This window comes from Dysidea avara, chromosome 6, assembly GCF_963678975.1.
Source record: "Dysidea avara chromosome 6, odDysAvar1.4, whole genome shotgun sequence".
In the NCBI taxonomy this organism is placed as follows: domain Eukaryota; kingdom Metazoa; phylum Porifera; class Demospongiae; order Dictyoceratida; family Dysideidae; genus Dysidea; species Dysidea avara.
The window spans coordinates 38,128,724-38,189,613 of NC_089277.1; the positions used below are offsets into that span (position 1 = coordinate 38,128,724).

A 60,890-nucleotide genomic window follows, 5' to 3' on the forward strand; every position below is an offset into this window, starting at 1 on the left:
TCTCCTCTGAACATCTTGACTGGTATATTTGTGTTGATCACTTTTCATGCACAGTAAAATTAAGGTTAGATATTATTCATAGCATAGCTCATAGTTGTAAAAGCCATCATGTAAAGTTATAAACTGCAGCTTGATTTATGCAATACCATTGTTACACTACATACTGGTTTTAAGAAGTTTCATCACTCCATGTTTGATTCAGGGCCGCCCACAGGGGGGAGGGCAACTGGGGAATTTTGCCCCGGGCCCCAGCCTGAAAGGATCCCCAGGAGGCCCCATGAAGGGCCCCTTGAATACCTGTTTAAAAGATCGATATACTCTAATAGAGCAGTCAGATCTAAATACCCTAATAGAGCAGACACAGTATTCTTCAGAGGAGCAGTGTAGAAGCTTATAGATAAGGAGATATTTATTTATTTATTTATTACTGTGTAGGACTCCATCAAGGAGTATAACACACAGATACAAAAACAAAATCAAAGTAAATTCAGATGATTTAACAAAATGTCCTTAAAACAGTTAATAGATGGCTGATTGACCACATCTTCTGGCAAAGTGTTCCATAATTTAATAGTGGATGGTAAAAAGGAAAATAAGTACGAGTTGATTCTTGCTTGTGGGATTCTGAAACGTTGTGAATGACCTCTGGTAACTGATGACATTGATGTTAGTGAGATAGATGGAACTTCCATTTGACAATTGATTATCTTATAAAACATGACTAGTTTGCAAAATGTACGTCGTGATTCTAGAGAGGGCCAATTAAGTGATGTGAGCATGTTAGTAACACTACTTCTCCAGGAGTAATTGTTCATTGTATACCTTGCAGCACTACGTTGAATCTTTTCTATGGCAAAAATATCAGATTGAAGGTGAGGAGCCCATATAGGTGAAGCATATTCTAGTATGGGTCTGACAAGGGACTTATAGCAATGAGATCTTACAGAAATTGGACAATGATTGACGTTCTCCTCAGAAAAGCTAAGGCTGAATTGGCCTTATGACAGATGTTATGAATATGATTTTTCCAAGTAAGATGTTCATCAAATGTTATTCCTAGATATTTTGCCTTGGAGACCTTTTGAATTAGGTGATCAAATAAGTAATAGTTATGTTCAATAATATGATGTTTATTTGAAATTGTAAGATGTACACATTTAGCTAGGTTAAATTCCATTTGCCATCTCCTGGCCCATGCTTGTAAAGTATATAAATCTTGTTGAAGATGCTCAGAGTCATTGGGAAAATGAATGATGTTGTAAAGTAAGATATTATCTGCATAAAGTCTAACAGTACACTGAAGATCTTGTGTAATATCATTTATAAATATTAAAAACAATAAGGGTGCCAAAACTGTGCCTTGTGGCACACCGGAAAGTACTGTAGAAGGACAGCTATTTTCTCCATCAATAACAACTGATTGTGTTCTTTCTGTCAGAAAACTTTTGATCCAATCTAGCAAGTGGCCATTTATTCCATAGTGTGATAATTTGTGACAAAGTCTTTCGTGAGGTACCTTATCAAATGCTTTGGAGAAGTCAAGAAACAAAGCATCAATTAGTTCTCCAGAGTTCAATGCTTTAGCAAAATCGTTCACTGCACCCAGTAGTTGAGTTTCACGTGATCGCTTGGAACGGAAACCATGCTGATTGTCACATAGAATGTTGTATTTATTGAGTTGCGTAAAGATACAGGAGTAAATAATATGTTCAAGGGTTTTACGGCAAATGCTGGTTAATGAGATAGGTCGATAGTTACCCGGATCACTTCTAGATCCTTTCTTGTGAATTGGCACTACATTAGCTTTCTTCCATTCATCCGGGACAGTACCTTGTTGAATAGAGGCTTGGAAAATAAGAGTCAAAAGAGGAGCCATGAGACTAGCAGTTTCTTTTAGTAATCTTGATGGTATATTGTTTGGTCCTGATGCTCTAAAAGTTTTTGGATGCCAATAGGATTAATGTCAGGAGTTGAAATATCTGGTGTGTGGGATCCATGGATAGTGGGGAGTGAATCCAAATCCTCTTCAGTAAATACTGATGAAAAATGTTTGTTTAAAATATCTGCTTTGTCTTTACTATCAGTATACACTTGTCCATGAGAGCATAGTGTATTGATGCTAACCTGATCTTTACGTTTGCCCTTAACAAAAGACCAAAATCTTTTAGTGAGTTTGTTATGTGAGTCCAGCAGTGATGAAAGATAGTTGTTATGAGATCTTCGACATAAACGTTGCAATTCTTTCTTCAAATTATGACAGCTTTCCCAGTCTTTTGCAAGGTTGGATGAGCGAGCAGTGTTGTATCTACGCTGCTTTTTCCTTGATAATCTTTTGATTTGGGCAGTTATCCATGGAGTTCGAAACTTGGTTGATGTCTGCTTCTGTGGTACAAGGGCTAAACAGGATTCACAAAGATATTTAAATTTATTCCAGAGAGTATTAATAGGAGTAGCAAGGGTATAATCATTTAAAAAACTATTATTGAAGTTTAGGATGACTTCTTCAATTAAATCAAAGTTAGCCTTATGCAAAGAAAAACTTTTCTTGAGTTTAATTTACAAGGTGCTGACACATAAGTGGAAATATGCACAATTTCATGGTCACTAAATCCTGGGATGACCTTGCATGATTTGACTAAAGATGGTCGATTTGTAAGGAATAAGTCTAAAATATTGTGTTTTCTGGTAGGAGCATCAACTATTTGTGTGAAACCATAAGTGTTAGAAAAGTCTAGAAGGAGCTCTGCAAAGGTGTGAGGGTAGTTGTTTCCAGATATTGAGCCATCACTCCAATCAATGATGGGAAAATTAAAGTCACCTGCTATCCAAATCGGAGACTGAGGGTTATTGCGTACTATATTGGTGAGTGTAGTTATCACATTTTCAAGATAAACTAAGTTAGAATTAGGTGGTCTGTAAACTGCACACAAAAGAATTGGTTCTTTGTTTGGGAGAATTATCTTGCAAATAACTAAGTCAGAATCAGTTTCTGTAGAACATTCAGTAACACTGAGGTCACTACATATTCCTATGAGTACTCCTCCATAGCCATCACTTCTATCATGACGTACAATGTTATAAATGTTTGGGATAATTTCACTGGATTTGATTTCTGAGGATAGCCATGTTTCTGTACCAAAAATTATATCTGGGTGATTACCATTTAGAAACAGGGAAAAATTAGCTTGCTTAGATATAATACTTTGAAAATTAATCATGGCAATGTCAAAATAGTCCTGAGCTTGGATGGAGGTTTGATTATCAGTGCAAAGGTGGCTTACTGCCTCCTCCGCACTATTGACCCATTTTTTATCTGATAAAGACAGCCATTTTTGTTTCGTTCTTTTAGTTCAGATCTTAGTTCTTTACTTCTCTTTTATTCCTTAGGGGTTAAATCTGGGGAAATAAAGATGTTCTGATACGGAGGTGGTGTGCTCCGATTTCTAAGTTGGGTGCAGTTCTTGAGAACTGTGGCTTTCTCAGAAACTGATGATAATGAAATCTTAAGTAATCTAGGTTTAGCTCCCTTTTTACCAAGACGGTATGCTTTAACTATTGACACCTTTGCATTAAATTGAGACTCACATAGTTTACTCACAAATTCTGTATCTTCATTCTTCCTAGTCAAACTTTCCTCAGATGAGGACTCCGGTACATTATGTACAATAATATTCAAGCGACACTTCTCCTTCTCTTTCTCCTCATTAAGTAGAGTTGCAACCATGTCTTGTATGCTGTTATCAGGCAGTGTTTCCTTTGTTTGTGGAGTCACCAATGTGGAATCATGAGGTTCATTGCTAGTATTGCTCAAAGATCTGAAAGTGTTTATAGCGGGTGTTGAGTTTTTCTCAAGTTGAGATACCTTATGCTCTAGTGATGCAATAGTAGCTTTCATATCATTAAATAAGCACTCATAATTAGCTAAGCAACAGAATGGACAATGAAAAGGGGTCTCTGACAATCTGATTGAATCAAATATTGGTTTTGGTAGCCCTGCACATTTCCTATGAAGCCAAGAGTCACATTTACCCTCACAAAATATCAGTTCTCTCTCATCGTTATCATCAGTTGGTGGAGCAATAGATTCTAGACAAATTGTACAAACAAAGGACTCACCGTCTCTGGCAGACTTTTTCCTTGATGCCACATCAGGCGATATAACTTCATCCGCAGTACGTTTAAGCGGGCGGACGTCCGTCATCTTGAGCAAACTGAAACTCTAAGTAACGCACTTCACACTGAAAAACGGGCCAGAGGGAACAATGATATCCTTCAGAACGTCTTTGCCTTTCTTGGTACCACTGATAAAAGCCGTGGTATCCGAGTTAATAGATTTGACAACGTGAAAAGACAACTTTTGACATATGATTGGTGAGGAGTAGTTATTGTCATTGTCAGCAGGTTGTGATCTTTTTTTTTTGTTTGTTTGGTCTTCAAATTACAGCTTGGGTGAAGTTGTGATTCAGAATGGAAACCTCCTTGCCTCTGGGGCCCCGCATTAACTCTTTGCCCTGGGTCCCTTAATTTCTCTGGGCGGCCCTGGTTTGATTCCCTGTTTGATGGGAAAGCTTGCATGAAACAGTATTGTTATTATATACAACTACAGCAACTGCAGTGAACCCAGACTTAAGGCTGTCAAACTAAACTGTATTCTAATAGCTTGGGAGAGTAAAGAAGGGTCAATATAGGTACTTTGTAAGAGCCATGTACTTTTAAGCGTGTAGCTACTGACTGCCCTATTAATAGAGAATGCTGACTTTGAAAGGTGTAAGGTCTATTCACCCTGTGAAACAAAGCTTCAACTCCTTCTACTATGATCACGAGCACTGCTAAACTGGTGCCCAATGTTATGTTTGATGTGAATTCATACATTTACATGTGTATTAAATGTATATTCCACCTTTTTATATAGATTTATGAACTACATGTATATACACTGAAGGGCACAGACTAGATTCCTTTGCTATCATGAATCAGGCCTAGGGTGGTCTAAGCGCCTGATGTTAGCTATAATACCACATATTAACTCTTGATAATACAGTGTACCAGTTCATGTGGCTGTTAAAAAAATACATTAGCATTCAGCAGATACTACTGAGGATAAGCAAAAGCTTATTAATATTATTAATGATGATAATTATAATAATTAGACAACTATCCCTCTAGAGACCTGCAAGATAAACCTGTGAAACAAGCCTGTATGTTATATGCACAGAAAAAAAACCCAGAACAAGTATACTTCTTCCTACTTAATCTGAATGTATAATAGCTGTAATTAGTAATGCGGTAAGTGTTAGTGTAATTACAGCCTGTTATTTTTTAAATTTTTTTTCATTTTATGAAGACTGTGAAGAGGATATCATTATATAGCAGCTTTGAGTAACTAGCTATACAATAGCAAAACAAGCTTTTTCTCTAGCTGATATCAAAGGCTAAACATTGAGTAAAGGAGAACCTCAAACTATCTTCCCCCACAAGTGCAAGTGTGCAGTAAGTGTCCCAGAATGACTCAGGTTAATAAAATTATGGAACCAACTAGATGATCATATTATCCAAGCTCCATCTCTTGATTTATTTAACAATTATATAAATTTGTAAATAAGTAGCTAACTACATATGTACGAATATACTCATGATTAGGGACCCGCCGATTATGCTGGCATAATTATGAGCATAATAGTTGCCTGAAAGCATTGAGCATAATGCTAGCATAATGGGTAGAATATTTGTGTAATAGTATGAATCCTTGCTTATCAAAGTAGCTATAACAGAAAGATCGATATACTTTAATAGAACAGTCAGTAACTCTAATAGAACAATCACATAGCTGACTGTTCTATTAGAGTATATCGATCTTCTCTGTAATATACAGTTTGACAAGTAAGTTTGTGCTTCAGCCACTTATTATTTATCCATAAACTGGAAATTATAACTAGAGCTAGGCATTCCAATATCCGAGATTTTTAAATTAAAATAATCTCCGTAAATCCCTCAATAGAACCTTGACACAAAACAACAAAGTGCGTTCAACTTGCGATTGTTCCCTTATTCGAGCAGCTACGAAGATGAAACTGTGTATGGGGTTTGTCAACACGATAAACATCGTGGTGATGTTAGTTTTGTCGTCCGCGTAATTGCTAGGTAAGTTTTGTGTCTTATGCAATACTTTAATTAGACTATAGCATATGAAGAGTACTTTCAAACTTCGAAAAACACACTGTGGGATAGAAAGGATTCCCTTGTGCTTACTATGAAGTGGTTAATCACTTTGTCTCGGTTGGCGATTTTGAGCTACACAGCAATTGTCGAATGGCCGCAATTGTGTTATTGCTCAAAGCTATTTTGTTGAATCTAGAGAGATAAGAAGTGGCGGAACCATTCTTGAAGTGCATTATGGAGGGTGCAGTGAGAATATATTCAACCGAAATAAAGTTTCCTGGCCCTGATCAGTGGATTTAGTGTTTTTAAATATGGGTTCCACCTTTCAAACTGAAGCATGCTAAGCATGCAGAACTAGCTATGGTAGGAAAGTTTGGCGGAAAGAGGAAACATTCACAAATTTGCCACAGTAGCCTATTTCAGTTTCAAATCCCATTTTATTTGTTCACCATGCAATGCTTGCATTTGTGTGTTTATTTACAGGTAGACTAGACCGATTCACCAAGTTATTGATGTACTAGTTACTGCTGATGTTTATGATAACAATGTTGTATACAGTGTGTTGTAATTTCAGGAGATAGGTCATAAGTATTGGCTTGTGTGATTGTGTGCTGAACATCATGACATCTTGCTTGCTACTGATGGTCAACAATTGTAACCCATTTGCTTTATTTTATAATAACTAGAGGTAATGTACAACTTATTTTTTTCCCTAGAATGTCACACAACAGTTGAAAAATGTTTCACAATTATTGAATATTTGGTATTCATAGCAAGTAGATTAAATTCTACATTGGGAATTTTTTATACCACAAGTAGTTTGATAATGTATAATGAGTCTCCTTTGTGAGTATTGTAGTTTCGCCCAGTGGTGGCCAATTCAGTGAGAGGATATTCCAGAAAATGCAGATTTCTAATTAAGTACAGTGAATGCACAATTTTAAATAAGCTATCGCATGAGCACAGCTAGCTAAATTGATGTATTAATAAGTTATGGTACACAAATATTGTTAACATGAACTGTAAATACTTTAGTTATAGAAAGCATTAAAAATCTACTTGAGTCGAAGTTCTCCTTTAGCAATATCTTCTAATAAAGGATATTGACAAACATCACCCTCATCATCATATGCAATGGAAAATTCACCAGTGTCTTCATTATAGCTAACAACAGTTCCTGTAAACCAAATCATTTCACCACCACAATTAAAGAGATGCTCAACTCGTTTGTAAACAAGAAGCTGTGGATTATCAAAGATTTCCTCTTCAGTAAGTGATGGTAATTCCTCATGTGGTGATAGTAATTTAATTAAATTCTCTTTCAGCTGAGAAGCAGAAAATGTTTGCCGCTTGTGTGAAAATTGGAAGACTGTTTTGTCAGAATGCTCTTGGCCTAGGACTTTCTTACGGAAACTTATTTGCACTTTCAAAGCAGTTTGTTTAGCTTTGGCTCCTTTAAATCTTTTCAAACCATCACTTACTTCTAGTTCCGTTATCCAAAGGCCTCCAACCCTTTGAAGTTTTTTGCTTAACTCTTCTTTCTGTTTGATCTCTTTCACTCTTTTCTTTACTATTTCCTCTTGGCGTCTTTTTACAGTTTCAAGACGTTGCACTTCAATCTGTTTTCTTCTCTCATAAAAATTAGCCTTATGAGCTGCGGTGAGTGAAATTGCTGCTTCAAACAATTGCTTCTGCTGAGCCTGTGATTTACCTTTAAGCCATTCAGATGTCCTATTATGTGAATATAATATTACCGACTCCAATGCTATTGAATTGGCATTTGGCTTCTGGGCCATGAGTTGGTCAAGTACAGCAAAGTCACGTTCCGGAGCAACATTAGTTGTGGGAACAGATTTTGTTTCTTCAATCAATGCTCTGTCTGTGGTAGAGTTGTAAACTCCTCCAGGCAAGTGATCGGGTAACAAACGCTCTGCAGTAAGAGTGAATGATTTGAATAATAATTGTAGCAACTCTTGGACAATTACATCACTTGTTGTAGACTGAAATAATTTGTCTGCCACAACATCATCCACACCCCGGTCATTATTAAATAAACCCTGCTCTCCATTAAGAACACCTTGTGCATCCTCACCCCACCTTTTGAACAAGGTGTGCATTTTAGAATACGTATCACTCATTTCCAAAACTGAAACAGATGAATGCACAAGGTGCCGCCACAGAGGCCCAGTCACTACCTTATCAATGATTCCTAGTGCTTTGCAGCCAGCAACAAAGGTTGGTACACATAGATCTGACAAGACAGCTTGTAATAACTTGTTCAGTTGGCCATGACTATGCTTCAAATAATCCTCCATGTGCTGCTTGAGGTAGTACACTCCAGCAGCATCATAAAAAATGATGTTAAAGCGGTTACCACGAAATGGAGCAAGGGGAATTCTGTGTATTCCCTTGTCTCGTAGGTATGAACGAAAGTAAGCTGAGCATCCTGCTTGTTCAGAACCCCTATGAGTGAACGCCTTACAAGCAGTCCGAATTAGACGTTGGGTTCCAGATGTAGCACTTGCTTTACCATCACCGTCAACTAATTCCCACAGTTTCGTGGTAGCTTCAGCAGCATCAGCCAGTGTAACTAAGAAATGCAGGCCGCAGAAGAAATTGTTCATTCTTATCACTTGCTTTTTTTCCTTATCTCTTAAACTTGACCAACCAGCGAAGACGTCAGGTAAAATATCAGAGCGATACTCAGAAAGTAACTGATTGAAATGTTTCTCTGCTGCATGCCGATCTGACATGGAATTCTTTAATTTCACAATGATCTTGGATGAAACCTTTGCAGATTCTAATTTTGCTTGAACCAAATCTAAATCTTCTAGAATTTCTTTCAAGGTATCTAAGGTATCTTGGGCTGATCCTGAAAAAACATGGCGGATGCCAAGTATGTAAGTGTTATTATCTGTTGCAATGTCAAATGTACCATAGTGTTCTCCAAATTTGGTGGTTCCATCACTTTGAATTGTGTAATTATTCTTATCATCATAAGACAATTCCTCTCCCAATTGAGCATGAGCTAATGTCAAACATTCAACCATCATATTGCAAAGAAGAGATTTACTTGGCAACTTATCAATTGATAAATCTGTAAGGTTCTTCAATACCGTCATTATAATAGGAGCAACTCTTTTGATTCCGACATTTAATGATAATAATTCATAACAGCAAGCACGGATATTATCTGTATACCTCCCATTCTGAAAAGTTGTCACATGCAGATCAGGGCTGTCTTCTAGAATAGTCTCAACTGTTTCTTTCAGTTTGGTGTTTTCTTGCTCAAGGTGATCCAACCTTTCAGTCAGCTTACTCGATTGCTGCTGATGTTGAGCAATATTTTCATCTGCTTGGTGTTCATATGCCTCCTTAAGATCAACAACCATTTTCTTCCAATAAGCCACTCTGTGTCGTAATTTCTCCTTATCCCTTTGAAGCTCTTCTACCTGTGGTTTCAAACTTGTCACTTCATCATTCAAGCACTTCAATGTGTCAACCTGTTCACTGATTTTCCTTGCCTGGAGAGCAATTGTGTCTTCTTTACGAATGAATTTCTTTGAAGTATTTCGATGCATTGAATACATTTTGTGCCTTAGCTGCATTAGCTTCCTTTCTTTGACTTCATTGTCTAACTGACTTTGAGTTAAATTTCTGCAGAGCTCAACATTGATATTCTGGAGTACTTTATCACAATGCATGTACAATGACTTATCTCCCATCGGTGAATCAGCAGCTTTTGTGATTTTGTCACAGGTCTGTGGTAAATGGTATTCATCTTGCAAAAATGCTTGAATCCTTTCTAATTTTGATTGAGAGTTTCTTTCTTTCTTCAGCTTGCATAACTTGGCAGAAACACGTAACACACTTTGGCGAATTGCACTGACTGAAGGAAAGTTTTCCTTTGCACATGGTGCACCAAACTGTTCCAGAAGCCATTCTCTAAGTGTTGAATATGTGTAATCTGAATTACAGTTCATAGCACCAATTAAATCAAGCACCATTTCATTTGTGACTGAGGGCTGACTACAAGGTGAATGATATCCTTTAGCTGCACTAAGTGGTTTTGATAGTGCCATATCTGATCTGTGAGACCATAACATAAATGAGAACTAGTATAACTGAGCAATACATAGATTGTGGCATGTAATTGTAATGGCTGTTACAAAAAAAAGTACAGTACTCATACACACAAACATGCCTCATGATCTAGCCTGCCAAATGCATAGACTACATGGCCAGTTTATAGTGGTTGGTATACAGCATACACGGAGACGACGCGGCATTTCTTTGAGCTGTGCGAATAATTGCGCGCTTAACATCAAAGTGCCCCATGAATAGCCAATGATAATACATTGGCTAAGTGGCTATGCCATGTAGAAATATCTCTGCGTTGAAGCCATGTAGCTAGCTACCAGTGCAACAGCTATATCATTTTAAGCAGTCACGATATAGCTACCTTCAGTTTAATGAGAGAATCCGCTGTTGATATATTGCGTGGCTCACAGGCAACTGCCTAAGGCTTACTGAATACAAATCAATTTAGCTAAAATAATGCATAATACTACTCTTGTCGTCTTGACATACAAGAAACGTTTTATTATAAGTTGAGGCTTGAGTATAGGTTAGTTATATAGCTATATAACAAACACAAAAGCCAAGTTTTAAAGTAATACGTGACTTAAAACTCACCTTAGAGCTCCATATGAGCTAAAAACAATGTCACCACTGTCTTCGCCATGTCAACAAACCCTAGACCACTTTTCATCAACGTACAAGCTTGGATACAGCTACAGCTACAACAATAAGTTTCACAAAACTCAATTGTGCCATTTTTTAGTACAAAATATATGGGCAATCGCGGAGAAAAATTGCACCTTTTTTCGCAAAAAAATCTTCGTGCGCATTCCCGTAGCCACACCCACCCTAATAAACTATATATATTTGAGATCGGCAATCAATACTCTATATCTTCAGCACATAAAAAGTTCGATTTTCAGAACTTTCAAAATTGCGCTGGAATGCCTACTAGAGCATGAGAACTGAGGCATAAATAATTGGGCATAATTTGAGCATAATAGGTAAGTATTGAGCATAAATTTAAGCATAATAGGTAAATTTTTGAGCAGTGCAGCATAGCATAATAGGTAAAATTATGAGCATAATCGGCGGGTCCCTACTCATGATTGAGTTTGTACATTAACAAATATATATATATATATATATAATAGTGCTGTCATGCATTGTAATATTAAAAGTCTATACACTGTAATAAAGCAGTCATAAGTGTTATTGTAACTGATTGAGACAGTACGTAGAAATGGCCTAGCTAAATGCTCTCTATTAAAAGTGTTAATATTATTGTAAAGTAATGTTGATCACACTGCTATAGCAACATAGTTTATAGAAACAAACAAGAAACAGCAGCTAGTAAGTTAAACTTAAAATATTTAGATCGGATAGGGAGAGGCAGTCTATAAACTGATTGTTCATAATTGTAGCCACCCTCCCCTCATGCGTCTGGTCTTTATACTGTAATTATGCCAGAAATACCTTCACGTTATTTAACAATTCGAGGAAAGCACTGGTTACCATTATTCCCTGGCAATGTTGACCACTGTATACTAGACTGGATTTAGGAAAATCAGCCTTAGTGTCACATTTTACAACTCAATCAAAATATGGTATTCCATACTTTCAATCAGCTTTACAGTGATTAGAATCACTAATAAGTAACTTAACGTATAACAAATAAAAATTTGCATTTCTATGTATTTCACACATGACATTAAGATTGATTTTCCAACATCCGGTCACAATTATAGTCCAAAAATTATTAGCTCTTCACTTCAAGCTTGCTGTTCAGTTTAGTCTTTGGATTTGTGCAGATCTAGTCAGTTATTTATGTGGTACTGTATATGGAAATCTCATCAATCAGATTGTTTACAAAATAAAACTAAACAATTTGCTCACATAGGCTACTTCTGTTTCTTATACACCAAGTTACTTGCCAGTTTAATCATCAGACAATGCATACTGAGCTATGATTATGTATATATTGAATTCAGCACATTTAAACACTGTGCATAAAACTTTGCACCATTCTATTCACAAATCATCTGTACACATTGTTCAATTGTGTATCACAAGCAATCTGAAATTGACTGTAAGTGCATGGAACTGCTTTAGCTACCAAACAAGTACTCACGCCCATGCATGGTACTATATACACTAACTGCTCGTGTGTACATATAATGACTGATAAATATATACAATATTTACACATGTTACTCACAGTCTATAATATTGTTATTATAATTGTGTTTCTTCATAGTGTTGATGCTGAGGCAATACTACTGTAGCTGCCATGTCAATTCTCCTATTGAGTTAAATTTCAATTCAAAAGAGTGGCCTGTGGGACCATTGATCATACAACTAGAACTTGGGTAGTGGTTGTTGGTTGTCAAACTTTCCCTGCAAGTAAACAACAAGAACTGTAGTAAACATTATCTGTAGAAAAACATGTATTGTAGTAAACAATTAAATTGTGAAGTAGCAAAGTGTATCCTGTAACTCTGTGTATGTATCCAAAATTTTAAGTCACCTTTATGGCAGCTTTCATGAATTGTACAAAGAAACAACCTAACACAGCAGTTACAAACAGAAATAATTTTTTCCCGTACCACTTAATACTGACACTATACATATAACATTCTTGAAAAGTTGCATTATAATTAAAGCAGCAACTAAACCATACACTACACATGTTTACTCAACTCCGTCCTCTTGTTTACTGTACAAGCTTCCGGTGACCTGTAGTGATATACCAGAGCTTGGTGTGAACAATAAATGTGACAAAACAGTAGAAATAGAACATACACCTGTACTCAAAATATGTTAATAGATCAATCACTCCCAGTTTCGGATAAATGAGGGGCAGATAAAATTAATGGGTCAGATAACTGCTACTAATGCTCTATTAGAGTAATTGGTTGCTCTATTAGAGTATATTACTATTCTATTAGACATAATATGACTGCTTTATTATGTATGTGACTGCAGCCATGAAAACGTCTCAAGAATTAGAGAATTGTGAAACTGGTCTCCACCCTATATCCTATTACTTTTCTCGTGGTAACCATATACTGCAGCTCAGCTGTTGATGTACAAGTACAAGCCAGTGGTCTACTATGGTGCAAACTATAATATCTACAGGGATGATATTGCTCAGGGAGTCACATACATCCTGTGAGCATCTTTGCTTACTATGTAACACAATGATGGAAAATAACGGAACATGGACAACTAAATCAAAATATATGACAATAGCTACAACCAACCTGTTACTCAGCACTGTCTTCACCCTACTAATAATCTCCTTTGCAATAAGAACAAATGATGTCATCAGTGGTAAAAAATAAAATGGGATCAAGACTGCAGCATGTTCACTGATCTGGTCCACATTACCACACTGGTCAATACTAAAGGAATGATCACTATCAAACACTGCAGTTGTCTGTAACAAACTGGATCATAGACTAGTTAATACTTGTATAGTTATTACCTTGAAATGATCAGTTGATGTGATCATTACCATAAGCAAAATATCTCCCAATAAAACAACCTCTAAGATATTAGTGCACAATCCTTGGTATGGTTGAATATACATGTATACTGCCACACTAATCATCACCAGTAACATCACTGGAATCTAGACATAATTACCAAAGTACAGTGGTGTTGACAATAATGTACCATACCAAGTTTCCAGGAAAGGCTGTGATCAAAATAATGAAGAGTAGTCTTCTTATTAATTCAGTTGGTGCCCACCAGTAATACTGATCAACAAAAGGCTCTTGTAGTAGTTTCTCAAACATAGCAGTCCATAGTCGTAATCTTAAACAACCTTTGATTTTCTGTTATTAGACCAAATCATAACACAAAATTAATACATCATAGCTAGTAAGTGCTTCATTGCAATATTATGTGGCCTGTTTTTAATCAGCAATTAGTCAATTACTACAATCAAAATTCCTAAAAAATATTCATGTAGGAAATGTTTTGTGTGACCATGTCATGCCTTTATAATTATGAAGCATTTATATGCATGCATGTGTACATGGACACATTCCAAAATTATTAGTAACTAGCAGAATGCTTTCTTTTGTTTTGGAAACAACACCATTTTTAACATACTTTTGTGGTTTGTCTCTTATTTTAACTACTGCTCTATCTGGGCCACTTGTGACCTTACAATATGTTCAGTCATGATATAGATGGTAAAGGAAGTTCCCTTGGTGTATAGACTCTGATACATGGCAGCTACCAATTATTCACCCTTTATGATGATGACAATTGAAAGCTTGCATGATCATTCAAACCTAAAGTTACACTCTCATATTTTTGATATGCAGCAAGTAAGGCTTGAGAAAATAGTTATCTGTGTTGCTGTCTGTATGCAGTGGCAGTTGTATCTCACTGTACTTGATACTATCAGGAAAAGGGAATAGCTCTCAGGTAGCTCTCCCATAGAGTTTTTCTCTTCACAAAGTGAATTTATTAATGTAGTGTGTATACGTACCTTTGTTATGGCTCAGTCTCACTACCCACCATCTATGCAGCGAAGATCTGCATTCCATAACTTTGGCTGCATACACGGTGTGTTTCCTATCTTGTATCAAAATGATATGCCATATATATATATAATATGTGACCCGCTGAGCGAAAACCCTACTAGTTTGCATAAATCTGTTTTTGAGAAAACCACATTGAAATACATTGGGTAAAAAAAAGCATTCTACAAAAGTAATTTTATGTCACATATATTGTACTTTGTGTGGGAGGATCAAAGTGATTCCTGTACTGTATTATACATACTGCCCATACAGTACAAATTAGCAGCATAACTGCTGTATGAGTCATACAGAACAGTTATACAGCTGCTGTAATTGGGCAAATATAGTACCTTAATTGGGCAAATACAGCACAGCTGGGCAGATACAGTACAGTTATGTGGAGAATTTATTTAAGGAAGGTTACAAAAACAACCCACCAGGAAAGTACATGCATAACACTGTAAATCACTAAAACCATCCTAGGTCTGCACTGATTATGCCAGCATAATTTGGGGGATAATAGCATAATGCCAGCACAATAGGCAGCATTGGTTTTCAGAAAAGCTAAAACTTTTCCTATTTTGCATGATGCAGAATGGGATAGTGTGCAAACACGGTACAAATCAGAATTACAGCTACACTGTAAAGAAAAGATTAGTTGAAGATCGATATACTCTAATAGAACAGTCACTGCATGTTGAAATTATCTTTCACAGATGCATTAGATACTCTAATAGAGCATTCAAAACACAATTTTATATAAGTATATCTGGAGCATAATGGGACACAACTGGGCATATTAGAGTATAATAGGGGAAATTTTGGAGCATTGCTTAAAAGCATAATAGGAAATTTCCAAACAATAATAGGCTCAGACCTAAACCACTCAAACTAATCTTACCAGTCTGTTTTACAACTAGAAATAGGTTGTATAAGCACTTACTGATCATGTGACCATAAAGCTATTTAAACACGACTACACTAAGATGATTGATCACGTGCGTGACATTGTAAATCACTAAAACTAGCCAAACTAATCCTATTAGTTCATTCTACAACTAGAAATAGGTTACATAAACACTTACTGATATCCTGATCACCAAAAATTGCAGTGGCTTGAGTACTAGATAAAATTGCTGAGAACCAGATGACCAGGAAGTACAGTATAATACTTAACGCACCACCTATGCTTGTGTGTACCAAAAATACAGCACTTGGGGGTGTCTCTAGGCAAATATAGCACTCGGCTTCACCTCGTGCTGTATTTGCCCCTCAACACACCCCCTTGTGCTGTATTTTCCAGACACACATTTAACAATAACATGGAGCATGGCATAGTTGTAGCTGAATATGATACAAGACAATATATACTAGGGTTGGCAATGAAAAAACTGACCCCCTTTAAATTAAATTGTAACTCCCGGGATGGAGCCTACAAGTGTTGTAGGTTTAAACTGTAGGTTTGGTAGAGAGCAAATGCCTTTCATTTGGGATATAGGCATGTCCTAAATTTTGGCTCATATCCATAAAATGGGCAGAATGTTGTCCATTGCTTTTCTTTATTATTGCGTGGAGTGCTCTACAAATGCAATTACTGATTATAATAATAATTATAGGTGATTCACTGTATTTCAAATTTTGCTAAAGCGGTGCTTTACAGTTCTTTAATAAAAAATCAACTCACTCAAATTCACTTAACAAAGTGCAAGGTTGATATACTAACTCTCAGACACCTTTTTGGATACCTTATTAAGTGGAGCTTTAGTGTTCGCATGTCAACATAAGCTACTCACGCTATGATTTATAAACTCATAGCATCTGTTACCCCCAACAATACACATCCATTTTCAAATGTATTATGATCACCATTCTTTTTATCATTCATGGAAACATTGAAACTCGCTAAACAGCATGCTGATGCCGCTGTCCATTTTTATTAAAAATGAAAATGCACATTACAGGAACAGTAATAGGAATTGTCATAATATTAGCCTACAGTTTTGATGTAGAATTTGGTAGGATTGATCACCCAGAGTTGGAGGAGAAACTATAGAGGTTAATTTTTCATTGCCAACCCTAGATATATATAAACGCTATAAAAATGGAGGTGTTTATTTACACCCTAAATAGGGTGTTATATTACACCCTAAATAGGGTGTTATATTACACCCACACCTTTAGGGGTGTTTCTTTGCACCATTAGGGTGTTTTATCAAAATTGGTGGAAATCCACAATCAAAAGTGATGCTTGGTTGTTAGATTATTAATACAAAATACTAACCATTATAAACAAGGTATAAATGAAAGCATGTAGCTATGTTATGTATTGTACATGTGTTATGAATAGGTATATAGACTTCCTTTGACATTAGAGATGGTAATCCTCTTAGCAACCTGTGACACCTATCCCAGTACCCTCCCTTCAAAGGGTCAGCCTTTTTAGTATTCGGTGTTATTTAACACCCTAGTGGGAGTTTTGTAACACCCTGATGAAGTGTAATAAAACATACACAAGAGAGCCCCAGAAACATAGTAGTTAGGACACCCAAAAAGGTGTTTTGGAACACCTTTGTTTTTACAGTGTATACATTTACTTTATTCATGTATTTAAATTACAAGTAAGAAGTGCACTGGATAAGGCTAGTTATGCTGTACATAATTTGGGTTTCTTCTGGTTTTATGGTGCCTCTGACATTCTTGATTAAATTCTAAATCCTAGAAGTCTTCCATCCCACTGTTGATCTTGTTGTAGCTGAGTGGAGGGTGACTCCCTTAGTTTTTGTCAACATAATATATTTTTAGGGATGTTGAGGTGGAAGCAGTGCCATTAGTGTTAACCAAACCTCACAGACACATTTGTATCTTGTGTAATTTTTGGGCTCATGGTATTTACATGTATCAAGATACATGGTATAGTGTACCGTGTGGCCAAGAAGCTGGCGCGCCACATGATGAGCATATTTACAGGAAAAAAATAAGCATGATTTTTACACATATGTAACTCCGTGTTCCCTCCTCAAATTGGAACCATTTTTATACTGTAAATGTCCACAACCTTCAGCTCCCCACATAGAAAATGTGAGCAAGATTGTCTAATGCAATCGTGAAATATGAACATTAAAAATTCAGCTTAATTGCTTCGTTGTTTTCTTTGTTTAGGGGGCTTGGGGGAGCTTAGATTATTATTTTGCCCACTTTACAGCAACCATTATAAAATGCAAATACATAACTTGATTTTCTTGAGCTTTTATTCACTTTAAGAATATATTGCAACACAGTCATCTGCCAAGCTTGGTGTAAATCTAATAAACAGCCTTAGAGCTATAGACGATTGTTTGTATTTAAAAAGATATACTTGCTGTTATGCCTACAGGGTTAACCATTTATGGGAATAGCTTAACAATCAGCATGCGTATAAGTTAACCACCATAGCTCAAACCTTTTGTCGTTTAAAAGAAATCGGATTAACAGCTGTAGAGTTATAAGGTAAAATCCAAATAATTGTAAATCATGGGGTCAAAATGCTCTAATTGAACAGTCATTGTGTGGTAAAGAGGTGCATGAAAACTGTTGAAAAAGCTTACCAGTGTTTGAACCAGGGACCTCCATACTAGACACCCAAATCCTTAACTACTGAGCTGCTGTCATTACAGTTGTTCACCTTACTTAGTCGCTACCTTACAAATGAAAATTTCAGCTAAAATCTACTCAATTCATAATTTCATAGATCTACCAATGGAACATTTTATGTGTGTTCTATTAGAAATCCTTGGAAAAAATGTGTGCTCTATTAGAACATTACAAATAAACTTGTGCAATACAATATCTCTAGTATTACAATGAATCAAAGTCAATGTTAATAGTACTGATCGGTGCACTGTTAAAAATAGGGTGTAATCCAATCACCTTTGGGGGAGTTCTAACTGCTGTGTAAATTAAACTCCTTTGAAGTGAGTTGTAGTACTCCCCAGGGGTGCTCTAGGAGCAACTAAAAGGTGTTACAAGGGCATTGCAATACTCCCTAAGGGTGTTCTAGGAATAGCTATAAAGGTGTCACGGTACACTTTAAAGATGTTCTAGTGCTCTCCATGGTGGAATTTTGTTGAAAAGAAATGTAGGCTTGCTATAGCATTCCAGTAACCTTCATGTTGATTTCAATTTATACTCAATGACTACCAACAACAAAGCACATTAGCAGTACGCAATAATATATTTGCAACACCTTATACTTACCACATAGTTGTTTCCAAGTCACTCTTATAGAAGTTAGCAAACTGTACTTATAACCTAATTTTCAATAGAAGCATCCAATTGTGGGTTTCAATATACCTAGGTGTAGGCAAACATCCTTACAGTGGCTTAGCTATTATTGGGGAGTAAAATGATATTTGTGGTGTTCAACAACACCCCTAGTGCTACAATACTCCCCTAGGGTGTTGTAAATACCATGGGTGTACATGAACACCTTTACGATGGGTGTACCTGTAACACCTCATTTTAACAGTGTGGGGTAGTATACACTACCAATGTTCGACCATCATTGGATCAGGCACAATTTCTCTTTTAAACCTACAAAGAAAATTCCTGCTCTTGGAGAGGTCTAGGCCATAAACCCTTGCATGAAATATTTCAGACCTTCAACTTTCTTTGTCTGGCTGCAGGAGCTGCAAATGTGACCTGTCTGAATTTACTAAATTATTGGACAAAAATATGTAATATCTGTCAAGTAGCACTACTCGTAATGCTTGAAGCTACTGTAATCTGTGCTTGCTATTTATTATCATTTATTATTGTTTTTCAGTACTTTAAAAAATTTATACTGAAAAGTCTGAAAGCCACTGAGACGTGCTGCCAGTGACTCACCACATAAACAAAATTAATTATATTAAAGTAATTAGTCATAATAGTATTTTGTATAATTATTGTTGATGTTGACACTGTTGAACAGTGGCAGCAAGGACAAAGGTGCATTAATTTTATGCTTCTCTGACAGTATCAGCCTAGCTTCTGCACCTGGTACATATATGCAAGATCCAAATCCACTTATTATAAGTAAGGTTATTTGCTATCCTCTCTCTTTAAAAGTTTCTCTCCAAAATGTCCAGGACATTAGCCATATTGAAACGCTCTAAAAGAGCAGTCACCTATTATACAATTAGAACAGTCCAAAGAGGAAGGGTGCACAAGGGTGGTTCTCCACAAATCGTACATACATACAAAATGCAAAACAAAAACACACAATCAACACACAGAAAACACATTTACTTACAACATGAAAACAAAGTACACACAAAATAATATTACATGGCACCAAAAAAAATTCTTAACAGCACGAAAAAAAGCATCATGATTAGATAAGGATAGAATATTAAATGGGATCTTGCTCCAGATAAATGGTGTGTTACCAAAAAAGAGAAACATGTAGTGTACTATTTTGCTCTGCTGTCTTTTTAGTGCATACATTGCAACTGATTGAAACTGTTGAAAATCATCCTATTATGCTGGCATAATGTTGATACTTTTGTAGCCTACTAAACTTGAAATTATGATGGCATAATTGCCACAAGCCTTTCTACGGTGTGAAAAAATTTAACTTCTTAATTTTCCTTGTTCTTGTTTGTTTACTTTTTGTAACATAATAATTAATTGTGAACCCAGCAGCACATACAACATCAAAAGAGAGAATGGCACCAGACACACATTATCATAGATTAATTTTGTGCTGACCTGAATGCACGCACTCACTATCAGGTACTGAATGTGAAGTGGCCGTTACGCTTCATTTTCAGCTACTGTATGTTCAGCTCATGGCCATTACACAGTGTTATAAATGAAGAATGGTATGAAAAATGCCTTTGCAATCAATTCAAAAAGTCACATAGGCTTGAGTACATTATGCCTTTTAAATTACCTATTATTCCTTCTGGCAATTCTTTTTTATTCACCTATTATTCCCAAAATTATTCCTAAATATTCCTGGAGTAATTCCTGGAATTTTAAAAGCCAAATCGATATTCTACTGCGGCTGAAAATATAACCACTTGCAAGCATAAAAACTATACCCAAAGATCAAGATACTCTAATAGAGCAGTCACAACTAAACTTGTCTGACTGTTCTATTAGGGTAAGTGACTGCTTTATTAGAGTATCTTGATCTTCTTGCCCGATTTTGTGCTAGTAATGATTATGGATGTTCCTTTATGAATCATTACACAAAAAATGTCTGAACTCTAATTAATTATTCCTGAAGATCACTCTATTATTCCGGAATTATTTCCTGATTCTTTTTACCACCAATTATTCCAAAAATTATTCTGGCATGATGTACGCATGCCTAAAGACACAAAAGAGGGTCTTAGCCATTATTGAATTATGCTTGTCTGATGGAAATAGGCAGTCAGTTACAAGTGGTCAGTCAGAAGAAAAAATCTACTTTAACGATGTCATAGTAACCTATTGAAAGTGCTTCGGGTTGTACTGAAGGCACTTAAGACTTTATTATACCTAACCAACCTCCATGAAGGTATTATTAGGCTAATTTAATTCTTGTCAGTATTTTTGTGAGAGAGTGCAAACCTCCATATACAGTACTACTGTACTGTTGTATGTTACACATACCTTCACTTTTCCCAATACAACCACCACCAGAGTAATTATCAGTAGTGTACACACTATCAATACTAATATGGCAAATGTTGCTAGACCAGCATGACCTCCTGAGAAGCACTCAACTGTACCATCTACAAACCATCTCTATATAAATTAGAAACAAGGAATAGAAATACATAATTACCACAAGATCTTACCATTGACTTCTTTCCATTACTATCCCGCAATATGGGACAGTTCAGTATAGACACTGAAGTGTTCACTACATCAGTGAACAATAATAATATCAGTAGCCACACTCCACTCCATGATATAGAAATGTTGTAGAACTTTCTATAACTAGATGAAAATTAATAATGCAAGGTACAGTAATAGCTCCTGCAATTATAAAGATCAAGATACTTTAATAAATCCATCAAGAGTGTCTAATAAAACAGTCAGGTACAGCTGTAAAAATTACAGAAAATTCATATATTATCATTTTTTTCTGAACTGCGAGGGCCAGACAGTGAAAAATCTGTGGAGAATAAGATCACTTTGGTATGTATATTGGCCTTAATATAGTTCATTTGCATATCATACAATAGAGTAGTACTGTATCGTGAAGGTTTGGGCTATTCTAACCAAAAATACCACTCTAAACCAGCCTCGGCTTTCCTTCAAGACAGCGTTGGTTATATAATTTATATGTAAGTGTAAAATGTTTTCAGAGCAACCCTAAAAAGTTTTCAGGAAATTTTTAAAATTTCTGAATTTTCTGCTAACTGACTGACTGACTGCCTGCCTTCCCACCTGCCTGATTTATGCCTCCAGCCAAACATAATTCCACATAGATATGGCTATGGGCTTGATTTATTCATTTTTCAATGTCGCTACAGCCTGAGATGTGCCTTTTTGCCAACTGCAGCAGATACAGCATGATGGTTTCAGTACAGCTGGTTATAATCATATGTAGTTTCCATAGCAGCTGCATTGATTGCAGAGTTGTTTCTCATACTATTGTTCATAATTATGTGCTGTACATATGTAACGCTGTCTAATGGGTAGGGTAAAGCTTAAAAACAAAGTGGAATGGTCCTTCACGTTCAGTAATTAATTTTTGGGGTACACAATCAATCACCAAATTAATTTTCTAATGGATGTGGTGTCATTCTTTCTTGCAATGTGGTATGCAATGATTAACCACAAAAAATTAAACTAAAAGACTGTAAGGAAATTAGGAATTTTACATTTTAGTAGGATCATAGAAATAAAAGTTAACTAAAAAACAAGGGAGGTCATCAACATCTGCAGTAATAGCAGTGGGTATTTAATCCTTACTCACAGACTGTGGAGTATGTTGCCATTAGAACACACTTCAATAAGCACTTATAAATCCTCACCACAACAACACACAGACTTCCAGTTTGGATTATTCAATAGAACAACATTTGATCTCTCCAACCTACAGTACCACCCAGAGGTAACATTACACTCGCGAGCAGTTGACACTCATGTAGCCAATTTTCGACCTGCGATTTCTTTGGTATGTGTGTGCTAACTAACTCACCATGTGTAGCCGCGACATGTGAGTTCCCTCGGGTGACTTCTCCAGTAACCACGTGCCTTTGCACGTGAGTCGTGCGTCGTGTCGAGTTGTGGCCTATATTTGAGCACTTGCGAGGGATTGTAACATTACCTCTGGGCGGTACTGTAGTTGTAAGTAATTTACACCTACACAATGCAAGTTATATAAGCGACCGAATTTTGGAAAATCACCCATATGGGTGCATTTGCCACCTAAAATATTTAATGATTAAATCACAAACTTTATAGTGCAAATCTACTTGTTGATGGTTTTAGGCCATTGTTAATACCTTGAATTAAAAGAAAATTATTTAAATGTTTTAAAAACTGTGCCCTGCTCTTATTAGCAACCCACTAAACATGAAATTCTAATTATTTCACATGTGCCCATATGGGTGATTTTCCAAAATTCAGTCACATATGTGCAAAACAGTATAACCTATTGTTTACCACACTTCAAACACTGGTACATATTATTGAACAGCAACACTTCACTCAGTGACTAATTTTTAAACAGTCTGCACATTCTAATGAATTATGTACTAGGGAATTATTTGTGCTCTCTTGTTTCACTACATTTTAGACGTCCATTGTTTCATTACTTTTTGTTGATCCCTAATCAAATCTAAAATTCCAAATTAATTTTTCGTTTTACTTGCTTTTATAACATAATCATGAGTACCAAATCCACGCATATGGAATCAATAGAAATAATGGCACTGAGCATGCCATAAAATTAATTTTGCATCTGAATGCACAACCCAACAATAAATTACTGAAAAGTGAAGAGACCATTACGTACTATGTTCCACCTGTTACACATCATTATAATGAAGAACAGCACAAATCAATCCAGTCACTATGGAAACAAGGGCAAAAAATGTGATAGGAAGCCATGCCATGCTATTGCAAATTAACCCCTTGCATTGTCAGTGAAAAGAACTGGGACACAAAGAAGAATAAATGGAAGTCCATGATGTATGCATTGCACATACTGCAGTTGGCAAAAAGACACATTTCAGGATGAAGCTATGTCACACAGTGAAGAAATCAAGCCTGTAGCCTTATCCATTGTCAAGTAGTGCTTGTCTGAAAGCATCAGTTAGTTAATTGCAGCTAGTTAGCCAGTCAGCATAAAATTCTGTTAAATAGAAATTTTTAATAACTTCATGGAAATTTGTTGGAAATGTTTACTGGTGTTCTAAAGGCATTTACGGAATGCAGCTTGGTCCCAGGCTGTGTGGCTCCTCAAGCACTTTCCTAAACTGCAAGTTGTCGGTGGATAGTCACAACCTGCATGGTGTGGGATTTTTTCTGCATTCAACAGATTTTTTAATCACATGTTTCTGACTCCCTGCTACTGTGTTATAAAGGAAAGGTGAAGCTGTTTTGGGTGGTATTGTTGGGCAAGAAAACCCAAACCTCCATGACCTCTAATATACAGTACTACCATACCATACTGTACGATACCATTTTGGCATGCACATTCAAAGTGCTGCTCAGGTATAATATTATTGCCCTGGAAATATCATGGGAAGGCAGTTTTCTCATGCCTTTGATGGCCAACCAATTTACGATATGCTTTGACTGATTGCACTGAGGGATGCAGAGCATTGACTAAATGATTGTTAAAAACTACATTCTATTACAATCATTTGGGCAAGGTACGTATTCTAATCATCTTATGTCATTCATTGAGTAGACTCAGGAACAACACAACTAAGACTGCTACATTAAAAATTGGTTAGTAACTTATTTATACTGTAGTGCTAACTGCTAAGTACTTTATCTAATATTATAGTAACTTAATTACTGCCTCAATAGGGACATTAGTAGGTTTAATGTGGTACAAAATGACTAGAATTAAAAACTCAATTCTACATCTGACACCACCCAAAAATTGCATGTAAGATGCAAAATATCACCAATCTTTTTACAAAGGATCTGGATTTCACACTAAGATTCCAGATTCCAAATTAATACTGTAGACTCTGGTTATTAGGCGCATGCGCTTATAATTATTTGTGAAATTTACTATGCTTGTTAAGCGCATGCGTTTATAAGTTGCAGTAAGGAATTTCTGCTAGGAGGGCATTAGTTGTGCCCACTACAGTTTTCAACACCAGTTAATATTTGCTTCAGCCATGGAAACAGAAATCCTTAGAAGTCAGGTAGTAGCTACAGCTTTTGTTATTACAGACGGAAGTATCTGCTAGACACGGGCCTGGTGAGGCATCGAGTGTGCTGTGACATGTCTGATTTGTTCTGACAACAATTCTATGTAATACAAGGTGGCAGAGGTGATTTCAACCATATGCGTTTAACAAACAGGTGTCTAGCACAAGTCTACCATATGCGCTTAACAGGCAATATGTGCTTAATAACCATGTGTGCCTAATAACCGGAGTCTACGGTATTCCATATTTAAATTTGCATAGCTAGCTACACATATTTTAATGCAGCTACCATTTGACTGGATTACAGTTGATGTCAGAAATGCAGGGTAAAAGTACACTCCTCATGAGAGAGCAAAGAGATTTATAATTCACAAGGAATATACAGGAATTATTGGACTTGGATTCTATTTTACCAGAGATTTCAGACTTGACCAAGATTCCACATTACATTATTGGATACCAAGTAATGTGTGTTGGATTTCAGTTGGTGTCAGGCCAGAGAGGATTATAACGGTCGGCCATCGGACATTTACCGACCAATTGGCTCGAAGACTGCCCAATTACCTACTGAACCTGTCAAGGATGGCCGACCGATTTCTGCTAAAAAAGATCGATATACTCTAATAGAATAGTCAGTGACTCTAATAGAGCAATCAAACAGCTTTTAAAAAGGTGTACCTAAAAGGTTCAAAAAAGCAAAAAAAAAAGTTTTATTTCAGGAATTGAACCTGCACCTTTCAATGAAGTGCAATGTGTACCATTCTACCACATGTTAAACACACTCTTTTACTGGTTTCTAAAGGGGTTTTAAATGTCTTGCAGTTAAAACCATAGCTGATATAGATACATGTCACAAAACATCACATTGGATAATTTCATATCAAATCATAATAATGTTATTATTACAGATTTATTATGTGTGTGGTTTAACAACATAACAGTGCATGGCTGCTGAAGGAGTTTGGGTGTCAAAATACTGACATCCAAGCTTTGAAAATCCAATTTTTGTTTTCAGGGGGTATACCCCAACTTGGCATGCTTATGCATGCTACTAAGCATTGCCATACAATGTCAGATCAACTTTGACTTTGATCTGACACAATGTCAGATCAACGAAGAAGACTAGTTATAATCCTTTCTGTGTCAGGCCAATCATAACTTTTCTGTTGTTACGTGTTGAATCATAATGACATAAGAACTATGTATGCTCTGAGAGCTATTAGCCCATGCTAGTAAAATCACCATGCCATTTGAACTAAACAATTCTTGCAAAATAAGGCTATTAGCATACCATCTCACAACTTTCCTTCAACATTTGTGACCTGGTCTGACAAACCAGTCTTATAGCCCAAATTTTGACTACTATTTAAAAGTTTGAAGTGTTATAACTTAATCTACGAACATGATAAATTAATAAGCAAACTTTAAACAGTGTGTAAAAATTCCGGGACATTTTGCTGAATTTTACAGAATTGACACAGCCTATACAGAAAAGGTGATACACAATAATTATTAAGTAAACATGTGTATTGTCAGGCTTAAGACTGGTTTTGTCTGACTTGGTCATACGTACATAGTCTTTAATTACATTAATAACAATTCCCCAGCTTTCAATTATTCTTAAAACATTCTGTAAAGACGTTTCTAAATTATTCATGGGAAAATATTTGATGCTCAGTCTTTTCAAGCAGGAAACTTTTTAGTGTATTATGCAGCAATGGTAGTACTACGTATTACATATATACCTGCTGAGGAGCCAGATACAGCAGAAAATTGTAGAGAACAGCAGAACTGGTGTATATTGGAGACTATAGGATACTAGTGAAGTCATTCCAGGATAGATACAAAAGTCATAAGGGAAGTAGAGACTGGCAGCACTGCTAATGTAGTGGAGCTATAGGAAATATAACAGTACAATATTACCCATTAACTAGCTAGTGACTTACATATGGTTGAACAGCACTGAACGTGACTGGAAAGTATTGTGCAATATATGGAGTGATCTGGGGAAACATTATTATCATAATAACATCTATACAGTACATTTATCACTGTTTTATTTACCTGTAAGTAGAACAATACTGGATATAGCCAACTGAAAATGGTTACAGATGATAGTAGGATTAATGTAATCACAATAATATCCACAGCAACTACAAGAGCAATAACACAATTGATACAGTAATAGTAACAAATGGACTGACCTAGAACAAAGATGAGAGCAATATTACCATGACCACAGGATACGCACTTGTTAAGTAGAGCAGTAACTGTCTGGTTACAATTGCCACATAAGTAACCTGTAAATGTGCACCACATACATATTTGTTGGTGTTGCAAATAATAACTGTTGTACTAAAACAGATTATCCACACACATCTAATTCTATCAACTAGGAGTGTATTTAAGGTGGTGGCTACCCAATAATCCATGCACATATTGGATCATTTTTATCACAGGGTAGGAATTGTTTGTTTCACTGTACTCCTGCAAGATGTAGTAAGTAAAGTTATCAATGAAAATAGACACACTTATCCCAACAATTTTGGTATTTAATTAGTACGATCCTACTGAAATAGCATGCTAACTGCATGCACTTCAAACTTTTCCCAGGGCCTAGTTTCATTACTCTTATGAGTTGTATGGAATGATCTTTCATTAGACTGTACAGCATAAAGGTGGTTCTTGCACTTCACTGAATATTTCCAATCTACGAGAAGCTCTGAAAAATTGATCCATAGGGCTGTGGAGGTATGTTTTACCTGCCATCAGTCAAAATTTGTTCTCTTAATTATATGTTATTTTGGGAAGTTACATTATGTACTCTGATGGGGTAATAGGTGCTTGCTATTTGACAAAGATATACTCAAGTGCTTTAGTGAATTGTTGCAAGTGCAAACAAGCTTGTATTTGTGGCTTCCCACAGTTACTTCCCCTTGACTATAAATGCTTTACATCACAAAATTGCTGCAGCAATCTTTTCATATAGCTAATTATGATACTTTTATTTTTGTAACTAATTTATTTATAGAAAGCCACAAACAGGACTTATTGGTTACTGGCCATCAGGTATAGCCTTCCCTTTAATTTACATTAAGGACACAGCCTCCGCCTGCTAAACTACACTGGAAGAATACTAAAATTTCCAGGGATCAGAAAACATGCAGTACAGGGCAGAATTTCCTATAGAATTTCCTGAAAAACCAGGAAAGTCTATAGGAAATTCTTCCCTGTACTGCATATTTCCTGATCCAGGAAATTTTAGTATTCTTCCAGTGCTATATGTAGCTCTCTCACTTCAGACCAAAGCTCAAGCAATAGGTTTTCCCAATCTGTAGGCATGCATTACCAAAATTAATGTTGCAAGTTTGATGTTTGTAGAAAATCCCTTTTGTCACAATAGTATTACGTTAACAGCTACCATAATATAGCTAGCCAAATTTTCAAGGGATAAAACTTTTGCAAAACAGTGTAAAATATGTTTTCACATTTTTTTATGAAAGCCTTGCAAATATTATCTAATCCAAAACAGCCAATCTGTAAAAAAGAGTGCACAAGTAGCACCAAATTCACCTGAATTGTTGTAATTAAAATGTTTACCTTTAACCTACAGTACCATCACAGCCATTACTTAGCTGCCTCCTAGGATTTCACATATTTTATCACCATAGCCTTTTTGGGGCCACACTCGTTTTTTACAGCTTGGCTGTTTTGGATTAGATATCACTTTTTTGTATTTGTGTTTAACCTATCGAAGAAGAAAAAAATTTAACGCAGACTTTTAATACTTTAACTATAATTTTTTTGATTTTATCCGTAATACAAATTGTATACATATATTTATTACATGTCAATTATTCCCTACAGGATAACTTGTTTGCAGCTAATCTCTCTACGGGCAACTTGAAATGAAGTTAAACTCTCTACAGGGTGATTTACTTGTAACTGAACTCTCTACAGGATTCTCTCTACAGGGTGACTTATTTCTAGCTGAACTCTCTACAGGGTTATCTGTTTGTAGTTGAACTCTCTACAGGGTGATTTTTTTGTAGATGAAATCTCTACAGGGTTGGTGATTTGTTTGTAACTGAACTCTCTACAGGGTGATTTGTGACTGGGCCTGCGAAAATAGGGCATGTGGGTACATGATTTTTGTCTACTTTTTAAAATTTCCATCACTCATAACTTTTATACCATTATGCTATGGAAATGCAATTTTCAGCTTTTGTTAAGCATCGAATTGGCTTTATGATGCAAGTTACATAATGAAAATATTCTGCTCTAGTACTGAGGAGATATGACCTGTAGTGTGGCAGGGTGTAGTTTGTGCCCACATGTCCTGTTTTCGCAGGCTCGGTCACATTTTATTTTGTAGCTGAACTCTCTACAGGGTGACTTGTTTCTAGCTGATTTCTCTACAGGACAACTTGTTTCTAGCTTTCTCTCTAGAGGGTGATTTGCTTGTAGCCGAACTCTCTACATTGTGTCTAGTTTCTAGCTCATCTCTCTATAAGGTGACTTGTTTCTAGCCAATCTCTCTACAGAGTAACTTGTTTATACAGTAGCTGAACTCTCTACAGGATTGTTACTTTGTAGCTGCACTCTCTACAGGGTGATTTGTTTCTAGCTGATCTCTCTACAGGGTTACTTTGTCTGGCTGATCTCTCCAAAGGGTGATTTGTTTTTGTAGCTGAACTCTCCATAGGTCAATTGTTTCTAGCTGATGTCTCTCAGGGTGATCTGTTTGTAGCTGAAATATCTACAGGGTTATTTGTTTGTAGCTGAATTCTCTACAGGGCGACTTGTTTCTAGCTGGTCTCTCTCTCTCTATAGGGTAACTTTTTTGAAGCTGAGCCAGGGCCGCCCACAAGGGGGGGGGGGGCAACTGGGGCATTTTTCCCCGGGCCCCAGCCTGAAAGGGGTCCCAGGAGGCCCCATGAAGGGCCCCCTGAATACCTGTTTAAAAGATCGATATACTCTAATAGAGCAGTCAGATATAAATACTCTAATAGAGCAGTCACAGTATTCTTCAGAGGAGCAGTGTAGCAAGCTTATAGATAAGGAGATATGGTTGGTGATGGGTAGTTATTGTGATTGTCAGCAGGTTGTGCCTTTTTTTTTTTTTTTTTTTTTGGTCTTCAACTTACAGCTTGGGTGAAGGGCCCCACTTTAACTCTTTGCCCTGGGCCCCTTAATTTCTCTGGGCGGCCCTGAGCTGAGCTCTCTACAGGGTGGGTTCTTTGTAGCTGAACTCTCTACAAGGTGACTTCTTCTAACTGATCTCTCTACAGGGTGACCTGATCTCTCTACAGAGTAACTTTTATCTAGCTGAAGTTTCTACAGGGTGATCTGTTTGCAGTTGAAATTTCTACAGGGTGATTTGTTTGCAGCTGGATTTGCTACAGGGTGACTTGTTTCTATATAGTTGATCTCTCTATAGGGTAATCTGAACTCTCTACAGAGTGGTTTCTTTGTAAGTAAACCCTGTAGAAAGTAACTACTTTTAGCTGATCTCTCTATACTTTGACTTGTTTCTATCTGATCTCTCTACAGCGCAACTTGTTTCTATATACAGTAGCTGTACTCTCTACAGGGTGACTTGCTTCTAGCTGATCTATCTATAAGGTAACTTGTTTGTTGCTGAACTCTCTACAGGGTGACTTCTGGCCGATCTCTCAACAGGGTGACTTGTTTCTAGCTGATCTCTCTACTGGGTGACTGGTCTCTAGCTGAACTCTGATTTGTTCGTAGCTGAACTCTCTACAGGGTGACTTGTTTGTAGCCGAATTATCTACAGGGTGGGTTCTTTGTAACTGAACTCTCTACTAGGTGACTTTTTCTAACTGATCTCTCTACAGGGTGCTCTACAGGGTGACTTGTATCTAGCTGAGCTTTCTACAGGGTAATATGTTTGCAGCTAAAATCTCTACAGGGTGATTTATTTGCAGCTGAATTTGCTACAGGGTGACTTGTTTCTATATAGCTGACCTCTCTATAGGGTAACCTGAACTCTCTACAGAGTGGTTTCTTTGTAACTAAACACTCCACAAAGTAACTACTTCTAGCTAATCTCTTTATGGGTGACTTGTTTCTATCTGAACTCTCTACAGTGTGACTTGTTTCTATATGTGACTAGGCCTGCAAAAATAGGGCAAGTGGGTGCAAACTACACTCTGACACAGAATCAGTCATATCTCAGTATTGCAATACAATATTTGCATTCTGTAACTTGTATCATATAGCCAATTAAATATGTAATACAGCCTGAAACGTACATAGCCATAGCCTGATGCAATTAAAAGGTATGAGCCATGAACGTTTGGAAAAGTAAGCAAATTTTATGTGCCCACATGCACTATTTTCGCAGGCCCGGTCACATATAGCTCAACTCTCTACAGGGTGATTTGTTCATAGCTGAACTCTCTACAGGGTGACTTGTTTGTAGAGGTGTACCGATAATCGGATAGGCTATAATATCGGCCACCAATATGGTAATTTTTACCAATATCGGTATCGGTACAGAACAGCAGGAGGACCGATATCGCTACCGATATTTATACACTAGCAATAGTTTGTACATAAACGGGTTGTGCATTGGTTTTCTACATTATTCATGTGGCTCTTTAGTGCCAGTGGCTTATTATTCACTCTGAAACAAGCGCAACGCTACGAGAAGCCATATAAATACACGCGATTCTACTGTCTGTTGCTGGAAAGCTTATCACAGTCTTTATAAATGAAGTAGTTATAGAGTACCTTGTAATAAAAATAAGGGTCACAGGATAACCAAGGAAACTTGCTGTACCAGCTTTCTCACAAACCATTAGAATGCAGAGTAATGCAGAAATATCCGTATAAGGCTTCATGGGAGTATACATAAAAATGTTTGTGGGTGCCTAATTGTCTGGATTGCACAATAGAAACCCAAGCTGTGTACCACCACAGGCAGAGTATAGCAATGAATACATGCACATGTTGTTGTAGGGTAGGTAAATGTACACTTTTAACTATAATGCAAATATCGGATCAATTATCGGTTATCGGCTTCTTTTGGTGACATCAACATCGGATATTGGTACATGCAAAAAAACCACATCGGTACACCTCTACTTGTTTGTAGGTGAACTCTTTATAGGGTGATTTGTTTGTAGCTGAACTCTCTACATGGTGATTTGTGAATTGTTTCTAGCTGAGCTCTCTACAGAGTGACTTAATTGCTTGTAGCTGAATTCTGTACAAGGTGGTATGTTTGAGGCTGAACTCTCTACAGGGTGAATTGATTCCAAGCTGATCTCCCTACAGGGTGACTTGTAATGGTCTGAATCACTAGAGCAATTTATTTGTAGCACGGTGATTGTTCTATTAGAGTATCTCGGAAGTTGAATGCTCTATTAGGGTGACTGTTCTATTAGAATATCTCAATCTCGCTTTTGCTACATGTAGTTCGCTTTAAAAGCATATTTAAGTGGTTTGTGATCTGATTATTCTGTACTACTGCAAGGACTTTCTAAGATGATTATTCCAGCTACATACCAACTTTCAGCTCATTGCTCTAAGTGGTTTGCCTGGTAGCTAGGCGTGAAAACTAATAGTTGTTTATTCATAAAATTCAATTGCATAATTATGACACAGGTTGGGTTTTGTGTCATATCTTGATGGCCTTTATCTGGATTGCTCTCAAACCACAAAAAGGCATCAACATAGCAATTTTCAGTGCATTTCTTCAAGGGGTTTGCCCTGAGGGTGTGACAGAAGTTCGATCTTATTTTACCTGAATAATTGTTCATAATTCCGTAAATGTTTATCGGATTCCTAGCTACCAAGCTTGGCACTAATATCCGCTTTAATGAGCCCTTTAAGTGTGCCAAATTGCAGCTTGATTGGAGCACTTATTGGTATTTTGTGGCAGATTTTGCAAAGTGTGCGAAATGAAGAACAAAAAACCAAGAAATTAAAATGAACCTTTGGCCACTCATATCTCGGAATTCCTGGAGCGATTTTCTTTTAATTTGGTATGTAGACTCCCCTACCTGGTTGACACTTCTGTAGCAAATTTGGTTCCAATCGGATAAGCGACCACAGAGCTGCATATTTCTTATCATCAATTGAAATTACTGATAAGAAATTATTTCTAGATAACCTTTGTAGCTATCTAATCATTAATTTTGTAAATAGCTAATCGTACATATGTTCCCCCTTGTAATTTCCCCTCTGGGAATAATCAATAAACACTGTCTGCCCAGTAATAATAATAAAAAAATAATAAATGTGTCTTCCTGTCAATATACTCATGGTGTGGCAAGCCGGATTCTTGGGCCGCACGACACACTACTGTGTGTCTTGATTTTTGCATAATTTTGCTAAGGTAATAGTTATGTTTAACCTCAAATATTATATCTAATCCAAAACAGCGAAGCTGTTAAAAAAGAGTGCGGCCCTCAAAAAGTTAAAAAAAGATGTGAAATCCAAGATGGCGGCCAAGAAATGGCTGAGATGGTAGGTTAATGGTAAAAAAATAAATAGCGACAATTCAGGCGAATTTTGGTGCCACTTGGTCTTGGCACAAAATTCACCTGAATTGTCATTATTAAAATTTTTACCATTAACCTACCATCACAGCCATTTCTTGGCCGCCACCTTGGATTTCACATCTTTTTTCACCATTGCCTTTTTGAGTTCTGCACTCTTTTTTATCAGCTTGGCTGTTTTGGATAAGATTTCACTTCTTTTTGTGCTTTTGGGGCTTTTTAAACCTATCTTTGATTTACCACAGGAAGAAGAAAAGATGAAGCAGATGTTAAATACTTTAAATATTTCTGATTTTATTAGTAAATGTACAAATTATATATATATATATATATAAAGAACTTTGTGTGGGAGTATCAAAGCAAAAAAGTGTCCTATATTTGCCATGAAAGTACAAGTGTTGTAAATTGGGCAGTTATAGAACACTTTAATAGACCAGGTCCACAGTTCTATATCAGGTAGTTATAGAACTGCCAGGTCTATTTTGTAGGTTGATAGACTACTATGAGTGAGTAATCACTCATTCTGGCCATTACAACCAATCAACCAAGCCAGTGTAGGGTGATAGCCTGACTGCGCTGGCTGACCAATCAACCCAACCAGTAAGAGCCAAACCACTGGATTTTATTTATAGACACACTTGAAGATTTCGATGATGGTTGCTTGTGGTCAGCAGCAGTGAACGTTCTTAATACGTTTTGCTCACATAAACGGATCAGTCCTAGGAACATCACGGAAATATGCTTATTAAAATACCACAATCAATCACTTTAAGTATTGAGAAGACGGACTAGACTTACAAAATGACTAATGAAGGTGCTGCACAGTGCAACACAGGCGCAATGCCTATTCTACCGATGATAACACTCCTCCATGAGTTTCTAATTGTGTCTTGTGTGTACCTCAAGTTGACAGTTCTCTATACCAGATAAAGCACTGCCTTTCGCTCATGCTATATGGGAAATATAGCACTCAAAGAGTGGTCTCGAGACGAAATATAGCACTTGGCTTCACCTCGTGCTATAGTTGTCTCTCACCCACTCTTTTCATGCTATATTTGCCGTATAGCACTTGTGGCAGTGCTTTATCTAGTGCATAAATATATGTATATATATGTACCACTTTCACATCTCAGATCAAAGGAAAGCAAGTGCATGTATATCACATATCGCACTGACTCAAAATGTTAACGAGATATACGCACTGCTACCAGTCCGTATATCTCATTAAGGCAGTGTGTATATCTCGTTACACACTGCCTAAATGAGATATATGCACTGCCACCAGTGCATATATCTCGTTAACTTGAGACACTGCATACCTAATAGGTGTGCACACTATACCCAGATTTCTTTGATGTTATACTGTTATCCTCTTCTCTTATATAGGGAATCAAGCAAGCTGTGATAGTGGGATTGAATTCTGCCAAACAATCTGTGATTGTGAGATTCAATTTTAATACATTAACAGTAGTTTGTTTTAACTTTGTAAATGTAGCAATTAAAGTAACATAATTAACACTAGTCTCTTAAAATTGCTATATTAGCAATAATAAAATCAAACTACTGTTTGATGTATTAAATTGAATCCCACAATCACAGTTTGTTTGGCAAAATTCAATCCCACAATCACAGCTTACTTGGTTCCCTTTTGCCAATTAGTTGAGTCTACATGCTGAAGTAGAACATATTAGTTATACCATGGGCACTCGTTCTTTTCCTGTATATACGCACTTTCCCTCGGGCCTACGGCCCTCAGGCTTGTGCCTATATATCAGGCAAAGCACTCTTGCCCATGATATCAAGACACATGACATGTCGTGCTGCCCAAGAAGCCGGCGCGTAACACCCGTGAGTATATTGACAGGAAGAAAGAAAACGCAATTTTCGCACCTCCGTAGCTGTGCTTCCTTGATGAAACAAGACGATTTTTTCTGTGGATATGCCCTCCAACTTCAGCACTCTACATTCCAACTTTGAACGAAATCGCTGCACGCGTTACCGAGATATGCGACTTCAAAAATTGGCTTAGTTTCTTTGTTTTTTTTCTTCTTATTTTTCTTCCTCTTGTCGCACACTTACAAAAACTGCTATAAAACGTGAACGCCATATCCGATTGCTTTGAAATTTTGCACACAGCAGGGGAGTATAAAGGCGCATCTGGGTACCAATATTGGCTGGAATACGATAAACAAGCAAAGAGTTATGAACGATTATTCACGAAAAATAACACCAATATGTTGTCACGCCTACAGGGTAAACCGCGTATGGAAAGAATCTAAAAATCGGTGGGTGAATAGGTTAAATATTGAACCTCTAACCTTTTGTGGTTTGAAAGAAATCGAGCTAAAAACCAGGAAGATACAACGAAAAAACCAACAGTGTGTAACAATTACGCAATCGAGACTAGTAATAAAAAAAACGACTGTTTGCCACGCCTACCAGATAAACCGCTTGGGCTAATGCTTTGAAAATCGTTGCACAGATGGAGCAATCATCTTAGAAAGGCTCATCAATGGTGTAGAAGAATCAGACTTAAAGCCACGGAGTTATAACACGAAATCCAACTTGGTGCAACAAGTGCGAGATCGAGATACTCTAATAGAGCAGTCATCCTAATAGAGCAGTCACCCTGAAGAGAATTCAAGGGATCAGCTAAAAACAAGAAACCTGTATAGAGATCAGCTACACACAAGTCACCATGTAGAGAGATCAGCTAGAAGAAATTACCTTGTATGGAGTTCATGCAACTATGGAAAGAGATAGTTCAGCTAGAAGAAATCACCTTGTAGAGTTCAGCTACAAAGAAACCACCATGTAGAGAGTTCAGCTACAAACAAATCTCCCTGTAGAGAGATCAGCTAGAAGAAGTTACCTTGTAGAGAGTTCAGCTACAAAGAAACCATCATGTAGAGAATTCAGCTGCAAACAAATCACCTATAGAGAGTTCAGCTACAAACAAATCTCCCTGTAGAGAGATCAACTAGAAGAAGTTACCTTGTAGAGAGTTCAGCTTCAAACAAATCACCCTGTAGAAAGATCAACTAGAGGAAGTCACCTTGTAGAGAGTTCAGTTACAAAGAAACCACCATGTAGAGAGCTCAGCTACAAACTAGTGACTTTGTAGAGACATCAGCTAGAAGAAGTTACCTTGTAGAGAGTTCAGCTACAAAGAGACCATTCTTTAAAGAGCTCAGCTGCAAACAAATCACCTGTACAGAATTCAGCTACAAACAAATCACCCTGTAGAAAGATCAGCTAGAAGAAGTTACCTTGTAGAGAGTTCAGTTACAAAGAAACCACCATGTAGAGAATTCAGCTACAAACTAGTGACCCTGTAAAGACATCAGCTAGAAGAAGTTACCTTGTAGAGAGTTCAGCTACAAAGAAACCGTTCTGTAAATAGCTCTGCTGCAAACAAATCACGTATACAGAATTCAGCCACTAACAAATCACCCTGTAGAGAGATCAGCTAGAAGAAGTTATCTTGTAGATAGTTCAGCTACAAACAAATCACCCTGTAGAGAGATCAGCTAGAAGAAGTTAACTTGTAGAGAGTTCAACTACAAAGAAACCATCATTTAGAGAGTTCAGCTTCAAACAAATCACCTGTAGAGAGTTCAGCTACAAACAAATCTCCCTGTAGAGAGATCAGCTAGAAGAAGTTACCTTGTAGAGAGTTCAACTACAAACAAATCACCCTGTAGAAAGATCAGCTAAAAGAACTCACCTTGTAGAAAGTTCAGTTACAAAGAAACCACCATGTAGAGAGTTCAGCTACAAACTAGTGACCTTGTAGAGACATCAGCTAGAAAAGTTACCTTATAGAGAGTTCAGCTACAAAGAAACCATTCTGTAAAGAGCTCAGCTGCAAACAAATCACCTGTACAGAATTCAGCTACGAACAAATCACCCTGTAGAGAGATCAGCTAAAAGAAGTTACCTTGTAGATAGTTCAGCTACAAACAAATCTCCCTGTAGAGAGATCAGATAAACCTTGTAGAGAGTTCAGCTACAAAGAAACCACCATGTAGAGTTCAGCTGCAAAGAAATCACCCTGTAGAAAATTCATCCACAAACAAATTGCACTGTAGAAAGATCAGTTAGAAGAAGTTACCTTTTAGAGAGTTCAGCTACAAAGAAACCATTCTGTAAAGAGCTCAGCTGCAAACAAATCACCTGTACAGAATTCAGCTACAAACAAATCACCCTGTAGAGAGATCAGCTAGAAGAAGTTACCTTGTAGAGAGTTCAGCTACAAATAAACCACCATGTAGAGAGTTCAGCTGCAAAGAAATCACCCTGTATAAAATTCTGCCATAAACAAATTGCCCTGTAGAAAGATCAGTTAGAAGAAAATATCTTGTAGAGAGTTCGCTACACAGAAACCATTCTGTAAAGAGCTCAGCTGCAAACAAATCACCTGTACAGAATTCAGCTACAAACAAATCACCCTGTAGAGAGGTCAACTAGAAGAAGTTACCTTGTAGATCGTTCAGCTACAAACAATTCACCCTGTAGAGAGAGCATCTAGAAGAAGTCACCTTGTAGAGTGTTGAGTCACAAAGAAACCACCATGGAGATTTCTGTAATCAATATATGTATTATATATATAATTTGTGCATTTACTGATAAAATATTTAAAGTACATCTACTTCATCTTTTCTTCTTCCTGTGGTAAAGAAAAAAAACATAGGTTAAAAAAGTCTCAAAGCCTGCAATACCCCAAAGCCGGCCTATGAATACAAAAGAAATGAAATCTAATCCAAAACAGCCAAGCTGTAAAAAATGTGTGCAGCCCTCAAAAAGGCTATGGTGAAAAAAGATGTGAAATCCAAGGTGGCGTCCAAGAAATGGCTGTGATGGTAGGTTAATGGTAAAATTTTTTAATAATGACAATTCAGGTGAATTTGGTGCCACTTGGTCTTGGCACAAAATTCACTTGAATTGTAGTTATTAAAATTTTTACCATTAACCTACTATCACAGCCATTTCTTGGCCGCCACCTTGGATTTCACATCTTTTTTCACCATAGCCTTTCTGAGGGCCGCACACTTTTTTTTACAGCTTGGCTGTTTTAGATTAGATAACTATTACATATATAATACATATATTTATTACAGAACTCTCTTCATGGTGGTTTCTTAGTAACTGAATATTCTACAAGGTGACTTCTTCTAGCTGATCTTTCTACAGGGTGAATTGTTTGTAGCTGGACTATCTACAAGGTAACTTCTTCTAGCTGATCTCTCTACAGGGTGATTTGTTTGTAGCTGAACTCTCTACAAGGCAACTTCTTCTAGCGGATCTCTGTGATTTGTTTGTAGCTGAACTCTCTACAGGTGATTTGTTTGTGGCTGAACTCTCTACATTGTGGTTTCTTTGTAGCTGAACTCTCTACAAGGTGACTTCTTCTAGCTGATCTCTCTACAAGGTGACTTCTTCTAGCTGATCTCTCTACAGAGTGATTTGTTTGTAGCTGAACTCTCCACAAGGTAATTTCTTCTAGTTGATCTCTGTACAGAGTGAATTGTTTGTAGCTGAACTCTCTACAAGGCAACTTCTTCTAGCCGATCTCTGTGATTTGTTTGTAGCTGAACTCTCTACAGGTAATTTGTTTGCAGCTGAACTCTCTACATGATGGTTCTTTGTAGCTGAACTCTCTACAAGTTGACTTCTTCTAGCTGATCCCTCTACACGGTGATTTGTTTGCGGCTGAACTCTCTACATGGTGGTTTCTTTGTAGCTGAACTCTCAACAAGGTGACTTCTTCTAGCTGAATTACCTAGTTGAACTCCCTACAAGGTAACTTCTTCTAGCTGATCTCTCTACAGACTGAATAGTTTGTAGCTGATCCCTTTACAGGTTACTTGTTTCTAGCTAATCTCTCTGAATTCTTTTCAGAGTGACTGCTCTATTAGGATGACTGCTCTATTAGATTATCTCGATCTCGCACTTGCTACACCAAGTTGGATTTCGTGTTATAACTCCGTGGCTTTAAGTCTGATTCTTCTACACCATTGAAGAACCTTTCTAAGATGATTACTCCATCTGTACAGTGAATTTCAAAGCATTATCCCAAGCAGTTTTTCTGGTAGGCGTGGAAAGTAATCGTTTTTTATTAGCTAATCTCGATTGCGTAATTGTTACACATTGTTGGTTTTTTCGTTGTATCTTCCTGGTTTTTATCTCGATTTCTTTCAAACCACAAAAGGTGTGAGGTTCAACAGTTAACCTATTCACCCACCGATTTTCAGCTTCTTCCCATACGCAGTTTACCCTGTAGGCGTGACAACAATATTGGTGTTATTTTTCGGGAATAATCGCTAATAACACTTTGCCTGTTTATCTTATTCCAGCCACAGTTGGTACCGAGATGCGCCTTTATATCCTCCTTCTGTGTGCCAAATTTAATGGCAATCGGATATTGTGTTCGCGTTTTATAACAGTTTGTGTAAGTGTGCGAAAAGAGGAAGAAAATTAAGAAGAAAAACGGAGAAACTAAGCCAATTTTTGAAGTCGCATATCTCGGGAACGCTTGAAGCGATTACGCTCAAATTTGGAATGTGGAGTACTGAAGTTAGAGGGCATGTCTACAGTAAAAATCGTCTTGCTTCGTCAAGGAAGCACAGACGACAGAGCTACGGAGGCGCGAAAAGTGCATTTTCGTGGTGTTGCGCGACGGCTTCTTGGGCCGCACGACACACTACCATGTGTCTTGATTTCATGATTATATGTAAGGCTGTCATAACTCACTGAAATTCGCAAATTGTTCCTCGACAACTCCAGCTATAATGGAAGCTTGCTAGATCAAATTATGTTTACAACAATTGTATCAGATGTAATAACTTATATTAATGTGTAGCTGTAGGTAGAAAATGGACATAAAGATGAAAAATGCATACAAGTATGAGCAAAAAGCAGTGAATGAAGCAGCTAATTGCAAAGAAAAAAGCATAAAATTTGTTGCACTATTTTTCACATGCATATATGGCTATATGTTTCAGTTTGTAAAACTGTACACTTTACTCCCTTGATGTCAGGACACCTCACTGATGAGGACACCTCGACACATCTTCTTTTACCTAATTATTCAATGGAACACAAATTCCTGATATTGACACAATTGATCTTTAAACATTTAAGAACACTGTAACTGATTATGTGATTGTAATGCTCATCAGTGTGTTGCCCCTGGTGGGCTTTGCTATTACATCTCACCAATATAAAGGTACCTGATAATCACAAAACTTGCCACTATATGAAAATTTTAGACTCCTAAATCAGGACACCTTCATCAGGATAGTCTTAACAATAATATTAATATAACAAGTGTGCACAAACCACAGAGTATTTTGGTACGGAGATAGGCAATCATATCAGGTGCATATCTTGGACAACTCAGTCAAGTTGACACATATGCTCGATACCTTCTCTTCCACACACACACTGAAGATCCTGATTGCTATCATAGTATACACTGTTGCATGTACTAGTTCCTTTATCTTTACTACTACTACATTGACAGTAACCAGGTGGACACTGGTAATACTCCATCATCCCATTTAGTGATTTAGTGTTGACATTGGTAGCCCATAATCCTTCCTGTAATGTATAACTCCATTCATTAACTATATTTATCCTGAAATTATATCATTATCTAGTCGTAGAGTGAAGCTGAAACATTATGTAATACATAACTCAAAATTCCGGTAGTCAACTTACAAAATTTCTTTTAATTTTTAGTGTCTGACTGTAGATTGATTGATTACTTGACCAATGCCTTCACACAAGCATCGGAAAAAGTTTTATTCATTTTTAACCTATTTGTAGTAATTCATGGATGGATCCAGGGGACTGGCAAGGGGAGGGGCACAAGTTGTATGTAGGTGGTTGCAATTGGGGAGAGTATTAGTTGATGGAGTTTTTAGTCACTACTTAGCAGGTTGATTTTACTCATTATGACCTTTGCAGATGGTTGTGAAGTCTTAAAAGCTATATAAAAGACTGTGAAAGTCTTAAACACTAACAACACGATAATTATTTTAGAGGTGCTTAGGACGTACGAAGGTGCTGGGAGAGTTTGACATTTGATTAAACTTTGAATGCAGATGAGTTTGTAATAATGATGCTAATATGTAGTTTTCACAAGTTATTATAGATTGATTTTGGTCTGACAAAGTATATAGTGTTTCTATCAAATGAAGTATGGTTCTTCCACCAAGATTGGAGGGAGAGAAGGTGGGGGGGGGGGGGGCATTTGCCCCAAATGCCCCCATCCTGGATCTACCATTGTACTTTTACATTAGTGCTAATGCAAGTATCAAGGCTGCAGAAACTTGGACTTAAAATTTGCCGCGAACACTCATATCTACATTCTAAAATATGTGTTGCAAATACTGTAATTGTACAGTAGCTATGTTTGTGTACCTACCACACCATGATAGCATTAAAGGTTATAGTCTATCCTTGCACTGAAGTACAGTATGACCTGTTGTGTGATCAGGTGTGTTTGTGTCCACATACACAATCACGTATTTTGAATAAGCTTGTACTCATACAATTACCAACATGTACAGCTTGGTTTAACCTTTAGTAGCTGTGCTTAGTCCGGCCATTTTAAATTGTGATCAGGCCTAAAAGTTAATTGATATAGCACTTGTGGGCAGATACTTTTTGGCCACTTGCTCAAATTTCATATTGCATTACAATACGACCTCAAACTTTGATTATATGAACCCTTCATTATCCGAACAGTTGCAGTGACTGGTCCATTAGAATATTTTGTTCTATTACAGTAAGAAGTAGTTAATATGAGGGGGGCTGACCAAGGCTAAAATGAACTGAGGCACTACATTGTCTCTGGTTTGGTAAGGTGAGACCAAAAAAAAAACAAAAAGGTCATAGCCAGCTGACAATAGCTGCCCACCTCACCAGCTACGTGTTTATAACTGATAAACTATATAAAAGTCCTTATATAGCTCACTACGCACTGCTCTAATACTGTGACTGCTTTATTAGAGTAGATATTTCCAAGTAAATTAAATAACTAACACTCCATACATTCATATGTATGACAAACATTGTGCTATTTTCAGGGTCATTTTATTTTAGTACAAACCCCAACTCAATCAGTGTTTCCTATCAAAAGATATAAGCAAAAGAAGTTGACAGTGTGACGAATTTTGTGTACAGCATTTTCAATGTTTTTTATGTATATCGCATGACACCAAACACAATATTCAAAGTGTCATAAATCTAGATAGGAAACTATTAATAACATGAAATTTTCACTACATAACTATTTTATGAAGAACAGCATATGAGCTAGGTACAACCTCTCAAGAGTGACCACTTCTTTTTAGACTGACCACTCAGAATATTACATGAATATAGCAAGTGATTCACAAATAAAGCTGTGTATATTGTAGTATACACAGATACCCAATGCATTTTCAGGGATAGCTAACTAGAAAAATCATATAACATGGTAAGTAGTGACATCACAAGTCACAATCAACAAATACTTTGGAAACATGACAATCAGATAACAAAATATAAGACCAAAATTATTTTTAAAATAGATGTGTTTGGACACTGTTCAGCTTTATTTGTCACATTGAAAGCACTAAGGATGATAATTATCAAACAGTACTATCAAGTAGGGATCCGGGTGGATTTGGCGCGCGCCTCAAATTTCGATCCCTCAAAAATCATCCTAGAAATATCTCACACAGCAAATAAACCTTTTACTAAAGAGTCTTCAAGTTTCTAACTTTATTTCTAGCGTTATATATCAGGAAACGACTAGAAAAGTGCTGGAATTTTATTTCTAAAAAATCGCTAAAACAGAAATTTTCGTCTGCCTGCCAGCCAGCCTGCCTGCCTGCCTGACCACATTCGCAAGGCTACAGGCCAAACGAAGCAGCGAAGGATCACCATTCTTTGCCACAATATTTAACTCGCTGCTGGGATGTGCCTTTTCGGGTTCCGACGAGTGTCTGCTTTCTGCTCTTTGCCTTTCCTTTTATCTTCAATTACGGATCATCTTCTTCTTTTCCAGTCACGGAGGCGTTAATAATTTGTATCGACACTTTCCTTAGAGCAGCCGTATTCGGACGCCACAAAACTAATAACGGATTCCGTACTGTAAGGGCAAGTAGATGCCTGTATAGCAACACTTGCAAAGCGATCAAACAGCCTAGTGAAGTAAGAACACACTGCCACGCCCTTATCAATCAGAGCGCGCGCTCGTACTTAACGATCAGTGGACCACGCCCATTATTAATGGTCCAGCTGTAACTAATTGTAGAAAACAGGAGATAGAAACCCTGCATGCCTTTCAATTTAGTAATTGAGCAGCTTGCATAAAGCAAGCAGCAAGATCGAGATACTCTAATAGAGCAGTCAGTGCCAAAGATCAATAATAGCTATATAGAGTTATGAGTCCATTTATAAAGGGCACCCATAACATGCATTTTTTGGCAATATATTAGCCATTCGGTAATAAAGGGATATACCTATACCAAAAAAAGTTAACAAACTAGTGAATTTAAAAATTGTTAATTTAGAAATGGAAGTAGGGATCAAGCGATAAAAACTACTGAAACAAGTGATTTGAATGATGGCAACTATTACAACATAGCTTTGTGGGGAAATCCCTACTTTGGCATTGAACATCTATGGTGACGTGGTGAGATGCCAATGTAAGGATTTCCCCACAAAGCTATGTTGTAATAGTTGCCATCATTCAAATCACTTGTTTCAGTAGTTTTTATCGCTTGATCCCTACTTCCATTTCTAAATTAACAATTTTTAAATTCACTAGTTATATAACACAATGACAACACTATACTATAAAGAGAAATTATAAATAGTTTCTGACCAAAATTACAATTACTGAAGCTTTTATAAAATGGATCAAAACAGCAATAAGTACACCAGAATACAACAACAGGTAAGGCTGAAGCCATGCAAGGCTGGTATCACATGCCAGTATCCACTTTTGAAAAGATTATGCTCAAACTTGAACCTTATATTGCAATTCCGCACAAGACAACAAACTGCTCACCTTCAAACTATACTTGCATCGATGCAGAGGGATGCCTTGAAGTCCCGGGTGATTGTAATGCTGGATTCTGAACGGCGCTAGTTGGTGATTTACCTGTTAAAGAGCCATATTTTCGTCGTACTCCAACTTCAATCATCCTCCAATCAAAGAACACACGGCAGAATCGAAATCAGCATTAATTTTAGGGTTTGTCCAGGAACACTTTTTTCATCCTCATCAGCCACAGATTCACACGGAAACACTCGGAAACTTTGAATATTACTGGTGCTGCATTCTTCCAATTAGAATTACGTACGCAATTATTTGCATGGGCTCCGACTTGGAAAAAGGTCCACAATTTCAGTAAAGTGGTCCATAATTTAACCAAAAAGGCTCACAATTTTAGTATACAAGTCCAAATTTTCAGGAGCAAAAGTCCATTAGCTACAGTTTACTAGATACCACTAATAAGAAGCTAAATTAAGTACTCCGAGTAACTCATTCAGTGCTTGTATTAAATGATCTAGATACTCTAATATTATATAGGGTTTCCAACTCAAAATAGGAAGGCGCTTCCTTTTGTTATTTCTGGTGATTTTCATACAAACTGACCTTTAAGATAAAGCAAACAATTGCAAGTGCTAATTTATTATTGGATTGCTTGTGGCATTGGGTATCAGAATAAGTTTAACACACAATAACATGCAAAAATTGGTTACATGACTAAAAATATCATAATAGTTAAATTGGACATCTTATTAGAAAATCATTGTATTTTAGGGTGACCGAAGTCACAATTAGTGTATTTTCTTGCCTTATAATGAAGACTTCTACATCTTGTAGTGCTATAACACATCCTTTATAACTGTAATGGGATTGTTGGAAACATGCAGTGTTGGGCAAGTTACTTTGTAAAAGTAACTAGTTACATATTACATATTACTTGCAACAGAACTATTTAGTTACAGTTACATATTACCCATAAAATAAAGTAACTGTAATAATATTACATATTATATTACTTTGTGTCCACAGCCTTAAGCTGTCACGTGTGAAACTACCACCTTATCACGTAACATGATTGCGTTGTTGGACAATGTGCAAATCTTGGTTATAAGTAAGAAGCTAGTGAGTAAGCTTCATTCAGTAGGCCTCGTTACTTCGTTGTGGTTAGGCGTTACTCAGAGGATTACTAACGAGATTAGTAACTTCGTTACTTTTAATAATAATATTACGTCATATTAGACTCGTTACAGTAATTATATTACTTAGGTAACGCGTTACATTTGTAAGTAAAGTATCTTGCGTTATATTACCTGTTTTCATAGCGTATTTCGTTATATTACTTTGTTACCACAAAAGTAATAATATTACGTAACGCGTTACATAAGTAGCGCGTTACTCCCAACACTGGAAACATGGCCACTTTTTGTGGATTTATAGAGTTACAACTGCACTGGTATAGATGTATTGAAAGTGATAGACAGTTTAATAATATTTTAGCACTTGTTTGTTTTATCTCAAGGTCAGCCTATGTGAAAATCATCAGAAATAATGCAAAAGGCTAAGGCATCATCTTATTTTGCAGTGGAAATCCTACATGAAGGGATTTTTGGTCACGTGACCACTTTTTGGATATTTACATATTATGTTAAAATTGTGATGATAGCATCTGCTGCAAACATTCCAATAACAAATTAGCACTTGTTTGCTTTATGTTAAAGGTAAATCTGTGTGAAAATCTCCAGAAACAACAAAATAAAGCATCTTTCTATTTTGAGTGGAAACCCTACCTATGAGGATTTTTATTTCTCAAACTTTGATTTGACATATTTCAATAAATACCGCATGGATTTTAATCCAGTAAAGTGCATTACGAAGTATGAAGCATTGACTACCATTAACTGGAACGGCAGCTTGTGAAACATTTATTGAAGGTGTGTAATGTAAGTAGCAAAAATATGTGTGAAAATTGGTTAGTTGGAAATCGCTAATTAGAGTGACTGCTCTATTAGAGTATCTCGATCTTTATGGTTTTTCAGCCCCACTCCAAGAAGGATAACTTCGGGGTGATATCATTCTGAGGGAGGAGGGGGGAGCTAAGCCCCCCCTCCCCCTCCCCCCTTTCCAATGCCTATGATTACAGTAGTATATGTTTTATTAAAGTATTTTAACACAGCTCTGTATGTTATAGTTAAAGCACAGCCGTCCATGTGTGAGGACTATACAGCACCAGTGTGTGTGTCGAGAGGCTAATACAGCACGAGGAGAAACCAATTGCTGTATTTGCCTCGAGACACCCCCGAGGGCTGTATTTTTCATAAACACAAGCATAGGCGGTGAGTGTTATCAAGACACACGGTAGTGTGTCGTGTGGCCCAAGAAGCCAGCGCGCCACACTGTGAGTATATTGACAGGAAGAAAGAAAACGCGATTTTCACACCTTTGTAGCTCCGTGATCCTTCATCCGATTAGAACCAGTTTTGCTGCAGAGATGCCCGCTAGGTAGGCCACCTCACATACCAAATTTGAAGAAAATCGCCTTAGCCATTTCCGAGATATGAGTGCCCAAACGTTGGTTTTTATTTGTTCTTTTTCTTATTCTTCACCTTTTCGCACACTTTGAAAAATTGCTATAAAACATAAACGCGTTTTCTGATCACCTTGAAATTTGGCACACATAAAGAGAGTCCAACGACGAATTCTATTATTATCTTTGGTGCAAATTCGATGAATGGTTCAGGAGTTATGATCGATTATTCGCATAAAACAAGATCGATTTGTTGTCACGCCTACAGGGTAAATCACTCCATGGAATGAATTGAAATTCGGTTTGTAGATAGATCAACCATTGTAGCAGTGCCTTTTGGTGGTTTGAAAACAATCTAAATTAAGATCATGGAGATATGACATCAAATCAAAGGTGTGTAACAATTGCGCGATAGAGATTCGTGAATAAAAATCCAATAATTATCACACCTACCAGGCAAACCGCCTAGAACAGTGAGCTGAAAATGGGTATGTAGCTGGAATAGTCATCGTAGAAAGTACTTGCAGTAGTACAGAACAATTGGATTACAAACCAATGAGTTATGGATCCAAAGCCAACTCCGTGTAGCAAATGCAAGATCGAGATACTAATAGAACAGTCACCCTAATAGAGCATTCAGCTAGTTCATGACTTACTCCAATATAGATTTCTGCAAGTTATGCTGTAGAGAGTTCAGCAGCAACCAGGAAATATTGTAGACAGTTCAGCTACAAGCAAGTCGCCTTGCAGAGAGTTCAGCTACAAAGAAACCATCCTGTAGAGAGTTCAGCTACAAACAAATCACACTGTAGAGAGTTTGGCTGCAAACATATCACCCTGTAGAGAGTTCAGCTACAAAAGATCACCCTGTAGAGAGTTCAGCTAGAAGAAGTCACCTTGTAGAGAGTTCAGCTACAAAGAAACCATTATGTAAAATGTTCAGCTGCAAACAAATTATCCTGTAGAGAGATCAGCTAGAAGAAGTTACCTTGTAGAGAGTTCAGCTACAAAGAAACCATCATGTAAAGAGTTCAGCTGCAAACAAATCACCCTGTAGAGAGATCAGCTAGAAGAAGTTACCTTGTAGATAGTTCAGCTACAAACAAATCATCCTGTACAGAGATCAGCTAGAAGAAGTTACCTTGTAGATAGTTCAGCTACAAAAAATTCACCCTGTAGAGAGATCAGCTAGAAGAAGCTACCTTGTAGATAGTTCAGCTACAAAGAATTCACCCTGTAGAGAGATCAGCTAGAAGACGTCACCTTGTAGAGTGTTCAGTTACAAAGAAACCACCATGCAGAGAGTTCTGTAATAAATACATATACTGTATTTATTTAGACTCTATTTAGGCTGTCTTTGGTGGGTAATAAATCTCATATACAACACCTTGTTTTCTAATATACTCCATGCCTTCAAACACAATATAACATATGTTCAAAATCTAGGTTTATCCAATCGGTATGCATTGTTCACTTGCAGTGATTCAACGAGCACTATAATTTTGTCACGTGAGGACACATAGTTGCCATGGCGCTAGTATTATCTATTATCACAAGAAAACCACCCACTCCTGCTGAGCCTACAGCAGACACAGCCGTAGATGAGATAAGTAATCTGAGTGTAATGTGAAATAGAGTCTAAAGCAGTTATATGGACACAATGTGGAGTCTATGAAATTTATAAACCCTCAGGCTCTTAATAGCGCCCTCGCTTTCCTTGTGTGCTACAGCCAGGGCCTTCAGGTTTATAAATTTCATAGACTCCATATTGTGCCCGTATAACTATTATATAATTGTATATTTACTGATAAAACCAGAAATATTTAAAGTATTTAACATCTGCTACATCTTTTCTTCTTCCTGTGGTACAGAAAAAAAGATACGTAGGTTATGCAAATACAAAATGAAGTGAAATCTATTCCAAAACAGCCAAGCTGTAAAAAAAGAATGCAGCCCTCAAAAATGGTATGGTGAAAAGGGATGTGAAATCCAAGGTGGCGGCCAAGAAATGGCTGTGATGGTACAGTAGGTTAATGGTAAAAATTTTAATAATGACAATTCAGGTGAATTTTGTACCAAGACCAAACGGCACCAAATTCACTTGAATTGTCGTTATTAAAATTTTTATCATTAACCTATGATCACAGCCATTTCTTGGCCGTCACCTTGGATTTCACATCTTTTTTCACCATAGCCTTTTGAGGGCTACACTCTTTTTTTTTTTACAGCTTGGCTGTTTTGGATTAGATATTACTTCTTGGTCGTCTGGCTTGAAGCGATTTTCTCTAGTACACAAACTGCTGTGATTTTCAGTGATCAGGATATCAGTAAGTGTTTAACTAATCTATTTCTAGTCGTAGAATGAACTAATAGGATTAGTTTGGCTAGTTTTTGTGATTTACAATGTCATGCTCGTGATCAATCGTGCTGTCTTAGTGGAGTTAAAAGCTTCGTGATCAGACAATCAGTAAGTGTTTATAGAATCTATTTCTAGACGTAGAATGAACTCGTAGGATTAGTTTGGCTGGTCAGTTTTAGCAATTTACAGTGTGTTGTTTACATAACATTCCTTAAAATAAATTCTCCGCATATCTGTACTGTATTTTCCCAAGTGTGCTGTATTTCCTTGCGTAACTGTATTGCATTTTCCCAATTAGCTGGATAAGTGTTCGGTATGACTCATACAGTACAGTTATGCAGCTGATTATTACTGTATAGACAATACGATGTGCGGCATCACTTTGATCCTCCCACGCAAAATACAATATAATATTATGAACGAGTTTCATTTATCTGAACTAATTCACTTTCTGAACACTTTTGTGATCGATTTAGTACACATGTGTTCGGATAATGGAAGTCCCAATGAAACTTTCAGAACTTGTTAATCATTAATTAGCTTTATATCAAAAGTTACACAATCCGGATTTTCTATCTCAGTACTAAAATATGTGACCAAATTTTGGAAAATTGTCATTATGGGCTCATTGGACACATTAAATATATAGCTCTGAAACACAGCAAAGTTAAATTACTCCCTATTTAAGAGTGGAATAAACCATAGATACCCTGAATTACAAAAAAAATAGAAATACTGCTTTGAAAAGTGTTTTCTGCTATTAATAGCACTACCATACTATTATATAGTTTCAAAAATTCTAATTGGTTCAGGTACGACCATAAGGGTGATGTTCCAAAATTTGGCACATATAATCTGTTATGTGATGGGTTGCAACAGTGGATCCAGGATGGGGCGTTTGTGGAAAATGCCTCTCTCATTTGTGGAGGAGCCATGCTTCTTTTGATTGGACTACTAAATCTTATCAGGCCAAAATCAATTTATATAACATGCATGTTACTCAATGATGGATCCAAGATGGGGCATTTGGGGCAAATGCCCCCCCTTCAAGAAATTGCATACAAGATCGAGATACTCTAATAAAGCAGTCACAATGTTCATGAGGCAGTGTAGCTTATCTATGAAGCTATAAATGGGATTTTATTTTACATAACAGACGTGATATATTTGGTAAAGGATCACTAGCTATTATTGTTGTGACCTTTTTTTTTTTTTTGGTCTTCAACTGTTTTTCAGCAAGGTGCCCCCCTCTTTCCAAACTCTGGATCCGTCCCTGTTACTACCATTAGTTTTATTGCAAACTCACCTGAAACCAAAGCTATTAATTACTCAATACTTAAATTATATACACTACATATGCCCACCCAGCACCTTTGTGGGTACTGAGCACCTCTTAAAAAATAATTACTGTTGTGCTGGTGTTTAAGACATTCATAGCAGCTTTTAAATCTTCAAAACTACCTGAAAAGACCAAAATGGCAAAAAGCAACAGCAAGGCACTACTAAGAGATGACAATTTGCTGCTTTAATCAAAAGTACAACAACTAACAAGAGAATCTGCTCTCCCCAACCACCTGCCTGTTTGTTCTCCTCCCCTTTCCAGCTCCTGGATCCATCCCTGGGGTGCAGTTTGCGCCTCTTTACACTGAATCATAATTCCAGCTAAGTACATGTATATACAACCACACAGTTTATACACAGCCAGTTTTAATAATGATATGACAAGAACATGATGATGAGTACCTTCAGTATCAATTTCCCCTCATCTGGTACACATTTCACAATATTATCATCATGATCATTATCACATTTGCACTCATAATCCTTCATTTCGCTATTTGACTGTACCTCATATAACGCTAGACCAGCAGGACAGGCAGTGACTGTTAGTTTGAAGCATGTTGATTCATTCTAAAGTTAAAATAAAATCATGTCATATATTCAAATACGTATGTAATGGCAGATCCAGGATTGGGAATTTGGGGCAAATGCCCCCTCCCACCTTGTGGAGGAGCTATATTTCTGATTAAAATACTAAACTTTATGTCAAGCCAAGATCAATTTATAACTCGATGAAAATATGCGCATTTTTACTAGCATTTATTACAAGTTCACCTGAAGCCAAAGTGAAACTAGCTGTGAAATTGTCACCCAGAACCTTTGTGCATACTAATCGACCCTAATATATAAGTATCATGTTGCTGTTGTTTAAGACATTGATAGCCTTTTATAAGACTTCATCTGCAAAGGTCCAAATGGAAAAAGCAACACTGAGACACTTTTAAGAGGTGATAATTTGCTGGTTTAAAAATGCAGGAGAATCTGGCTCTCCCCAACCGCCTACAACTTAGCCTGTTTGTGCCCCTCCCCCTGTCAGCTCCTGGATCTGCCCCTGGTATGTATGTATGTATGTATGTATGTATGTATGTATGTATGTATGTATGTATGTATGTATGTATGTATGTATGTATGTATGTATGTATGTATGTATGTATGTATGTATGTATGTATGTATGTATGTATGTATGTATGTATGTATGTATGTATGTATGTATGTATGTATGTATGTATGTATGTATGTACGTACGTACGTACGTACGTATGTATGTATGTATCAGGGTGGATCCAGGAACTAGCAAGGAGAGGGGCACAAATAAGCTAGTGGTTGGGAGAGCCAGATAATCTTGTTTAAAAAAACAGTTGCTACATTTTTGAACAGCAAAAAAATCACCTCTTAGTAGTGCCTCACTGTTGATTGTTGCCATTATGGCCTTTGCAGATGGCTGTGAAGTCTTAAAAGTTGTTTACAAGGCTCAGAATTCCTTAAACCACAGCAACACGATTATTATCTTAAAGGTGTTTAGTACGCACGAAGATGTTGGGTGACAATTTCACAGCTAGTTTAATTTTAGTTTGCTTTAATTTCAGGTGAATTTGTAATAATTGCAAGTAAAAAGTGCATTATTATTTTCATGAGTTTTATAAACTGATCTTGACCTGAGACAAAGTTTAGTATTTTAATCAGAAGTATGGCTGGCTCCTCCACAAGGTGAGGGGGGAGGGTTGCCCAAAATGTCCCATCCTGGATCCGCCATTGTGTATGTATGTATAATACCAATTCATGTGTGCATGATCTTATCCTTCGTATTGTACAAGTAATAGTTGTAACATGAGCATGAGGGCTTTGCCTGATATGTATACCCAACTGCCCGAGGGCTGCAGGCCTGAGGGAATACATATCAACTTTGCCCAAATGACCTGTGTTATGTAACACTTATTAGGCTGATAGTCTGTGCAGGGAGATCAATCACTCAAGCCAATACGAATGCAGCCACTGGATGTATTATATATGCATACCTAAAATTTTTGATTATGGGTCAGCAGCTAGTATGTTGTAGTTACATTCAGTTATGATATACAGACATATTCTAGAGATATCACGAAGAATTTCCGTTATGCGAGTTTAATATTTTAATCAGTACTATTGAATCGTTTATAGAAAAACTACGCAGTTCACTAAATTCTAGACAGGTAAGTTTAGTATTAGTATTAAATTATGGACAATGTACAATCATTACAGGTAACGTAAAGTTAATAGGTCGAGGGCCTTTTAGTCTGTTCATATCCAATTTGATTCAGTAATTATCTAAATTGTTCTTAAACTTATTTAAACTATCTGATGCGATCAAATTCCACTGATTTACAAGTCGATTAGTAAAGAAATTTAATCTTGGGTTGATCCTGGAGTGGTGCTTAAATATTTTCTGGTGATGTACTCTAGTAATACTGCTTGCTTGTAGAGTGGTTACTCCATGCAGAGCGATAGGTTCATGCAGGGGCGGAGGAAGTAGTTGATATGGGGGGGGGGGGGGGGGGGGGCGGGGGGGTTGGGCTGACCCAGACTTATGGAAATGATCTACATTGTCTCTAGTTTGGTAATGTGAGGCCAAAAAACAAATAAATTAATAAATCTCTATAGCTACCCTATAGAGATCAGCTACAAACCAGTTACTTTATACCATGTTCAGCTACAAGTAAGTCACTTTGTAGAGAGCCCAGCTACAAACAAGCCACTCTGTAGTACAAACAAGTCGCCACGTAGAGAGTTCAGCAACCAATCAAAAAACCACCCTGTAGAGAGTTCAGCTTTACAAAAGTTATAATTATCTCTATAGAGAGATCAGCTAGAAACAAGAGAATACTCAGCTACAAACTTAACAGATCACACTGTAGAGAGCTCAGCTAGAAACAAGTCACCCTGTAGAAAGATCAGCTAGAAATAAGCCATCCAGTAAAGAGATCAGCACCTTGTAGAGTGTTCAGGTACAAACGAATCACCCTGCAGATAGTTCCCTACAGACAAATCACCTTGTAGAGAGATCAGCTAGAAGAAGTCACGTTGTAGAGAGTTCAGATACAAAGAAACCACTATATAGAGAGTTCAGCAGCAAACAAATCACCCTGTAGAGAGATCAGCTAGAAGAAGCTACCTTGTAGAGGGTTCACTACAAAGAAACTATCATATAGAGAGTTCAGCTATGAAAAGATCACCCTGTAGAGAGCTCAACTAGAGAAGTCACCTTGAAGAGAGTTCAGCTACAAAGAAACCACCATGTACAGAGTTCAGCTGCAAACAAATCACCCTGTAGAGAATTCAGCTACAAACAAATCACCCTGTATAGAGTTCAGCTACGAACAGATCACCCTGTAGACAGTTCAGCTACAAACAATTCATGTTGTAGAGAGATCAGCTACAAAGAAACCATCATGTAAATAGTTCAGCTGCAAATAAGTCACACTGTAGAGAGATCAGCTAGAAGAAGTTACCTTGTAGATTGTTCAGCTACAAAGAAACCATCATGTAGAGAGTTCAGCTACAAAGAAACCGTGTAGCTGTACTCTCTACAAGGTGACTTTATCTAGCTGAACTCTCTAAAGGGTGATCTTTTCGTAGCTGAACTCTCTGCAGGATAATTTGTTTGCAGCTGAACTATCTGCATGAAAGAAACCACCATGTAGACAATTCAGCTGCAAACAAATCACCATGTAGACACTGCGCAAAAAAATTATGCTTCCTGATGTTTCGTGTATAACGAATTATGACAATTCCTTGAGTCAGAATTACCCGAATGTGCATAATTCCTGAGTTAAAGGAAATGTACATGGAATTGTGTAAGGATTTATCACAATTAACTTATCTTTCAGTAATTATATACACGAATGTGCCTAATTCCTTTCAGGAAATTTGCATGAATTATGACAACTTTGTGATAAACTTATACATTTCCTGAAAATTTCATTTAAGTTTGATTACAGAAACATCATGGAAACATATCTTTTTGCGCAGTGAGAGAATTCAGCCACAAACAAATCACCCTGTAGAGAGTTCAGCTACAAGCAAACCACCCTGTAGAGAGTTTAGCTAGAAACAAGTCATCCTGTAGAGAGATCAGCTAGAAGGATCACCTTGTAGAGAGTTCAGCTACAAACGTATCACCCTTCAGATAGTTCAGCTACACACAAGTCATCCCGTAGAGAGATCAGTTAGAAGGATCACCCTGTAGAGAGTTCAGCTATGAACAAATCACCCTACAGATAGTTTAACTACAAACAAGCCACCCTGTAAAGAGATCAGCTAGAAACCAGTGACCTGTAGAGAGTTCAGCTACAAAAAACAAATCACCCTTTAGAGAGATAAGCCAGACAAAGTAACCCTGTAAAGAGATCAGATAGAAATAAATTACCCTATGGAGAGTTCAGCTACTGTGTAAACAAGTTACCCTGTACAGAGATCGGCTAGAAAAAAGGAGAGATCAAATAGAAACAAGTCACCCTGTAGAGAGATCAGCTAGATACAAATCACCTTGTGGAAAGTTCAGCTACAAACAAAATGACCCTCTAGAGAGTTCAGTTACAAACAAATCACCCTGTAGAGAGTTCAACTACAGTACAAACAGATAACCCTGCAGAGAGTTCAGCTTAAAAATAGTCACGCTGTAGAGAGAATCCTGTAGAGAGTTCATCTACAAGCAAATCACCCTGTAGAGAATTCAGCTACATTTCAAGTCACCCAGTAGAGAGATCAGCTGCAAACAAGTTATCCGTAGGGAATTATTGACATGTAATAAATATAATTATATGCATTATATATAATTTGTACATTTACTGATAAAATCAGAATTAGTTAAAGTATTTAAAATCTGCTTCATCTTTTTCTTCTTCCTGTGGTAAAGAAAAAAAAGATGCGTTTAAAAAGCCCCAAATCCAGCATTTTACAAATACAAAATGATGTAAAATCTAATCCAAAACAGCCAAGCTGTAAAAAAAGAGTGCGGCCCTCAGAAAGGCTATGGTGAAAACATATGTGAAACCCAAGGTGATGGCCAAGAAATGGCTGTGATGGTAGGTTAATGGTAAAAAAGTTAGTAACGACAATTCAGGTGAATTCTGTGTCAAGATCAACCGGCACAAAATTTCCCCTGAATTGTCGTCATTAAAATTTTTACCATTAACCCACTATCACAGCCATTTCTTGTCCGCCACCTTGGATTTCACATATGTTTTTCACCATAGCCTTTCTGAGGGCCGCACTCTATTTTTTATAGCTTGGCTGTTTTGGATTAGATACTATTATTATGTTTAGTACATGTGCAATTGCGCTATATAATAAGTCTTAAACAAAAAAAGGAAAAATCCAGTTTACTATTGGAACACACTGTGTAGTGTTTGGTCACATATAGTTGTATACTTTTTGTGCATGAGTGCATATGGCATTTATTATGGCTGATGTGCAAGGTGTCTTATAATAGTACAGTGGTGGAACAAGTTAAAGCTTATGAAGTACAAACAACAGTTTTCAAAACATATACAACGTGTATATTATACATGCCATTCTGGGGGTCTCCAGGCATGCTTCCAGGAAACTACAGTATAAAAGATAAAGAATTTAGAAACTCTGAAATAGCAGTTAGACCATTTTCACGGGTATTTCAAATAGGTATACACAGTAGTTATTGACAATATTTGGTATTTCTGTATGGCTGTTCTATTGAAGTGGTTGACTGTTATATTGAGTGTCAACCTTTAATTAGAAGCACTGTACAAGGAAAGCTTGGGAAGGAGAAGATTGGCTTCCCTGACTTCTCATTTTCATTGTCCATGAAGCAACTGTCTTCAGCCAAACACATTCGATGTAAAACAATGTAGTGCACATTAAACTTACAGGTAATCCAAGTATATTGATCATAATGGATAATGTCATGTTCACAAGAGATGTCAACTCGATGTAGCTTTTATCAATCATACTTCTAATGGCATACCTGCCATTATACACATCATTTCCTGGATACACTGCTTTAGCTGTAGGGCTGAATGAAAGGTAAATATCCTATAGGATATAGAATACCAACTGATAACATATTACTATGTGACCAAATTTTGTAAATTGAAAATTGTTTTTGGCTCAATGCAGTTATTATGAAGGTGAACAATGTTACTGAAGATAAAACTACTGTCAAGGATAGTTTGAGTACATGGGCCAAACTACACCCCTTAAAAATACTGGGTGTCTTTCAATGGATCAAACGCACAAACTCCATATATGACCAGATTTGCAAAAAGGTACCTTTTCCACACACAAAATTTGACCTATTTGTGGAACTTTGAAGCTTCATAACTTTTTATCATTGTATATAACTGTATGAAATTTTCCAAGAGTGCAGCTTTGCTGCATCTTGATACGAAAAGCAAGTTAATCAGTATAAGGAGTCATTGTTGCATGGTTTTGTTTGCTGGAATGCATAATATGTACCTTTTCATAAATTCGGTTACAATTACAGGGTACATACTTTACTAGTTGAGTTACCGAGACTGCTTTCAATCACTCCACAGCCCTATCAAAAAATTGGCTATAACTTTATTATCATTATTAACATAAGCACAAACAAGTATAAAAAGTTTTTCAAATAATATCAAGACACACGGTAGTGTGTCGTGCGGCCCAAGAAGCCGGCGCGCAACACCCGTAGTATATTGACAGGAAGAAAGAAAACACAATTTTCGCACCTCCGTAGCTATGTGCTGCCTTGATGAAACAAGACGATGTGTGCTGTGGACACTCCCTCCACCTTCAGCACTCCACATTCCAAATTAGAGCGAAATCGCTTAACGCGTTCCCGAGATATTCGACTTCAAAAATTGGCTTAGTTTCTTCGTGTTTTTTTCTTATTTTTCTTCCTCTTTTCGCACACTTACAAAAAACTGCTATAAAACGCGAACGCCATATCCGATTGCCTTGAAATTTGGCACACAGAAGGGGGTATAAAGGCGCATCTGGGTACCAACATTGGCTGGAATACCATAAACAGGTAAAGAGTTATGATCGATTATTCACGAAAAATAACACCAATATGTTGTCACGCCTACAGGGTAAACCGCGTATGGGAAGAAGCTGAAAATCGGTGGGTGAATAGGTTAACTATTGAACCTCAAACCTTTTGTGGTTTGAAAAAAATCGAGCTAAAAACCAGGAAGATACAACGAAAAAAACTAACAGTGTGTAACAATTACGCAATCGAGATTAGCTAATAAAAAACGACTACTTGCCACGCCTACCAGATAAACCGCTAGGGGTAACGCTTTGAAAATCGCTGTATAGATGGAGTAATCATCTTAGAAAGGCTCTTCGATGGTGTAGAAGAATCAGACTTAAAGCCACGGAGTTATAACACGAAATCCAACTTGGTGCAGCAAGTGCGAGATCGAGATACTCTAATAGAGCAGTCATTCTAATAGAGCAGTCACCCTGAAGAGAATTCAAGAGATCAGCTAGAAACAAGCAACCTGTACAGGGGCGGATCCAGGAGTTGGCAAGGGGAGGGGCACAAACAGGCTAAGTTGTAGGTGGTTGGGAAGAGCCATAATCTCTTGCTAGTTGCTGCATTTTTTGAAACAACACCTCTTAATAGTGTCTCACTGTTGATTTTTGCCATTTTGGCCTTTGCAGATAGTTACAAAGCCTTAAAAGCTGTTTAAAAAGGCCCTGAATGTCTAAAACAACAGCATCACGATAATTATTTTTGAGGCGCTTATATGCACGAAGGTGCTGAGTGACAATTTCACACTGTACAGTTAGTTTATGGTTGACTTTTGTTTCAGGTGAATTTGTAATAACTACTAGTAAAATGTGCATATTGATGAGTTTTATAAACTGATCTTGGCTTGACAAAGTTTAGTGTTTTAATCAGAAGTATGACTGGCTCCTCCACAAGGTTGGGGGGGGGGGGGGGGGGGGGATTTGCCCCAGATGCCCCATCCTGGATCCGCCATTGCTGTATAGAGATCAGCTAGAAACAAGTCACCCTGTAGAGAGATCAGCTAAAACAATTCACCCTGTAGAGAGATCAGCTAGAAAAAGTTACCTTATAGGGAATTCATGCAACTATGGAAAGGGATAGTTCAGCTAGAAGAAATCACCTTGTAGAGTTCAGCTACAAAGAAACTACCATGTAGAGAGTTCAACTACAAACAAATCGCCCTGTAGAGAGATCAATAGAAGAAGTTACCTTGTAGAGAGTTCAGCTACAAAGAAACCATCATGTAGAGAGTTTAGCTGCAAACAAATTACCTGTAGAGAGTTCAGCTACAAACAAATCTCTGTCTGATCAGCCAGAAAAAGTTTCCTTGTAGAGAATTAAGCTACAAACAAATCACCCTGTAGAGAGATCAGCTAGAAGAAGTAACCTTGCAGAGAGTTCAGTTACAAAGAAACCATCATGCAGAAAGTTCAACTACAAACTAGTGACCTTGTAGAGACATCAGCTAAAAGAAGTTACCTTATAGAGAGTTCAGCTACAGAGAAACTATCATGTAGAGAGTTCAGCTGCAAACAAATCACCTGTAGAGTGTTCAGCTACAAACAAATCTCCCTGTAGAGAGATCAGTTAGAAGAAGTCTCCTTGTAGAGAGTTCAGCTACAAACAAATCACCCTGTAGAAAGATCAGCTAGAAGAAGTCACCTTGTAGAGAGTTCAGTTGCAAAGAAACCACCATATAGAGAGTTCAGCTACAAACTAGTGACCTTGTATAGACATCAGTTACCTTGTAGAAAGTTCTGCTACAAAGAAACCATCATGTAGAGAGTTCAGTTGCAAACAAATCACCTGTAGAGAGTTCAGCTACAAACAAATCTCCCTGTAGAGAGATCAGCTAGAAGAAGTTTCCTTGTAGAGAATTCAGCTACAAACAAATCACCCTCTAGAAAGATCAGCTAGAAGAAGTCACCTTGTAGAGAGTTCAGTTACAAAGAAACCATCATGTAGAGAGTTCAGCTGCAAACAAATCTCCCTGTAGAAAGATCAGCTAGAAGAAGTCACCTTGTAGAGAGTTCAGCTACAAACAAATCACCCTGTAGAGAGATCAGCTAGAAGAAGTAACCTTGCAGAGAGTTCAGTTACAAAGAAACCATCATGTAGAAAGTTCAGCTACAAACTAGTGACCTTGTAGAGAGTTCAGCTACAAACAAATCTCCCTGTAGAAAGATCAGCTAGAAGAAGTCACCTTGTAGAGAGTTCAGCTACAAACAAATCACCCTGTAGAGAGATCAGCTAGAAGAAGTAACCTTGCAGAGAGTTCAGTTACAAAGAAACCATCATGTAGAAAGTTCAGCTACAAACTAGTGACCTTGTAGAGAGTTCAGCTACAAACAAATCTCCCTGTAGAAAGATCAGCTAGAAGAAGTTACCTTGTAGAGAGTTCAGCTTCAAAGAAATCACCCTGTAGAAAATTCAGCCACAAACAAATTGCCCTGTAGAAAGATTAGTTAGAAGAAGTTACCTTGTAGAGAGTTCAGCTACAAACAAATCACCCTGTAGAGAGATCAGCTAGAAGACGTTACCTTGTAGATTATTCAGCTACTAACAATTCACCCTGTAGAGAGGGCATCAAGAAGAAGTCACCTTGTAGAGTGTTCAGTTACAAAGAAACCACCATGGAGAGTTCTGTAATAAATATATGTATTATATATATAATTTGTACATTTACTGATAAAATCAGAAATATTTAAAGTAAATCTGCATCATCTTCTCTTCTTCCTGTGGTAAAGAAAAAAAAGACAGGTTAAAAAAGTCCCAGAGTTTGTGGTATACAAATACAAAAAGAAATGAAATCTAATCCAAAACAGCCAAGCTGTAAAAAAACAGTGCGGCCCTCAAAAAGGCTATGGTGAATAAAGATGTGAAATCCAAGGTGGCGGCCAAGAAATGGCTGTGATGGTAGGTTAATAGTAAAAATTTTAATAA

General features: G+C 37.1%; 1 protein-coding gene across 1 annotated transcript; it reads right to left on the bottom strand.

Moving 5' to 3' along the window:
- Nucleotides 1-12,410: 12,410 nt before the first annotated feature.
- On the bottom strand, nt 12,411-57,480 carry LOC136259464 (uncharacterized). Its single transcript, XM_066052949.1, has 15 exons — nt 57,441-57,480; nt 56,816-56,980; nt 51,337-51,504; nt 41,085-41,259; nt 27,334-27,429; nt 27,194-27,282; nt 27,076-27,132; nt 26,875-27,023; nt 21,584-21,725; nt 21,396-21,530; nt 13,923-14,078; nt 13,727-13,873; nt 13,503-13,678; nt 12,940-12,975; nt 12,411-12,636 (listed from the first exon to the last, which is right to left on the bottom strand). Exons 2-15 carry the CDS (start codon nt 56,894-56,896, stop codon nt 12,516-12,518), a joined length of 1,728 nt encoding a protein of 575 aa, XP_065909021.1. The 5' UTR covers nt 56,897-56,980; nt 57,441-57,480; the 3' UTR covers nt 12,411-12,515.
- Nucleotides 57,481-60,890: the final 3,410 nt, after the last annotated feature.

What these genes read in the sequence shown, in the direction of transcription:
- LOC136259464 (XM_066052949.1), bottom strand. Translation starts at nt 56,896, where the DNA reads ATGATTGATAAAAGCTACATCGAGTTGACATCTCTTGTGAACATGACA. An exon ending in TCAATATACTTGGATTACCT is followed by an intron (nt 51,505 to 56,815) that starts GTAAGTTTAATG and finishes TTTTAACTTTAG; the next exon opens with AATGAATCAACATGCTTCAA. An exon ending in TGCTCTCATCTTTGTTCTAG is followed by an intron (nt 27,283 to 27,333) that starts GTCAGTCCATTT and finishes TTGCTCTTGTAG; the next exon opens with TTGCTGTGGATATTATTGTG.